The 72,089-nt window shown below is 40.9% G+C and overlaps 1 protein-coding gene across 2 annotated transcripts; it reads left to right on the forward strand.

Moving 5' to 3' along the window:
* The first annotated feature begins 10,975 nt into the window (after nt 1-10,975).
* LOC136876304 (CCAAT/enhancer-binding protein) lies at nt 10,976-57,690 on the forward strand. Of its 2 annotated transcripts, XR_010860563.2 has the most exons (2): nt 10,976-12,651; nt 57,282-57,690. XR_010860563.2 is itself a non-coding variant. In XM_067150138.2 (1 exon), the coding sequence occupies exon 1, from the start codon at nt 11,322-11,324 to the stop codon at nt 12,423-12,425; it is 1,104 nt and encodes a 367-aa protein (XP_067006239.2). In that variant the 5' UTR covers nt 10,976-11,321; the 3' UTR covers nt 12,426-15,005. The 2 variants fall into 2 exon arrangements, 1 of the variants encoding a protein (XP_067006239.2); XM_067150138.2 differs by lacking the exon at nt 57,282-57,690 and having other exon boundaries at nt 10,976-15,005.
* Nucleotides 57,691-72,089: the final 14,399 nt, after the last annotated feature.

Here is a 72,089-nt window from a genome sequence, read left to right on the forward strand (position 1 = left end):
CCACTTTTTGTTTGTGGATTGCGCAATATACTTGCTGTAATATACCCAAACCGTAGACCCGTAACCTATTCGTTTCGTTACCCGATATCAAAAGCTTTCAACTATAATTTTATGTGAATTCGGAAAGTGTTTTGTTGATTTATATTGAAAGCTTGGACCACCATCATCAGTCCTGTCTTCATACCAGTGTAGAAACTGATAGTAAGCTGCTTTGCTGAGGGGCCCGAGAGAAATGTGCCATAGGCCTACACTATCCATAGTTATTATTTTTTTAAGCCTAGGACTGAAATGGAATGAGATACCTTGAAGATACCATATCGACGTTTTCCAAGTGTAAATGAGGAAAGATTAACATGGTAGAGCCACACTCAAAACAGACTCGATACATAGCCGAGCCGGGATTCGAACCTCGTGTCACCAAATGGGGCAGCTTCTCTTAAGGCCATCGCCATTTTATTTCCAGCCCTAGCCCTTCCCTATCCCTGCGTTTCCGAAAGTCTGCATGTGTTAGTGCAATGCTATACTACTAAAAAGAAATAAATTATATGGGAAGACAGTGGAACAGATGAAAAAATGATGACATTTTGTTTTGATCAGTTTTGTAATCCAATGAAGTTTTTGAAAATCGTGAGAGAGAGCATGAAGAATCAGGTAGTGAAGTGTAGTGTAAATATTTTAGAGTCACCAAGTGCTTAATGTTACTGAGAGTTGCGGCGAATTGTTCAATAATTTTCTTCATTCCTAGCCACAATGCAAATGCTGAACGCGTCTTTGATAAATACCGGTACGCAGTAGACTGACGACAGAAGGATTGAAAAGGTGAAATAAAGAGTGTGTGGGGGGTATACTTTCAAACTAAATGGGCTGCATTCAATTTTAGGAGATTTTGTTAGAGAAAAAAGGAAAAATATTTTTTCTGAAAGATATTCGTGGTTCTGTAAGAAGACTAAAATGATAGCGGAGAGAGTGTGTTATACAGGGGAGAGTTATTATGAAGTTGATCTTCAAAACACTGAAACATGATCGTTATCATCAATAAAGCACTGTGTTGAAAGATAAAGCATAATGTTGATGTAGACCGTGATTTTTTGTCATATTTTGGTTAGTAAATATTTTACTTATGTCAATAGAAATTGTCTTCTTTTTTCAAGGATAGTCCAGCGAAGCAGACTTGGTTACGAAAGTATAAGTGTACAGTATGTGTTCCTTCTGCATGTAGAACTCGTACCGCATACAAATGCATTTCTATCGACCCGAAATTTGAATTGTTCTTCCAAGGAGATTTGGAAAGGTGATGGTCTTGTTTCGCCAGCCTCGTATCGATAGATTTATTTAATCTTGCTAGATGTACTGTTTTCACTTTTGTAGAGATCCAGACCGAACAAGACAATAAAAGATCAGTAATCGAAACAAACTTTCATCCGGACCTGAGGGTTGATTCGGGTCCACGTGATTAGCATTGTCGAATTACCTGACGGTGAGATAGCAACCACGGTCTAGAGAACCAAGACTACATTCGGAAACCAAGTCACTGTGTATTAGCTCGTAGAGTGCACAACTTGAACTGTCCTGATCATAATTTTATATACTTCACCATCTGGATTATATTTCCCCTTTGACCGAAAGCGGCGATGTTTGATTTCTTTAAATAAATAAAAAAGCAATAACATCATGAATTGAATGACGAACATCACCACTGTCCGTCTCTTAGGTCTGTTCCCTTCAACTTCCGTCAACTAAATTTTCCTGCTCACCGATTCGTATCACAGGGTCTCATCATCATATGACGATCTATTTAGTTTACTTGTATGCACAGTTTCAGTCAGATCCGTTCAGTCCTAACTTGGCATTCGTTTCTTCATTATCCTAACTTATTTTTAAACTTAGTAGGTTTCTTATATTTTATCAACACTACCTCTCTAGGTGCGTGTAAAAGTAATTATACTGCATTGAGTCTAAGTACAAAATTATGTTCAGTATATACAAGCAAGCAAGGTTTTAGTTTTGTATGACCGTTGATATCGTGATCTCCTATTTCAAGTGGAATTTGGACTACAGAGATGTGACTTTTCACTCGAAAAATCTAACGTGCAGTGGCCGTTATTCGAACGGCGACCACCCTGGTGCAAGATACCAGTGACGATTTCACTTAACTATCACGCCTCAACTGGAATATTTACCTCCGAATATGAAATATGGTACTATTTTAAACTTTTCAGGAGTGATGTGAAAGAGCATGGAGAAAATCCACATTCAGAAGAGCCCCTGTCGAGATACCGTGCTCCGGATCAAGGTGTAGCTTTCCATTTCTTTCTTAGAACAGGACTTACTATGTTCAACCTTTCTATTTAATATTAGGCGCCCGTGAGTACAATTGGATGATCGTCCAAGGCCTCAAGTTTCAACAAAGACATATTAACACTGACACTTGACACAGCAATTTACAATATTAATTCCGCCTAGTTTTCGTATTTATAACAGCTGAACGGCACGAAAGAACCGAAAGAACACTGTGTTACACTGTAGAACAATGGGTAGAATGTCCGACTTACTGCCACTCTACCTTGGGATGATAATAATAATAATAATAATACTCAAAAACGAAGGGTTCGAGCTGTACAGGAATAGATCTCTGCAGATAGTAAGTAAGTAAGTAAGTAAGTAAGTAAGTAATATGTTTTATTTATCCTGGCAAAGGGATGTACTCCCTTTCTTACACTTAACCAGTCTTAACCTAGAACACTTAATAATAACTACTGATGACAAAAATATGATAATATGGACAACAGTAACAGTAATACCATTAACAAAAGTAACCACACTTTAAAAAAAAGATCATATAATCTATATAATATAAATCGTACGTAAAGTGCAGAATATAATTATGAATAATGAGTACTAAGAATATAACTATGAATAATGAGTACTAAGAATATAATTATGAATAATGAGTACTAAGAATATCATTATGAATAATGAGTACTATAACAACTACTTAAGAAAAAGTTTAGAAAATATATACATTTCTACTGTACACCGAAATATCGCCTTCAGTTGAGAGGTGAAGAGAAGGATTAGTAAGAAGTAGAAGAAGAGGAAGAAGAATATCTGTGAAAGGAAGAGGGAAATGATGAAGAGGCGGTAGGAGTAGGTGTTTTCAGTTCATAATTTGATGATTCATGCATGTTTACCTAGTATTTCGACACAGGCACGTTTAGTGAGGATCATAAGATCAAACAGGCCGGATATCGTCCTTATTAACAAACATCTCAGGAAGACTGATCTGCCGTGCGGTTAGGGTCGCGCAACTGTGAGTTTACATTCAGGAGATGGTGGGTTCGAACCCCATCGTCGATAGTCCTTTCCGCGGTTTGTCATTTTCACACCAGGCAAATGCTGGAGCTGTGCCGTAATTAAGGCCATGGCCGCTACCTTCCCAATCCTAGCCCTTTCTCATCCGTGCGTCGCCGAAAACCTTCCTAGTGCGGCGTTAAAAGCCACTAACAAAGAAAGAAAAATAGAAGACTGATCTGCTGGATGCGACGGTTCTTCAGATCAGTATGGCCACCAGGCCTATGTTCAGAAGATTGAACAATACACTAACCTTGAAGTAGAAGTTCGAAAACTTTGGGAAATGGGCCTATAATAGCAATAGTGAGACCTTCAGTCATCACCGCAGGACTTACAATAAGCTACAACACCTTCAGGATCTGGACATTGCCTTACACTTCCACAATAATACAGAAAGCCCGTCATTCACCTGCCGTACGACAAGAACCTTCCTATCACAGCAGTAGAGGTCGGGAAAACTTGACAATAGCCCGTCTCATGATCGGCGACAATCTGTCGTAGCGGGTTTTTACGACCGAATGCCCTTCCTGACGTCAACCTCATTAGAGGAGTTAATGAGTTGAAATGAATGACGTGACATATGATAGTAGAAAGGGGGAGGGTGAAACCCGGTGCCGGCGCATAGCATACTCCTGTCGAATAGCAGCAAGGGGTCTGTTCACGCCTTAACGTCCCCATCCGACAGACGAATCACCATCAACAGCGTCACATGCCCTCACTCCATATGACCACTGCGGAAAGGTTTGGAATTTAATCCAGACTTTTTTTTTCGACCAACGGGACTCGAACCGTTTAGACTTCAACACCTTAACGATCATGGCCACCAGGTGGGCTAACAATAATAATAATAATAATAATAATAATAATAATAATAATAATAATAATAATAATAATAATAATAATAATAATAATAATATCGAGAAGAACGAGCCTTTTAGTCTCGCGGAGAATAATTGTATTGAATATTAAAGGAGAAAGGCCATGCATGAAAGGTGAGAGTATGAAAGACCCCTTAGAATCGGAAACATCGTGGCTGTGGAATAGAATAATTTATTCAGTCATTAAGAAGGCCTATATTACATACAGTAGGCATTGTTGAGAAAAACAAAACCATACCTTTATGTAATTTCAATACATAACAAGTTAATTTCAAGGTGTTTCTGCTGAAAGTAAAAAAGAATGCATGATTAGCGACTTTTTAAGTTTACATTTGAATATATTGAATGGTAGTTCTTTTAGATCTCGTGTGAATGTATTAAGCATATTACCTGAATGATGAAATGGCTTGAAGTCTTTTGTAGCCTATAACGAGGTACATCGACTTGGACTGGTATTATATTTGTAAACGCTTCTGAGTTTTAATTTATCTATTTCTCTACATACCTTTACTATTTATTTTACGTCGCACCTACACAGACATATCTTATGGCGACGATGAGATAGGAAGGACAGGGTCAGACTGGGAAGGAAACGACCGTAGTCTTAAATGAGGCACAGTCCCTGCATTTGTTTGGTGTGAAAATGATAAACGACGGAAAACCATATTCAGGGCTAACGACTGTGGGATTCGAACCCACCATCTTCCAGATGTAAGCTCAACGTTACGTTACCCAAAACACATAGCCAACTCGCTCGGCAAATACACTGTATTTCACAACAGTCACGGAGAACAAAAACAATTAACGATGAGAGGTCGGGCAGAAAAATGGCAATCGTGTCACACTGACAAGTGAGCTGCGGTCCCGTAATCGCCACGCACGTCTCAAATTATTAGCCTTGGGAAAATTCATTACGCAGGTGGAAAGCTATGTGGTTCTTTACGAAACATCGCATTTCCAGTACGTCTTCCCCATAACACATTGCCAAACTAGTGAGATCTCTATCGTTTGTGGAGCCAGTCCTGGACTATGGATCTAACCACCTACATAAAGCATGACAAACTGAGCTATAAGTGGCATTTCTATTGTGACTGGTTTAATATACAGTATGTACCTATTCTATTCGTACGGGATGTTTGCTTTAGTACTTCAACGCACTGCCACAAAATAATAAACTGAAAAGGATTTTATTCACTGAACATATATTCAACAAAGCCTTCCGAAAACATATATCTAATGTATCTGTTTGCAATCATGTTAACCAAACATACAGCTTCTAATAAAGTAAAGCACGCCCATAATCTTGTATCATTCCTATTCGTACAAGCAAACTGAGCACTTGAAATAAACAAAAAATAAAGGGTTCCTGGTACATGTTAGTGTCTAGTGGAGTGTCCCCAAACATTTGTAATTGTCTGACATCGTCACCGCATAGAATACACTAATTTCTTGCACATGTCGGGGTTGATTTTCTGCCATTCCTGAAGAATCACACTTCTAAGTTCCTCCTTCGTACGCACACGTTGCCTGCGGAGATTCCTCTTCAACGTAGCCCAAAGATGTTCGATGGGATTTTAATACGGAGACTGGGGAGGTGTTCTAACCTGCTTAGGAATGTTCCAGATCAACCATGTCTTCTTAATGTCAGCGGTGTGTTTTGGTCACTATTATGCTGGGATATATAAACAGGTGGCATCCCCGTATTTTCGGCACTCTGCTTCACGTTTGCCCACGGGATTGCATTTTAGCCCTCCTTGTTCATTATTCCGTCAATTAAATGTATCTTACCCACACCTCTGGCTGACATACAGCCCCACCACCGTATTTTACGATTGGGAGTGTATTCATCTCATCATTGTCCGTACCAATTTTTCTCCACATTCTGTGGATGCTATCTAACCCAAGAAAGGTTTATTTTTGTCTCATCAGACCAGATAACATCATTCCAGAATTATTTCTCCTTATTTATATGCTCCTTAGCGAATGTCAGTCTAAGCCGTCTGTTTTTATACTTACATACGGCCTTTTCTGGGGATTCTTCCATAGTACCCATGCCGATATAGGATCCGCCGGATGGTGGAGTTGCTGATCTTCTTTCCAGTTCATTCCTCCGTGAGTTGCCTCAATACTGGTGCACTTAATTTGGAATCTGACTTTTTCAACCGAACAACAAACCGTTCTTTCCTTACAGTTAAACGCTTTCTCTTGTGTTTCCTTGGTGTGTTCTTAATAGTGTCTTCGTATTTAAATGTATGAACCACATATTGCACCGTAGGATGTGTTCTATTGACCAGCTGTCCAATCTTTCGTAATGAAAGTCCTTTAAGTGCCTGTTTAAGTATAGTGTTCTTAAGCTCCGTACTTAACTCTGCAATCCTCCCGTTGTCCACCACAGATACACTAGGAAGGAGACTATCGCACTTGACCAGTCGTATGGCTTCACTGAGACTTTTCCGTGCATCGCAACCAAACGGTGGGCATCAACCTGTCCCTGTGTACGAATACAACTGGTACACCCGTTTGTCGATGCCGGCACCTTCATGTCAAATCTTCTTGCCTGTATGTAAATAAGTATGGTTTTCACTAACGAATTATCATTGACAAACCATGTTTTACCTGTAATGTACGTTTTATTTAACTTTGTCAATCGTTAATGTGAATATACGAGACTTGATAAGAAACTGAAGCCTGTACGAATAATAGAGACCAGTAGGTAGATTCCTGTAACTTGCACAAAGCCGTGAAGGTAGAAATTAGACCTGTCAGATGTCCCTTATAGTACGAGGAGGAAAAATTGTATCCCGTGCCGCCGTCGTACGGAACGTCAAAAATCCCATCTTTCATGTTGTGACTAAAGTTTGCATTAAAAAAAAAAAAAAAAAAAACCAAACATAGAATTTCGTATATTCTGAGTTAATAAATAATACCACATATCTGACAATGGACTTCCTATCCTATTATTTTCCTTCAGACTGGTCCTCCCCCCCAACCACATAGGCCTATAGATATGCAGTCCATCAGAACAATAAATTTTCGTTGTGTTAATTTTCTGTAAACTAATAAATTACAAAGTAAATACTCCTTAAATTGAAATAATGTCCACCTCTGTGGTGGTTAGTGTGATTAGCTGCCACCCCCGGAGGCCCGGGTTTGATTCCCGGCTCTGTCATGAAATTTGAAAAGTGGTACGAGGGCTGGAACTCAGCCTAGGAAGGTCAAGTGAGTAGAGGGAAGGGAGGGGGGTCGATTCCCACCTCAGCCATCCTTTAAGTGGTTTTCCGTGGTTTCCCACTTCTCCTCCAGGCAAATGGCGGGATGGTACCTAACTTAAAGCCACGGCCACTTCCTTCCCTCTTCCTTACCTGTCCCTTCCAATCTTCTCATCCCTCCACAAGGCCCCTGTTCAGCCTAGCAGGTGAGGCCGCCTGGTCAAGGTACTGGCCCTCCTTCACAGTTGTATATCCGGAGCCCTTGAGGCGGTAGAGGTGGGATCCCTCGCTGAGTCCGAGGGAAAACAGATTAATGAAATAATAATAATAATGATAATAATAATAATAATAATAATAATAATAATAATAATAATAATAATAATAATAATAATAATAATAATGATAGTAACAATTTCGAAGTTAAAGTCAGAACACGACAAAAGTAGTTGAAGACTTAATTTCCTTTTTGCATCTTCTACACTGGTCTTGGATATTTACTTCGGTTTCTGTTCTTTGTCCATACCATTTAATTGCCCTGTTACTGATCATATCTATAGTCGATATCACCCAAAATTCCACCTTCATGGCTCGATTCAGAACTCTCTCTCTCTCTCTCTCTCTCTCTCTCTCCGTCTCGTGGTTTTATTTACTCGGCACAAATATTTAATTTCCGAAATAATGTTACAGAAATGGGTAGGAATTACTCGAGGCTAGATTTTTTTCACTTTGTTAGTGGTTTAATGTCGCGGTAACTCAGACGGGTTTTCGGCGATGATGGGGGTAGGAAAAGGCTAGGGTTGGGAAGGAATCGGCCGTAGTCTTTGCTTATGTGAAAATGGGAAACCATGTCTGCCGATGGTAGTTTCGAACCCACTATCTCCTGAATGCTTATTGCTACGCGCCGTACCACGCGGTTAACCGTGACGGGTTAACTCGCTTGGTACAAGAAAGGAAAAGAAGTCCGATTTCATGCCATGGTATCTGTAGGAACAATCTAGCATGAGTGCGGTGAAAGAAACCCTTTAACAGATTGTGAGGCAGATCATTCACGTAAGGTAGGAATAACCATTAGTAAATAGGAAAAGTGAAAATTGGAATAAATTATCTGCAACGGCAAGTTTCCAAACAGAATGCACCGGGTTCGAACCCCGACGATTAATGTGAAAATCGATTTGTGTATGTATTTGTTTATTTATTTAATTATTTATTTATTTAGCGTATGCTTTACAGATACAATGCATAATTCCATGCTAACTGATTTATAAAAACAAACTACAGTATATCGTTGTTGCTCACGTACGTAGGTTTAACCTTAAAGTACCCTACACGTGACCCCTGGGTGGTGCTAAGCGAGCATCAGTGAATAGGCGACCAGGCATAGACCTACTGTATATTTCTCCTGGTCAAGATTCAATATTAAATTTTATATTTGCACACACCTAAGGCATACTTAAAAATCAAGTTTTAGTTTGTCCCTGTGTAAATAATAATTGGCAGGACTTTTAATGATGCACCTTTTAAATAAAATAACTAGTGAAATGTTCAATAGGAGAGCACATGGTGACCGAAAGGTCATCAAGCCTTAAAAACATCCGGTCAGTTCTCAAAGTGAGCTCGGATACTCTGCTGGCTCCAAATAAACGTAGAAAGATGATGCTGAACAAATAATTATCTGTAGCAGTCTTGGATACTTTTCAGTGAAGGTACTGAACAGTCATGCAAATTTTGTGTAACTTGAATAATAATGAAAATCCACAGCCTGTTTCCAGTCATTCGACCGGGTCGGGAATGGAATGAATGAAGCCCTATCTAGCGGCGAGGATAGGAATTTTGCCGGCTGCCGAAGCCTGTCGCACTCCTCTGGGGCAATGATTAATGAATGACAGATGAAATGAAATGATATTGGAGAGTGTTGCTGGAATGAAATATGACAGGGAAAACCGGAGTACCCGGAGAAAAACCTGTCCGCCTCCGCTTTGTCCAGCACAAATCTCACATGGAGTAACCGGGATTTGAACCACGAAACGCAGCGGTGAGAGGCCGGCGCGCTCCCGCCTGAGCCATGGAGGCTTCTAACTTGAATAATAATAATAATAATAATAATAATAATAATAATAATAATAATAATCAAGTGATAACGATTTAAGTTATTATTATTATTATTATTTCTACTGTTGTGTATATAACAAATTTCAAATTTCGTCAAAATATACCCGTGGCTATAAAGAATATCGTTAATTTTTCAAGGAGTACCAGTATAAAAGCGCATCAGTTAGTGACTTGGAGACAAATTATAGCAGTTATTGTGATCGTTCGTGTAATAGTTACTGAACTTCATTCTGCCGAGCCGTATTCGAATCATAAGCATAAATTGTTTGTTTGGTTTGTTTTTTTTCCTCACGCCCTGATGGGTCATAGGTGCGAACTGTATCGCATAAGTGGATTTTATTTAACCTGCTTTACAGCAACCCTTTGTGGAGGGATGTATTCACTATTGCCTGTTTCTGTGTGGTAGTTGATAGTGCGATGTGTTGTGAACGCATGAAGTGATGTGTATTGAGGCACCAATCAATCAATCAATCAATCAATCAATCAATCAATCAATCAATCAATCAATACTAATCTGACCCCAAGCCAGGGGAATTAACCAGACGCGATTAAAATCCCCGAACCGGCCGCGAATCAAAGACCATCTGAACCTATGGCCGCAACGCTGACCATTCAGCGTACTTTTCAGGTCTACCACTCGATAGCTGATGTCAGTTTGTTATTATTATCATTATTAAATATTCACCTATTCCTTTTTATTATTGATAAATATAAGTTTCGAATAAATAACGCTACAAGCTAATACCTAGATGGCCGCTGGACGAATGCGCCATCTACTGTACTGTGCAGTATTATCTGTGTTCGCCACCTTATGACTGGAGTATGATCATATGATCACTGTCACACGATTGTACATTGACTGCAAGAAACATTATTAAACTGTACAGGTAGTATGGGAGTGTATATAACAGAGAAGCTGATTGAGAAAAAACATAATACCATCGAGTTTCGTAGAGGCAACCATAGCATGCCAAGTTAGTTGCCTTGACCTATATTTTGAAGTGTTTCTAGTTTTGCTTCATAGATAGCGCGGCCGATCATTTACAACATCCAACTGAGCTGTGGGCTTGGAACAGGAATATTCCAGTATCATGAATCAGTAGATTCGCTGAAACGTCACAGACTGACGTCACGATGACGTTCACACAACGTGACTAGCGGAGGAAAATAGTTCCAGTTATCGCAGCGTATTTGAAAATTTTGTTTCAAAATCGGAAAAATAATACCATATTCCACCAATATTCTTAAATGTTCTTAAGTTGTAATAAATTCCACAGGCCAACATACATATTTAAGAGGAAAATCAATCCGTTTATTTTGATTCGGAGGAGGGTGGGGGACGGGTTGAATGGTAGGGACTTCTACTGCTTTCTCTCTCTGCGCGAGAGCCTCTGCGCACCTACGAGCACGAGTTTTCCTTTGCGTATCTTGCATCAGCTTGTCATTCGGCGTAGAAGTGCTGAGAGGTGCAGTTGTGTTCACTTGCTTGTGCGTGGTGCTGAGTCCTTGAAGACCAAAGTGCGTGTTCGGATTTTAAACAGTGGGCGTAACTTAACAAAAACTAGTTTGATAATTGTTTCGTCGTTTTGCCTGCTGTAGTGACATTTTGTGCTTCTAGTGCTGGTATTGGAACTGCAGAACCGTATCATATTTCACGACGGCTGCTTTACACGATTATATTTGGGAAGAGGACTTGGGTGTTTGTGCTAGTGATTCTGAAAGTGCTAGTTCTCCACATTTGTCTTCTCAAGCATGTTATGTTGGTTACAGTACAATGGATTCACCACAAATGTATGACAATTCGCATCCAGCGATCACATCTTCAGACATCGCAGTTAAGAAATTAGTGAACGTGCCTAATAATAATAATAATAATAACTTGTCCGCTATCAACAACAACAAAGCAGCATTATTGTTGAAGCATCATCAGTATCATCCGCAGGATCATCAGGGCGAACTGGCAGACTTAAATACTCCAGAGATCTCCCTAGATCTTCAAAATCTTATTGAAGACACTCAGTTCAGTGAAGGCCTGTTTACCGATATCCTTAACGGCCATCCTGTTGTGGGGAAGACTAATCCCCATCATCCTTCCCAACTTGGTCATCATCCTTCTGTTCGAACAACCACGGCCTCTCTCCTAGGTGGGTCCTATCCAAGAACAACCCTTGCGTATATGCCCCAGCCCGTCCATTCAGGCGCAACCTACAATAACAACACCAATAATTCCAACAGTAGTGTTTCTGAGAATTCTTCAGCCTCTTCGGGGAGTATTCCTAGCATTAAGGAGGAGCCCATTGACCCATCAGATTTCAGATCTGCTTCGTGTCATCAACAAAACACAACGGCGGGAAACGCAGTAGCAGTTCCAGTGCCTTATTCGTCGTCATATTCTCCGCCTTCGGGGAACAACTTCGCGAGTAATGGCGCTGGTTCAACATTTACTACCCTAACACCATCAACTGTTCCTGGGACAAATATTCATCATCATCCATCGTCTTTACTCGGAGTGCCAGGGATCAACAAAGGTTTAGTTTCTAAAACAAATTCCACGCCTAGCTTACACCATCATCACAGCCGGAAGAGCTCGAAGACTGTAGATAAGGCGAGCGACGAGTACAGACGTCGAAGGGAAAGAAACAATATTGCAGTGCGTAAATCTCGAGAGAAGGCGAAACTTCGTTCGAGAGAAACGGAAGAAAAAGTGAAACTTCTAGTTAAAGAGAACGAACGTCTTCAAAAACGTATAGAGTTATTAAGCGAAGAACTGAACGTTCTGCGAAATCTGTTCGCTAATGTCGGGGTCGTGCCAGAACATCTCCATAGGGAAATCAATAAACATCTGGACATGTTTCAGCAGCAGCATCAGGGATTATGAACGTAACACCCGCATCACATCCCGGGTGTCGAACTCAGGTTTCATGGATCCTAACTTATCCCTTTCCCGACAGGGGTCGTGTGATGTTTTCATCGTGTGGAATTTTTTCTTTTGTGTTCGTCGCTACAAAAAGTGCTGTGAACTGCCTGGCAGGAAAGGAGTCTGCGTTGAAGTTACTTTCTCTAACTACTCGAATCGACGCAACTTGAAGTGTTCATTGGACAAGGTAATTATACTCTTAATATTATGTCTTAGGAGTGATTATAATCAGTTATTGGTAGGTGCGATCGAAACTGATGTTTTTATTCACTTTCCATGCTGTTTGTCGTTATTAAATGACATGTGTACGTTTAACGACAGCATGTGCCTTGATTATACCTCGTGCTCATTCTGTGTAAGCAACAGGTTGCGCAACTTGAACGATGGATCACTCGATGAAGTTATTACATATTTTATTTGTCATTTTAGCGACTTAGGTTTAAGATGGTATACGTCAGCTTTGGCTAAACCTTCCTGACATATGTTTACACCATTTTAGGTGTTAAAATGATGTAATAATTCGAATTTAAATTGGTGCTTTCTCTTGACTCAAGATTAATATCTTTTGGCTCGTTTTCACGTTGTTAGCACGAGTACGAAGTGTAAAATCTGAACAGTAAATTTGGTTTTGATTAAGACTTTCATGGCCTGGAATACTAAGACTGTATGTAGTCTATTCAGTACATGCCTGTGGAATAAATCTGTCTGTATGGTAGGCAAATTGTCTAGATGAAAGCAGCGTTCTCAGTTTTTATTTAAGTTAAATCTTGAAACTCATATTTTCTGTTACAAATACATGTGTCCGCGCTGTGAAGGAAAAAAGTAGAAAAATTAGCCTACAGGTGTTTCGAATTTCTCCGATTTTGTTTAAGCCAATCTTTATTTCATTCTGGAAAAAAAAAAAAACTTCTGAAAATATTTTCTTCTGAACACTTAATGATGTTTTGAGTGATAATTTTTCATACTAACTATTCCGTTCCAAGTGTTGTGATTTTTTTAAAAAAGAATGTATATTTCTAATATATATTTGTAACTATAGAAGAATGTATTATATATATTATATATAAACGTGATGTGAAATTAAAAAACTTTTTGCAATATATTTTTAATAGCCACCATATTTGTTTGCAATTGCATACAAGGAGTTGAGCTAGCTTGTTTGATTGTTGCACTGTTTCAGTTATTCTACAGGTAATTTATTGTGAAGAGATTAGTCTAAAAAGTTAAGAAGTTTGACTTCTATTATGAATCATTTGTTTGATCGTATGAATACTGGTGCAAATTACGTGTGTGACTATTTATTACCAATTCTTCGACTTTTATCAACAAAAGTACGGAATACATTACTTGTGCATCTAGATCTTGACAGGAATCGTATCTCAGATTACTTCTTATAGTTGTTATTGTGTGAAAGATTGTCCATTTAATTTTTACCAAACTTAGTTTATCTTGTTGAGCAAATTTTAGGTTATTTTAAGAAAGTTTTATGCCTATTGGGTGCATATTATTACGTTTTTGTTGTAACATTACATTTATCACATTGAATGTGTTATTTATTTCCTATTTTTATTAAGTACTTGATAATGTACGGTAGCCAAATGGCTTGAATAGCTGTTAGATGAAAGTCATAGTTTTTGAGAATTTAACACTTCTGTGATCTTTAAAATAATTGGCATCTGCAAAATAAATTTCTTACATTAATGTCAATCTTGAAATCTGAAGGCCAGATTATCTGGAAAATATAATTCTACATTTTTCATTCGGTGTACAGCAGTCAGTATTCTTATCTTTATGATGCCTTCGATGTGAATGTTCAACAATACAGTTTTATTGTTTTTATTGGCCAGGTTTCCTTTCTAAACTTTTTATTTTTAATGTTCCATATTTCTCTTGGGACTTTTCAGCCACTTGGGTCATATTGACCAAATTTTGTGCGATTATAAGGAGGAAAATCTGGCATTTAATTTTCTGCAATAAAATTTACTTGTTAAGGTACACTGAATGATCATGTAGTCTGATAATGTATTTACATATGAAAATATATTGGATATTTCTTCCTATAAAGAGAAATGGGGCAGTACTGAGAACTTCAAAGGAATTTTAATCAAAGGTGACTTTGTTCGATTCATACAAATTTAAGCGATTCTAAAGGTTAACTGTGATATTATTCCAGTCTTGCAATGGTTATGATAATACTATCGCCTAAGTGTTTTTCACTGTCATCTAATTTTTGTCATACCTTGTGAATCTATGCTGGTGTATTAGGAAGCCATTAGGCACCCAGTGTTTATAATACGTAAACAGTTGTATGATGTACTTAGATGACAGTGGAAATAATTGAGAGTAATGAATGCTGAGAATATGGATGTTTTTCAGTTAACTATAGCTCACAAACATATCTTATATTTATGACCTAAAATTCAATATTTATTATCTGCCTTCTGTGTGGTGAATTGTTAACCAAGTAATGAATGATGATGAATGGAGTGAGATCAGATGTGCACAAAGTATATTTTGATATAAAAATTATAATGAAAAGAATGATATTGTGTGTTCTTTAACTAATTATAATATAATCCTACCATCTCCTTCATGTTTTGATTTTTGGAAATTTTTCGAGTTTGGAATTGAAACTTTTTATTTTTTATTTGTGGAGTAAGATTAAAATAGCTATATGTTAATACTGCATGTGGTAAGTATTTTCTCTTTTGAAAGATTTGTTCTATACTACTATTTGGTTGATGAAATGTGTGCAGTTTTGGTGTGTACTCTAATGTTCATGTCATTAAATGTTGGCAGTCAGAGTGAAGGAATGTGAAGTGTTCTCTTCCAGGCATTACTGGTAATTGCTGGGAAAATGTTGTTTCTGTAGTGGCACAGATGACTGAAAAGTGGAATGTATAAACTCTGTAGCCACAAAAGGTTTTCTTAAGGGGGTTCTGAAAAGAACTTGACAGACTTGACTGTTTATTATTGACTTCCCGGGCGAGTTGGGCGTGCGACTGTGAACTTGCATCCGGGAGATAGTGGGTTCGAATCCCACAAGATGGTTTTCCGTGGTTTCTCATTTTCACACCAGGCAAATGCTGGGGCTGTACCTTAATTAAGGCCACGGCCGTTTACTTCAACTCCTAGGCCTTTCCTATCCCATCGTCGCCATAAGACCTATCTGTGTCGGTGCGACGTAAAGCCACTAGCAAAAAAAACATTATTATTGACGAAGATTATTATTATTATTACTATTATTATTACTAATTATTATTATTATTATTACTATTATTATTACTAATTATTATTATTATTATTATTATTATTATTATTATTATTATTATTATTATTATTATTATTATTATTATTATTATTATTCATGATGATTTGATACCTATCATAGATTAAATCAGTGCATGAGCAACACACACCTTTCCTGTACCAGTAGGAATGTTAGATATTCCTCGAGGGAATCTCATGTTCTTCATGGCACTGACTTTCAGCGGATCCTGCAGAACTGCCTTGTCAATTCCTCTTGGTAGGTAGGTAGGTAAGTATGTAAGCGACATAGTATTGTAAGTTAACTGAAATCCATTATTCCTTCATTGTGAGGAAGCCAACAATGTTATGTTTAGATGGACTTTTTTACGTATAATCTGAACTACAGTGCTGAGAGTTTTTATTTTTTCATGTGTTCTGCTCTGGGTTCGAAAAGCGGCCGCCTTGGTGAGAATATAATGACGTCGTTCGGCTATCACTCGCGGCCCCTCCTCCTTCCCCTCCCTTGTGTTGCCTTCGCCTGCATATTTTCATTAACGTTCGAGCGCGTTAACATCGCTAGCCAACATGGCAAGTAGTCGTGGACTTGAGCGAGGGTAGGTTCGAATCCTCTGTCGGATATTATCCTGGGTCGGGAGAGTACATATAATAATAATAATAACTTTATTGCAGCCAAATGGCCATATATGAAGTACATAAAGCTTTTATAAGTAAGCGTTATAACATTATAAGTGAGAGTACATTTTTGCTTTACTCCTGCTTGCCTCCCTTCACTTAGCAGCTCGCCTTCACTCCTGCTTGCAGGGGAGGCAGTAATTAATACCTATCGATGCAACTAGCTCGTCCTCTCTTCTTCAAGTCTGACACTACAAACAAGTCCTGTTAGTCCTGCTCGTTACTGCTTGGGGCGAGAAAACAAAACATATTCAATCGGTATTTTATGTGTTGCGAGAGTGTACAGAAGACAGGAGGATTAAGAAAGTAAAGGAAAAATTACCGAGCGAGTAGGCTGTGCTATTAGGGTCGCATAGCTGTGAGCTTGCATTCGGGAAATGGTGGGTTCGAATCCCACCATCGGATGCCATGAAAATGGTTTTCTGTGGTTTCTCATGTTCACACCAGGCAAATGCTGCGGCTTAATTAAGGCCACGGGCGCTATATTTCCTTTCCCATCCATGTGTCGCCGAAACCTTTCGATGTATTAGTGCGACGTTAAACCACCAGCAAATGTATAGTCTATAATAATTATTAAAAATAAATGGGCAGGATGTTTCATGGCACTCCAAAGAAAGGAGCACACTTGCTATATTGATTTAATAACGATAGAGCAAGCGATTGCAATCACACTTGCCTACAGTGCTAAGCGGTCTCATTTCGTCTTGACCAGGACGGGAATTCCCAACCTACCCAGGCATGGAACAACTTTCTTGCTCTAACCAAACGTAGTACACCCACACTTTCTTTGGCCTGTCCTCGGTTCTCATTAAGCTGGGTCCCCACTGATTAACATCTAGCAACATGTTGAAATTGAGATGTATACGAACATTTGGCTCATAGTTCACTTAACATGTTAGCTTGATATGATAGTGATTATTTTGATTTAGGATTCAGTTCGAGATAAGGTGTACGGCCAAGACCTAGAGAGCAGTTACGGTCTCATAGCACTAAAATGTTCTAGAAAAAACATTAAAATCGCTGTCTAGTGTTGAGGGAGGGATACTAAGCCAAAAGACGAATACGGTTCGGATTTATGTGACGTAATAACTGTCGAAGTATGCATGCATCTATGCCCTAAAATACTTGGAAGTATGACAATACAAATTACTGTTCAGAAATTGCTCAGAAAACGTTATTATTCAGACAAACAGACCTGCAGAAAATTGATGACAAACCTGTTACTTTCAAATTTCATTTAACCACAAAATATTTCTAATGCCCTAATTAACCAAATACAAACAAAATCACTCTGCATTTTCGGAACAAAACATGCGAATTATACTTGGAGCAACCATCATAACGAAAATACGGTTTCTCACCATTCTTTCCGACCAAACACGACATGATAAAAGTAATTTGCATTTGTACGACCAATAAAAATCGTGTTTCTGGAAGATAATCTATTTGAAGTTCATAAAGAGAGACCAGCAGCCCCTCCGGGGTTCAGACGGCAGTGCGTCGGCCACTCACCGCTGGGTTTCGTGGTTCAAATCCCGGTCACTCCACGTGAGATTTGTGCTGGACAAAGCGGAGACTAGACAGTTTTTTCTCTGGGTACTCCGGTTTTCCGTGTCATCTTTCATTCCAGCAACACACTCCAGTATCATTTCATTTCATCTGCCAGTCATTAATCATTGCCCCAGAGGAGTGCGACAGGCTTCGGCAGCCGGCACGATTCCTATCCTACCGGGCGAGTTGGCCGTGCGGTTAAAAGGCGAACGGCTGTGAGCTTGCATCCGGGAGATAGTGGGTTTGAACCCCACTGTCGGCAGCCCTGAAGATGGTTTTCCGTGGTTTCCCATTTTCACACCAGGCAAATGCTGAGGCTGTACCTTTATTACGGCCACTGTCGCTTCCTTCCAACTCCTAGGCTTTTCCTATCCTATCGTCGCCATAAGACTTATGTGTCGGTGCGACGTGAAGCCACTAGCACCAAAAATCCTATCACCGCTGGATGGGGGCTTCATTTATTCCATTCCTGACCCCGTCGAATGACTGGAAACAGGCTGTGTGTTTTCATTTTCATTATTGTCTGTACTAGCTGACAGTTCATCGTCTCTTGGTGCCTGGACGTAGTACAAACGAGGATTCGGGAATGAACGGAGAAAGTGTGTATGTAGCATCGTTTCTGAAATTATGAACTATCATTCGAAGAGAAAAAGACATTCGTATGGTACACCACTTATTGGAATCCTAGGTCATCGCGCTTTTGATCAAGATGTCCGAAGCCCTGCAGTATGGAACAAGGACGTTAAATAGCAAAATTACATATTACCTTTAAATGTTCACTAATATACAAGATTATGCACGAAATAATGGTAAAAAAAAAAGATATTCTGATACACAAGAATTAAGCTGAATGGATACTAATTTGTTTCGGCCTTCCCTACCCTATTTTCGATACATTTGAGCCTTAAGCTTTGTCTTCTTCTTCTTAATCTGTTTACACTCCAGGGTTGGTTTTTCCCTCGGACTCAGCGAGGGATCCCACCTCTACCACCTCAAGGGCAGTGCCCTGGAGCATGAAACATTGGGTTAGGGGATACAACGGGGAGGATGACCAGTACCACGCCCTGGCGGCTACATCTGCTATGCTGAACAGGGGCCCTGGTGGGGGGGGGGGGGAAGATTGGAAGGAATAGGCAAGGAAGCGGTCGTGGCCGTAGCCTTAAGTTACGTACCATCACGGCATTTGCCTGGAGGAGAAGTGGGAAACCACGGAAAACCACTTCCAGGATGGCTGAGGTGGGAATCGAACCCACCTCTACTCAGTTGACCTCCCGAGGCTGAGTGGACCCAGTTTCAGCCCTCTTACCACTTTTCAAATTTCGTGTCAGAGCCGGGAATCGAACCCGGGCCTCCGGGGGTGGCAGCTAATCACACTAACCATTACACCACAGAGGCGGACCTTAAGCTTTGTTACGTTCCTAATTCTTCTTCTTGACCTTTTCTCAATTTCCTGGGGTGAGCACTTTGTATGAAATTAGTCCAGTTTTACGGCCGTGCGTCTTACCTGGCACCAACCCTATGTGGAGGGATATATTCACTCTTACGGGTTTCTGTTGTGGTTTGTAAGGGGAATTTGTGTTAAGACGAAGAATTAACCAGGCAACGTTAAAATACCCGACCCGGCCGGGAATCGAACTCGGAGCCCTCTGAACCTAAGGCCACGACGCTGCCCATTCAACCAATGAACCAGATGTACAGTTTCTAATTCCGTTGAAGCCTTAAAGGGTCGTGTAAGTGTAGCGTGTCTGCATCTTACCCAGAGGCCTCGTGTTCTATTCCCGAATAGTGCAGCCTCGTAAGACCAACGTAGCCGACCCAATCTAGAAAGCCAAGTAATACGAATGAGGATGTCGTCACTCCAACCTGCCTGGCTAGGCAGTACAGTAGTAGACTTGGCTGTGTGTATCATGGGATTTTTGTTTGACTTAGGCAAAGGATAAAAAATTGTAAACAGTTTTCATGAAAACACATATAACTACGAAACGACACAAACACCTTAAATTAATATTTTTGTATATAATATTAAATTATCCGACTTACTAGCTCCTTTTTTTTTCTTAGAGGGCCGAGCTGAGTGGCTCAGACGGTTGAGGCGCTGGCCTTCTGCCCCCAATTTGGCAGGCTCAGTCCGGTGGTATTTAAAGGTGCTTAAATACGCCAACTTTGTGGCGGTAAATTTACTGGCACGTTAAAGAACTCATGCGGGACTAAATTCTGGCACCTCCGTCTCCGAAAACCGTAAAAGTAATGTGTGGGTCGTAAAAATTACGTTATTATTTTTTAGAGCAATTTTCACTTATCCTAAGTCAGTCCGGTGGAATTTGAAGGTGTTTAGACACGTCAAACTCGTGTCGGTAGATTTACTGGCACGTAAAAGAACTCCTGTGGGACTAAATTCCGACACCTCGGCGTCTCCGAAAACCGTAAAAGTAGTTAGTGGGACGTAAAGCAAGTAACATTATTTATCCTAAGTATTAGCTCGGCCCTTTTTGTTTTATTATTATATTATCTGTGTATAGTGTGTTTATGTGTGTGTGTGTGTGTGTGTTGAGTGCTCAGCCTGGAGGCTGGTTTGGACCTCAACAGCTCCGCCATCACCCGTCATAGGTGGCCCAGGCGTCGCTGAAGAGGTGTACTAGGGCAATGAGGAGTAATGTAGTTTCTCGTTGTTTTCATCACTGAGCCAGAAGTTGCTATTACATCTCAGTCTGCCAAGTCCACTGAAATGCCCGCACCAACTGACCCTATCAGCGACATTTTCACACCATTCAAAACAGCGATTGGCTGCGTAAGGAATAGCATTACTAACACCACTCATACCTCGGTCACTTTCATGTTGCCAAAGCCAAGGATGAGACTGAGACAGATCAATGAAAGTTACAAATTTGTTCTAGCCCACACCAGAAGACATAGTGCACTGTAAACACTAGATCTCGCCAGCAAAGGCGTAGTGTGTTTATAATCACTACTATTATTACTATTTTATTGTAATAGACATGCCATGGCGGTGTTTATAATGCACAAATATATAAACGAAACATGTAATACATAAAAGCTGATTTTTCACACTCTGAACAATGGTTTATGGTTACCATGACCACGGCACAGTATGCGAGCTGTTGATTACTCTGTCCATGTGTAACTTTCGACTTTACAGTTTAAAAAAAAAAAATTATGAATAGGCCTATGCATTGTATTGAACGGTACAATTTTGTTTTTGTAGCGGTGTGTGTGTGGCAGTGCGGAGTAATACAGTATGTTATCTTTATATCGGGCACCTAACAGACTCCGTAAATTATCACTATCATCACTTGATTATAAAGGACTGTAGTTGCTGGGTTAGATTCCTACTCGTCGCAAGAGTATTTCTCCAACATGATGTATTGGACCATTCGAGTAGTAGTGCTAATTATTGCTTTCAAGGAAAAGACAACTAACTTAACAGCTTTTCTTATAATTTTAAAGAAAGAGTTCCAGTACTTTGAAAGAGATACCAAAGATATTAAATCGCCATGAAAATAAAAATTGAGGAAAGAATTTTTACTACCGGGCGAGTTGGCCGTGCGGTGGTTAGGGGTGCGCAGCTGTGAGCTTGCATCCAGGGAATAGTGAGTTCGTACCCCAATGTCGGCAGCCCTGAAGATGATTTTCCATGGTTTCCCACTTTACACATTTAAGGCCACGACTGCTTCCTTCCCACTCCTAGACTTTTCCTATCCCATCGTCGCCGTAAGAATTGTAAAAAAGGAGGATTTTTACTGGAATCACAATAAAACAAAACAAAAAAGAACGGCCAGTAATCTTCCCCACTAACATTAAACCGGATGACAATAATCTGCAACAGATTCTTTGATTATTCAGTGCTGCGCAATAGATGCCCCTTATTTATAGAGTAAAGAAAATACGCCCTGCTTCCTCGGTGACAAGACGCGTCATAGGGAAGACTGGACACAACTTGCATTTGACAATAACATAAGGCTTTCGAGTTTCTGTGGGTCCAACTTGTGCAACACACAGGTATTATCCAGAATGATTCTGGAATGATGCACACCAATGGGAAATTCCAGTTTCCTTACCATTTCGAATAAAAGTAGGTCGTTAACCTTCCAACAGCATATCTAAATCGGTGTGACATAGACTGCGCATTGGAGTCAAGTATACTTTTTTTTTAAATAATATCATTATTATATTTTAAAATGTGTTAAGACAGCCGGGTTGAGTGGCTCTGACGGCTGAGGCACTGGTCTTCTGACCCCAACTTGGCAGGTTCGATCCTGGCTCAGTCCGGTGGTATTTGAAGGTGCTCATATACGTCCGCCTCTTGTCAGTAGATTTACTGGCTCGTAAAAGAACTCCTGCGGGACAAAATTCCGGCACCTCGCCGTCTGCGAAAACTGTCAAAGTAGTTGTTGGGACGTAAAGCTAACAATATCAATTATTATTGTGTTGGGGTGCCTGCTGTCATTTCTTGATGGATACAGTACTTTTGCATCCATCTCTTGGCACAGGCCAGAGTAAAGTGTAGCTTCCACCGAAGTCCCAGTCATCATCCATGGCTGTGGCAATATGGAAGTTGCTGGGGTATGGGTAGTGCTGAGTAATGACATTCAGAGCATGACTAGTGCATCTGAGTGTTATGAATTGTGCTGCTCATACGGTCGGTCGTGCTGCAATAGTACTTTCTGACCCAGTGAGGAAAGCAGTGGCAAACTGGCAAACTACCCCACTCCTCATCTTGCCTAGTACGCCTCATTTTTGTGCTGCCATTGGTTTTGGGGGTTTCCTTATAACCGCATAACCTTCGGTGGTGCTATTTGAGGATCCAACCAGCCTCTAGGCTGATGACCTAACAGACAGACAGACATTGTGTTGGGACAACAGTTGAGCGATGCTCATTGACCAGAAAGTTGTCCTTTCAGGAGTGCCAACAGACTTGATTAGGCGAGGAGAATATCATTGTGGCCGATGGGCATTACAAATAACTAGTGTGTACCGTGAAGGTTAATATCGAGTTTATTTCACGAGAACTATTGCTGTGAAAATATCGTTGTACTTCATTGAAATAGAAATCGTAGCAACTGCGTCGTTAGGCCAAGTTTACGCTAGACTGACTCCTTGGCTGGATGTTCAGCGTTGCTTGGTTCAGAGAGCGCTGGATTAGATTCTCGGCCATGTAAAGTATTTTAACCGCATCAGGTTATTACTCTGACTAGAGGACTGGGTGTTTATGTTTGTCTCAATATACACAACACACACACCTTTATCAAATTTCACGGAAACACACTATAGGGGCATTCAGCGGTGCCTGTCCTCGATCTTAGGAAAGGCACCCCGCCGTAAAACAGCGCCAAACCCTCATGCTCGAGTCAATTCGCACCTCCACCAGGGTACGGGGAAAGTGGCGGAATAAGAAGAAGATAACAAGTGTGTGCTATATATAAGCCATAATAATACAGTAATAATAATATACGGCTCTCCGTGTCATTACATGTCAGCATATAAAATAAAAATACGTATGGCATATTGCCATTTTGGTCAAACTGTTCTCAGAAATTCTTCCAGTTTGGTATCTCCGTTTCGCTACTGGACAACAGTGAACAGTAGCGGCGATTAGAGGGGTGGGGGGTAGGGTGGGCAATTACCCCCCCCCCAACTTGTTGGAGAGGGCCGATGATCTTAGATGTTAGGCCCCTTTAAACAACAAGCATTATCATCATCATCATCAACGTGTTGGAGAAAATATTACATTTTAATTCCATTTTAGCCGACTGAAACGAAGAATTATAGGAATTATTTAAAAAAGCCATTTGCACAAGCCCTGTTGTCCCATCACATAATTCTTTTCTTTATTTTCTTTAATAATTACCAACATGTCCGCCTCTGTGGTGTAGTGCTTATTGTGATTAGTTGCCACCCCCGGAGGCCCGGCTTCGATAATCATCTGTGTATTCTCTTTCTCCCTTGACCTTTGCTTATTATTCATAGTATCAGTAGTGCACTTGATTAGTGATTGTCCTTCTGATCCCAAGACAGTGGGTTCGATTTCGGATGAGGTCGGTGGCATTTCAGATTATTTAAAATGAAACAGCTCCGTGTCATTGGCACGTTATAGAACTCCCGCAGTGCAAACTTCTGACACCCTGGAGTGTCTTAAAATCTATAGCCTAGCAATTGAATGGACGTCAAACAAATAACATTACAACTCACTGAGTCAACAGAGAGGAGTCAATGACGAGATTATTACTAAAAAACCACAGCTTTCTCTGCTAATTGCTAATTGGAGATTCCAGAATTTCTTCATTGTGGCTTACTCATAAGTGCTATGTTGTAACCAATATTTTAGGCGGTGATGTTATCATCTCATTCAATCTCTGAGGTTATATTTTTACGACAGGACGGTATTCGATTCTCTGACAGGAAATATAAAAAATTAGTCTTCCAATCCTGGGGAAACATGAAACTCGATTCGCTCAGCCTACAGCAACAATTCAAACAAATGCTTTGCGTAGCACCGACACAGATAGGTTTTATGGCGACAATGGGGCAGGAAAGGGCTAGGACTGGGAAGGAAGCGACCATGGACACAATTAAAGTACATCCCCAGCACTTGCCTGGTGTGAAAATGGGAAACCAAGGAAAACCATCTTCAGGGCTGTCGATAGAGGGGTTCGAACCCACTATCTCCCGAATGCAAGCTGATAGCTACGTAACCCAAACCACACAGCCACTTGGTAGGTAAATGGCAATTACAGTGATACTTGGGGTATACAGGCAGCCAGGTAGGAATCTGCTTTGCTCCATTGCCTACTGTGGCGATCTGAATATTGACAGCATATTATTATTATTATTATTATTATTATTATTATTATTATTATTATTATTATTATTATTATTTCCAGCTCTATAGCTACATAATTAGCGTGCTCGCCTTTGATCCAGAGGGTTCCGGGGTCGATTTCCGGCCGGGTTGGGGATTTTAACCTTCATTGGTTAATTCCGATGGCTCGGGGGCTGGGTGTGTGTGTATGTGCCGTTTTTATCACTAGATTTCATTGCACATAGGGCTCCATTCTCATAAACGCGCAAGTCGCCTATAGGGTGTCAACTCAAAAGACCTGCACCAGGCCTCTTCGGAGATCACACGCCGTTGTTGTTGTTGTTGTTGTTCTTCTTCTTCTTCTTATTATTATTATTATTGTGATATCTATCTGGGGATGAGTGGGATCGTGGGTTCAATCCTGGTAGAGGGAATAGGATTTTTCAAGGGTGGAAGAATATCCATTCGGCATTCAATCGCAGGATTTCAGCATCGAATATATCTCTGGAAGCGCTTCGTCTTTATCCGACAATATTAACCACAATATTCAGCCATGGACCGTCCAACAGAGATCCGTTTCTTTGCCATTAGGTAAAGTGGTACGTCGAAATTGACATACAGGCGGTCTAAATAGCGTAAAATCAAAATGTTTGGACACAGTAGCTGATGTCATTTTTTTTTTTTTTTTTTTTTGCTATGGGCTTAACGTCGCACCGACACAGATAGGTCTTATGGCGAGCTGATGTCATATTATTATTATTATTATTATTATTATTATTATTATTATTATTATTATTATTGTGAGTAATGTGAGCAGAGACGAGAATACTGAGGTTTGAAACGTGACATGCAAAGCTGGATCAAGTAAAAATGAGGTAGTGGGAGGAAGTGTCTGAGAAAAGAAAATCAGAGAAGCTGAACTAGAAATGCTGCCAACGGAAAAGAGAAGTAGAGGTCACCTTAGAAGACTATGAATAGGCAGCATTCAAGATAGCATGAACCTCCGCGGAAGGAAATATACACGAGAGACCTTTATGGAAGAAGAAAATTTCTCGTCGAGACCTCACCTAGTGTAATTAATTCTGTTGAAGAAGAAGAAGATACATAAACCGTAATAAATTGTCCTCAGTATTGATAAGCGTGTGCTAATTATATTCAATAATTAGTTCAACCAATGTCAACCGAAGCTTATGGTCACGATTAGAACTGCGTCTCTGCAAATATTCGTTAGAAAGCTTTCTTAATAAAAAATGATGTATATTATTATTATTATTATTATTATTATTATTATTATTATTATTATTATTATTATTATTATTATTATGTCCGACTCGTTGGCTGAACGGTCAGCGTACTGGCCTTCGGTTCAGAGGGTCCCGGGTTCGATTCCCGGCTGGGTCGGGGATTTTAACCTTAATTGGTTAATTCCAATGGCACGGGGGCTGGGTGTATGTGTTGTCTTCATCATCATTTCATCATCATTTCGACGCGCAGGTCGCCTACGGGAGTCAAATAGAAAGACCTGCACCTGGCGAGCCGAACCCGTCCTGGGATATCCCGGCACTAAAAGCCATACGACATTTCATTTTCATTTCATTATGATTATTATTATTATTATTATTATTATTATTATTATTATTATTATCATCGATGTGTTTCTCGGAATATGAAGATAGAAAATATAGGAAAATTAATTACGACACTCTCGCATAAAACTGTCGACACTACCCACTAGCGGCTTGATACTAACGCCAAAATACCTCGAGATATCTGGGAACTCATTGTTCTCCCTTTCTCTGCTAGAGTGATACAACGCCGTAGGGTGTAGGGGAATCCTCCCCACTGCTCACTTCGTCGAACATTCGATAATCTCAAGGGCTTGGAGTAGATAACTGCATTGACCAATACGCCTACTTTGGTTCGAACTGTGAATTTCTAAATCCGACTATAGTCTGCCCCGAGGCCGATCTGTAATGGCATGTGCAAGAATAGTACTCAAATTTATTATTAAATTATATTTAGCTAAACAATGCGAGTAACTTATGATCGAGACTTGCTTGAAAGTTAACTATTAATTATTGTATAAACTTTAGGTTGGAAAAAGAAAGAGATTGTTTCGCAATGCGATGATTATAATAGCCTATGCAGTAAATTAAATCACCCATTTGTGTTTTAATATTGCCGATAAATTGAATATACCTGCCTCAGTGTCTAAGGGTAGCGAACCTGGCTCTTACGTGGAAGCCCCGGGTTCGATTTCCAGCCAGGTCAAGAATTTTTACCTGTATCCGAGGGTTGGTTCGAAATCCACTCTGCCTACGTGAGAAGAGTTGAGAAGCTATCTGACGGTGAGATAGCGGTCCCGCCCCGATCTATAAAGCTAAGAATAGCGACCGAGAGGATACGTCGCACTTCGACTAGGGGTCATCTCATGATCCGCAAGCCTCAAGCTGAGCATCGGTTAATTAGTAGGGCAAGGCCCATCAGGGCTGTAGCACCATGGGGTTTGGTATAGATTGTTCAAATGTATTCATTTTTAGAAAGTACATTTCTTAAATTTACTTACTTTATCTTACAGATAACTAAGCACTTCTCACGTATCTTATCAAGATACGAATTAACGAACACAAACTCTGATAATTAGGGGCGGATGTTGTTGAACTAAAAAGATCAATAAAATGCCCTTAAATATATGAAAAAATGCTATAAAAAGTAAAAAAGACTAAACTGTTTAGCACAGGTGTTACAAGGAATATATTCCTGTTCTATTCAGTACACAGCTCTTGATTTACAGAAAATAATTATCTCGAAATGTACTTGGAAGTGTATATAAATATATACATAATGATTCACTAGATGTAGTACTTTGCCCCCACCCCCCCACCCGAAGAACCTTGAAACACTTGTTCTTCGCACTCTCTAGAGCTTTCAGAACTTTCTTTTTTCGCTTAATGTTCTGTTGTACAACAAACTTCCTTTCGCACTTACTTTAACACTGCAGAATTTACAAATAAAACACGCCCATCTATTGTACACACATCTTTTCCAAATTCATTCACTAGCTGAATTAAAAATGCGCTTTGTGATACCGAGCAAGTGGCTGCCTGGTTTACAATCACGTAACTATGAACTTGCATTCAGGAGATAGTGGGTTTTCCGTATTTTCACACCAGGCAAATGCTTCAGCTGTGTCTTAATTAAGGACACGGTCGCTTCCTTGCCGCTCCTAGCCATTTCTTATCCCATCGCCACCATAATACACTTCGTTATGGTTTCAGTTTCGAAAATGCTATACGTATATTGATCTAAAACCTTCTAGAAAGTTGAAATAATGACTGGTCATTCCAAATCGCCAAAAAACGCAAAATAAGAACGCGTTACTGAGGAACGTCCTAATGCAAATGGAAAAAAAAAGACATTTCAACAACATCCGGCCCCCTACCGATTATAAAATATCGGTGTTACGTCTGCCAAAACCGCTGTGTCGTCCTGTTTTACCACCAGATCCCCTTCCTGATGCCAACCCTACGTGGAAGGATATTATTATTGCCTGTTTCTCTGGTAGTAAGATGCGTTGTCTGAATATGAAGAGGAGAGTGTTGGGACAATCAAAAATACCCAGTCCCCAAGCCAGAAGAATTAATCAAATGCGATTAAACTCCCCGACTCGGCGGGAGTAGACCCCGGGACTCTTTGATCCGAAAGCCTCCACGCTGACCATTCTGCCAAGGAAATTTCTCGCACAATATTGAACCTTAAGTGACGAACGGCCAAAGTTTTAAGCTGAAATATTTCACATATTTTTCGCAGGCTTAACGATGATATAACAAACATAACAAAGGAGTAAGAAGTTATGATGCATATAAAGAACCGCTGGAATGTCTTCGTATGCTCAAAGCCAAGTGGCACGGATGGCGGCCACTTCACATTAACTTCATTTTTAAGAGATGATTTATCCTGCCGTGGAATATACAATTACTTAAGCTCGTGACTCTTGTTTTTTAGAGTTAGGAGATGGTTTAGAAAGGATCGTTGTATTATTGTGTTCTGTGTGCGAGGAATATGACGGAGGTCTTTGAATCTTGTGGAGCGGTAAGGGACACGGAGAGAGACAAGTGAAACAAGATATTCCGTGCGGAAATATCCATTTAGAATACTGCGGAGGAAACTCAGGTCAGCTGCCTTCCCTCTATTCTAGCCTACAGCGGTGACACATTTATCGTCATTAATACCTGCTGCCTCGAATGATTTCTAAACGTCGAGTTTCTGTTCCTTACAATGGCAGCAAAGAAGGATACTGCTCTATCTACCTGATTAATATTAGAGGGGAAGGCCGTTGTCTGAAACGGAGAGCAGTAGTTTAAGATAAATTGAATAATCGTAAGGAAGGAGAGACGAAGAACAGTGGGATAACAGCTTTTTGATTAACGATTGATTAATGACTGATTGATTGATTGATTGATTGATTGATTGATTGATTGATTGATTGATTGATTGATTGATTGATTGATTGATGGATAATGATGTACGTATTTATCCTGGCAAGATCAAGGCCAGGTGTTTTCTTTTACATCTAATCAGATTTGTGTGAAAGGGTAGAGAATGCTTAGCAATTTCATGACTTAGGCTATTAATATATCTATGTATGTGGCTTTTGAATTGGAATTCGGTGTTGAATTCTGTAAGAGTAAAAAGACGAATCTTGTAGTTTTATGTGGCTGTTGATATCGCAATCATATCACGCGTTTGCCTCGGTACGAATCCGGCAACAATGTTCCTTACCTATCACGCTTCCGTAAGAACACACATTAAATCGCTGGAGATACATACACAAATCTTCACTATATATTTTCCGTGTTCAGTCTACAAGCCTCTGTGGTTTAACTAAGCGTCTTCACAATCTTCTATTTGCAACTAGTTCTGTGACCTCGTTTACCGAAAATATTTTAAAACTAATTCTAACCTTTACCACCTTAGTCCCCCTCTACTTCTCTTACCCTTCATACCCGAGTCCATTATTCCCTTGGGTAAACAATCCTCCTCCATTCGCCTGGAACGACACCATCATCGTAGCCATTTCATGCACACAGCTTTATCCATCGAATTAATTCGTAGCTTAATCTAATTATGTCCGCATTGCATGCACCTTCCTGCCATTGCATACTGTATATTCAGACGAAATATCCAATAAATACTTTTATGACGAGCTGAATATCTCAGCCGGTCGATCGCTGGCCTTCTGACCTCAAGTTGGTGAGTTCCCTCTCCGGTCGTATTTCAAGGCGCTCAAATAGAACAGCCTCGTGATGGAAGATTTAGTAGCACGTAAAAGAATAAATCCCTGAATCCGGTCACGTGACCGAATGAACAGCATGACCTTCGGTTCACAGGGACCCAGGTTCGATTTTCGGTTGGGTGGGGAATTTTATCTTCGTATGATTAATTTTTCTATGTCGGGGACTGAATGTTCTTGTGCGTCTTAAAACGCATCTTCTTCAACACACTACACTATCAACAACCACAGAAACTCGCAATACTGAATACATCCGTCCACATAGGGTTGGCCTCGGGAAGGGCATCTGGATGTAAAACCAGGTCAAATCCACAAAATGTGTCGACTCCAAGAAACTGGAAGAAAAGTCAGGAAGAAAAGAATAAATTCATGTGGTTCAAAATTTCGGCATCGAAACCTTAATTGTAGTTAGTGGAACATAAAACCATTAACATTATTATTAAATGTCCTAAAATATTACGGGTGAACAGATCCATTTCATAGCTAATACCTATTGAGGCCATCTAGATGACCCGGATTCAATACCCCTTTGGAAGAATATCATGTGCGACTGGAACGGCATGCACTCAGCCTTGGGAACACAAATAATAATAATAATAATAATAATAATAATAATAATAATAATAATTCGTGTGGCTATTTCAAGCCGAGTGCAGCCCTTGTAAGGCAGACCCTCCGATGAGGGTGGGCGGCATCTGCCATGTGTAGGTAACTGCGTGTTATTGTGGTGGAGGAGAGTGTTATGTGTGGTGTGTGAGTTGCAGGAATGTTGGGGACAGCACAAACACCCAGCCCCCGGGCCATTGAAATTAACCAATTAAGGTTAAAATCCCCGACCCGACCGGGAATCGAACCCGGGACCCTCTGAACCGAAGGCCAGTACGCTGACCATTCAGCCAACGAGTCGGACATAATAATAATAATAATAATAATAATAATAATAATAATAATAATAATAATAATAATAATATATGGCCTCAGCTACCGTGTGGGAGCATTTTAATTTGCCACCATCTGGCTGCCTGTTCGTCAATTTCGACGTTCCGTTTTACTCTAGCTCTGATAAACGGCAGAGTAAACCTAATTTCTCTTGGGCGTCTTTGGCTGAGTTTTAATTTTGTCGGGTGAAAATTAAATGTGTCACCAGAGATCTTTTACAGTACCTGCCGACAGTACATGAAGTATCTAATTGATTTTTCCCCCGCCCTTCAAGGAATCAAGGAATTCTGGAAAGGCTAGAGCAGGGGGTTTACAATTTGTAAGGACTCGAGGGCCACATTCGAAGATCGCGGGTCACACTTCAATAATAGACCAATTGTCGTAAAATTCCATACTTAGAACAGAGGTATGAAATAATATGCATAGTTTAATCGAAATGAAGGTTTAATGTTTTAATCGCTTAAAACATTATTTTCCATTGCATAAAAGAGTGAAATTAAAAATAAACACTATTATACCCAGGACAATTGAATTTTGAAAAGCACCCAACAATGTCAGTTCATTTGAATTAATATTTGACAAATGACAAAAAAAAAAAAAAAATAATAATAATAATAATACCGAAAAACAAACTGTAGTCAGAACAAAACTTAAAGGTCAATTTAGTGGAAGTACTGTGAAGGGAACAATGATATACAGTTGTAAGAGCCTAAAATCCCAGCAATGTACTTCCAGGAGTACTTGCCTGAAAAGTTCTTCAAGTGTGCAGCACTGAGTACCAGCTAGTACTACCAATGAGAGAACGAAGAACTGAAACCGCTTCTTACACCAATGACAATTAAAGTATTTCCCGGTATTCATTGCATGCTACGTTTCATAAGAGCTTAGCATCGAGTTCAAGAATTGGTATGGATCCCATAGCAATTTTTATAATGGTTAAGATCTACTGGCATTTGTGAGGGCTCATTTTCCGCCCAAGCTTGGATTTTAAATTTTACATCAAAAATAATCTATTCAGCCCCAATGAAGGCTTAAACGAAGGAAATAATTTTAAAGAATTAATTCGTTCTGGCTTGGGTCTATAAAGCGTATAAAAATTAATACATTCTTGAACGAGCTATAAAATAGTTTTTGTATTTTCTTCACATTGCTTAAAATAATTTTTTTTTTAATCCCTCGCGGACCGCAAATTATGGCTTCGTGGGCCACATTCGGCCCGCGGATCGCATTTGGAAACCGCTGAGCTAGAGCTTATAAAATGCTGCAACAAGGAATAAAGTTATAATATTCAGGCTGAAAGTGACCCACAGAATGTGCGTCAACTCGGCGTTTCTTTAGACCAATAGTAAAGCTGAGAGGATGTTACAATAATGTCATTGAAATTGAAGAAAACGTAAGGAGTTCACGTTCTCATATATTTTATTTTCCTCCTCCAGAAGTTCTGGACTCGATGCTTTGGAACTCACTTTAAATAAGTGATAGTATTAGGTGGTATATATGGTTTTATTAATTAATTTGTTAATATGGGTTTTTATTAGTGGCGTAATAGACGAATGGTATCCCCACTAACTTCTCTCGTAGGCGGTCGAGGTTTGAATCCCGGCCAATGCAGGTAGGATTTTTGAAATGAAAAGTCACGTCCCTATGTTTCGGTTTCCACGTAAAACTTAAGGTCTCTTAATATTGATATCTACATTCACTAAAAACCCACAAATCTATTTGCAGTAGGCTATTAATGAATTAATTAATGAATTTATTTATTTATTTATTTATTTATTTATCTATTTATTTATTTATTTATTTATTTATTTATTTATCTATTTATTTATTTATTTATTATTAATCTGTTTACCCTCCAGGGTTGGTTTTTACCTCGGACTTAGCGAGTGAACCCACCTCTACCGCCTCAAGGGCAGTGTCCTGGAGCGTAAGACATTGGGTCGGGGGATACAACTGGGGAGAATGACCAGTAACTCGCCCAGGCGACCTCACCTGCTATGCTGAACAGGGGCCTTGCGGGGGGGATGGGAATATTGGAAGGGATAGACGAGGAAGAGGGAAAGAAGCGGCCGTATTCTTAAGTTAGGTACCATCCCGGCATTTGCCTGGAGGAGAAGTGGGAAACCACGGAAAACCACTTCCAGGATGGCTAAGGTGGGAATCGAACCCAGCTCTACTCATTTGACCTCCTGAAGCTGAGTGGACCCCGTTCCAGCCCTCGTACCACTTTTCAAATTTCGTGGCAGAGCCAGGAATCGAACCCGGGCCTCTGGGGTTGGCAGCTAATCACACTAATCATAGTTGTTTACGTCACTGTCAGTGATGCTGAGGTAGAGAAGGCTAGGAATCGGAAGGGACAGGCTGTGGGCTTAATTAAGGTAAACTTTGATATTTGCCAGGTTTTTATTTAATCGTGTCAGAAGTAATATATCATAATATTTAAGAAAACAGAGTAACCGTATATTGAAATTCAATTGGCACTATAGGAACCTCTGACATTTCTATGAACAGAGGTGTCTGTCTGACACATATGCACTTAAACATGCACCCTATATATACATAATACAAAGAATTCAGATACAGTGGTACCAGTATTTTGCCAGCTCGTAGGCTATCAGTCGAACACAGTTTGCAGACGAGGAGATAGTCTATAGTTTGTTCTTCACCACATTCACACAGAGTGGAGTCGAAGGTAAATTCTCACTTCTTTAAGTTAGTCTTTGATCTGATCTGTCAACTCCAGAGCGGAGGTTGTGGAGTGTTTTCCATGTCGATCAACTTTCCATTTGACCTGGAGGGAGGCTTTCAAATGGTTTCATCCATCCTACAAGGTCGTTGGACCTAGAACGATAGGAATTCAGCCTAAATTTAGAAGGTGGTTTAGTCAGTAATTATATTTGGTAAAAGTGATAGCAATAAGAAAATAGACTATAATAATAATAATAATAATAATAATAATAATAATAATAATAATAATAGCGAGCGAGTTGGGCGTGCTGTTGGCGTCGCGCAGCTGTGAGCTTTCATTCGGGAGATAGTGGGTTCGAATTCCACCATCGGCAGCCCAGAAGATGGTTTTCCGTGGTTTCCCATTTTCACACCAAGCAAATGCTGGCTGGGGCTGTATCTCAATTAAGGTCACGGCCACTAATTCCCAATCCTAGCCCTTTCCCATCATTCCGTCACCGAAAATCTTCGATGTGTTAGTGCGACGTTAAACAAGTAGCAAAATAATGATAATAATAACAAATGATGTAGGCCTGATGGTAGATCGCCCGTCTCTAGGATGAAACAGTATAAGAAGTTTTTTTTTTTTCTACGGGGCTTTACGACGCACCAATACAGATAGGTCTTATGGCGACGATGGGATAGGAAAGGCCTAGGAGTTGGAAGGAAGCGACCGTGGCCTTAATTAAGGTACAGCCTCAGCATTTGCCTGGTGTGAAAATGGCAAACCACGGAAAACCATCTTCAGGGCTGCCGAAAGTGGGATTCGAACCCACGATCTCCCGGATGCAAGCTCACAGCCGCGCGCTTCTACGCGCACGGCCAACTCGCCCGGTAGTATCAGAAGTACTGAAGCTGTAGGTCCCCAGATTTCTTTTGAAAACACGTAAGTAATGATCTCTGACCGTCATAATACTACTGCATTTCTTGCTACCAGATATGAAAAAATCAAACGTTGTGTTCATTTTAAGTAAATAGTGAAGAGTTTATTTCCTTTAATTTATCAGAAAAAGAAGCCCTGAAATATCTAAACAAATGGAAGCAGATTTTTACCTCTGCCAACCCACTTATCAGTCCAGATCGATCTCTTGACAGACCAAATACCGCCACTACACCATAGTAGCATGGCTGCCGGAGATTTGCGGTTACTGAGATATACTTGTGCCCACTCACAGAAATTCCCCAGTAGTCACGGGAGATTTTCGGTCACTCCAGCAGGGCTTAAACTCGCGGTGTGCCCACTAACCTGCTTGCTCCTGTTTGTTCGCTTCGAGAACATTCTTCTGTCGCGCGCATTATGTAGAGAAACAATGTCTTAAAATTGAAACACGTTTAAAAACTCGGCACTTTTTGCATTCCACCTGCAATATCAAATATTAAAATATACATTTCAGATTCTAACGTACATGATTTAACGTGAAATGAAATGAGGAAAATGATGGTGATATTGAGTTTTCTGTAAGCTTATTTCATAAACAACCTTCAAACTCAAGTCCATATAATATTTTGGTCGGCTAGAGTGATGACCGCACTTCTCTGAAGGCCAACCTCTCGCACCTCGGCCGACACAACTCGGGCACAAACACATCTCAGTGATCGCAAATATCCGTGATTTTATGGTGACCGCAAATGTCCGGACACGGGTATCATGACCAAAAGCATATTATATGCTTCTTAATGTTTGGCCCTCACGCATCACGGTGAGAGAGAGAGAGAATCCAAATAAAAGAGAGGTAATTCCAAAGAAAGATCCTCGGTCTTTGTCAACATTCTAAGGGCGGATATTGCCTGAGGTCAAACTCTTTCTTGATCTTCTCATGACTTGGAAATGTACAATTCTACGGGCAACTACAGCGTGGGAGGATCGGGCCGGTGTCTCTAAGACAATGGTTCAAGATAAAAGTAGGTTCAGGACCTGGGTACACGAGATAAAGGATTTTCCGGACAAGGTGAGCAAAGTTGTCCGAGGAACGAAGAACGCATTCCCCATCAAGAAGTTTGTCTATTCCTTAGTCCCGTTTCCTGATACGGGGCCGAGGATAAGGTGAGATGATGTTTTATGGCATGTTTTTACGGTCGGATACCTTTCCTTGAGGAGCTAATGATGATGAATTAAATTGGGAAGTAGAAGAAATCGGCTGTGACCTAAGCGTAGGAACTGTCCCGGCATTTGCCTGGAAGTGAAAATGGGAAACCACAGGGTTCGAACCCACTCGCCTACCGCAGAGCTAGGTCCCTTAGCCATAGCTATAGCCATAGCCGTAGGAAGTGAATTGAATTTATTGGTTAGAACTTGACACTGAGACTTTTATTAAATGCTATTTGTGGATCTTTTGCCCCTACTGGCACCATATTGTATGAACCTGCGTGTTCAAGTGTGGAGCGTTGTCTGTAAGGAAAGGAACATTAAGGACGACACAAACACCCAGTCCCCAGGCCAAGGATATCAATCATTGCAATTAAAACCCTCTGACCCGGCCGGGAATCGAACCCGGTCCCGCCGGGTGACAGGCGGACGCGATGCCCCCTTCACCGTGAGGCCGGACTGACACTGAGGCTAATGCGGCCCTTTATGTAGCATCTACATTGACAACAATACACAAGACAATAATTATTATAGAAAAAATAAACTAAAATCTGAAGTTTGAAAAGTGAAGAACGTACACTTTATTATAAACATAAACTGCATAATATGGTTAACCTTAAATACCACAAACAATGATATTGATTAACTTGGTTGCAATAAGGAGCTATGCTGATGATTAGCAATGAGTTAGTGTAATTATCTGAAATGTTACCAGAAGGAAGGAATCAATTTGAAGGGAAATGAAATTACTAAGATTAAAACAAAGTAATAATACAAATGAGAGCCAAGAATAACGGCCGTGAGAATTCGTCGTGCTGACCACACGACACGTCTTAATCTGCAGGCCTTCGGGCTGAGCAGCGGTCGCTTGGTAGGCTAAGGCCCTTCGGGGCTGTTGCACCATGGTTTTTTAATAATAACAATGGCTTATGAAAATTGAGATGATTTAGCGAACCTACTATGCAAATGAAGTCTTCATTAATCAGTGCCTTTTGTTGTATTCATCCAGGAAGCAGGTAGTTAAGAATCTTTTGTGAGACGTAATGTTGGCAGAATTCATAAATCGGTGAAGATTAAAAGTATTCAAAAAGCCATGTTGCTGTGCAGAGGAAAGATGTATTGTATTTTACAGTACGATGTATGGGAATCTGGAGTTTAGATTTTTTGTATCCGTTATTTCTGTCATGGATGTTGTTCGTTAATCGGAATAGGTTATAGAGATAACATTGGATCTTGTGCGTAAGTAGCGCAATGGAGAGCTGCCTACGTTCTCGAAGTTTTAAGTACTGAAGTTGTACGTAACGAGGTATAATATGTTCATCACGCCAGACATCTAGAATGTAACGAACACAAAGACATTCTGAACTCTCTGCTATTTTATATTCAGTGTATCAGATAAATCATTGTACACGGCTGACCCATAGTTGATGATTGGTAATATTGGAGTTTCGATAAGTGACTTACGCATATTGGGAGGAATACAACATGTGACAATAAAGTTCGGTGAATGAAGTCAGAACGGTCTATCCGGCAACACCGGTGACACACAACGCTGCACCTGCGTAGCAGCAGGTTTTGACCACCTGCTCCCAATGTTGTTCAGTTGAGCATCATGTGTGTGTGCCGTGTAAGACCTGTTTGGCACAGTGCGTGTTTAGTGCGTTGGTTCTGAACTGCGAACAGGAACATGAACGACCAAAATATCAATGTACAGTTTTGTTTTAAGCTTGGCAAGACATCGAAAGAAATGCATGCGATGCTGGTACTGTCCTTGAAGTGTGTGTACGAGTGGTTCGCCCGTTTTCGAGGAGGCGGGGAAAGTGTTTCAGACAACCCCCGTAACGGAAGAGCGGCGACCGCCGTCAGTGACGCAAAACATTGAGAAGGTGAGGACATTAATCACGAACGATCGGCGATTAACTGTGCGCATGATAGCGGATGAATTGCAGATTAACCGTGAATCCGTGCGACAAATCGTTACCCAGATGTTAGGGAAGAGGAAAACATGTTCTCATCTTGTGCCACATCACCTGACTGACCCGACTCGTTGGCTGAACGGTCAGCGTACTGGCCTTCGGTTCAGAGGGTCCCGGGTTCGATTCCCGGCCGGATCGGCGATTTTAACCTTAATTGTTTAATTCCAATGGCACGGGGGCTCGAAGTATGTGTTGTCCTCATCATCATTTCATCCTTATCACGACGCGCAGGTCACCTACTAGCGTCAAATCGAAAGACCTGCACCTGGCGAGCCTAACTCGTCCTGGGATATCCCGGCACTAAAAGCCATACGACATTTCATTTTACTTGACTGACGATCAGAAGCAGGCACGTTTAGAGGCTTCACAGGATTTTGTCGAAACGGCAGATGCGACACCAAATTTCTTGAACTGTATTGTCACCGAGGATGAAACCTGGTGTCTCAGGTACGACCCTGAAACGAAACGGCAAAGCATGGAATGGCGTTCTCCGGGATACCCTCGTCGGAAAAAGGTCAGAGCCAAAATGTCACTCATCAAACTCGCTTTGAAAGGACAGAGATTTGACAATATTCCTGACATCAAACGAAACGTGACGAGGCTTTTGACCACCATCCCAAAGGAAGCCTTCTTGCAAAGTTTCCAGGACATGTATCGCCGATCTCAGCAATGCATAGTTAGGGGAGGGGACTATTTCGAAGGAGAGTAAGGTCACTGTCGTGCATTGTTCATCTATGTTGATCGTACAGGACTACTCACCGAAATTTATTGTCACAGGTTGTATATTGAATATGAAGGATTACTGGAAATCCTGAAAGGCTGACAAATGTTAACCATGGTCCTGAGTGGCCAAAACGACAGCTAGGCGTGTGCAGAGATGTAATTTGTCGCCGTCTAGGCTGTCTGCGTGTCAATTTCCACGTTCCGTATTATTTTATCAGATGGCAGAGTAACCCGGAAGTCTCTCGGGCGATCTATGGCTGAGTTTGAATTAATTTTGTCTCGTTAACATAATTTAGGGGTTGTAGTAAGGGTGCAAAGGAGAGGGCATATATGTCTCTGGTAAAACCCCAACTAGCGTATGGTTCCAGGATTACTTGATTCGAGAACTGGAAAAAAAATCCAAAGAAAAACAGCTTGATTTGTCCTGGGCGATTTCCGACAAAAGAGTAGCGTTGCAAAAATGTTGCAGTTTGGGATGAGAAGACTTGGGAGAGTCCGCTTCTGTGGTGTAGTGGTTAGTGTGATTAACTGCCACTCCAGGAGGCGCGGGTTCGATTCCCGGCTCTGCGACGAAATTTGAAAAGTGGTACGAGGGCTGGAACGGCGTCCACTCAGCCTCGGGAGGACAAATGAGTAGAGGTAGGGGTGGGTTCTATTCCCACCTCAGCCATCCTGGAAGTGGTTTCCGGTAGTTCCCACTCCTCCTCCTCCAGGCAAATGCCGGGATAGTACACAACTTAAGGCCACGGCCACTCCCTTCCCTCTTCCTTGTCTATCCCTTCCAATCTTCCCATCCCCCAACAAGGCCCCTGTTCAGCATAACAGGTGAGGCCGCCTGGGCGAGATACTGGTCTTCCTTCTCAGTTGTATCCCTCGACCCAATGCCTCTCGCCCTTGCGGCGGTTGAGGTGGGATCCCTCGCTGAGTCCGAGGGAAAAACTGGAGGGTAAACCGATTAAGAAGAAGAAGACTTGGAAGAAAGGAGGCGAGCTGCTCGATAAGTGGTATGTTCCTTGGAGAGAAGGCGTGGAATTACATTAGTAGACTATTAAGTTTGAGCGGTGGTTTTAAATTTGTTTTGAAGGTTGTCTATTTTAAGGGAATTTGACGGTAAAAAATGGCTCACATGGGCGGACGAGATTAAGAGGAGAAATTTCGGTTTATATGAAAGCTCTTAGAACTTTAGCACTAAGTCAATTTATAATTTTTTGGAATAAAGTATACAAACAAGATATTTGAATTACAGATTAAGACATTTAAATATAATGTTTTTCATTTTTTAGGTGTAAATAAGGATTTAAGGAAAGAAGAAGTTTTCAGAGCAGACAGCCTTTCAAATTTTAGTATATAGTGACTAATCTAACAGGTTTTATTTATTTTGTGATTTTTAAAAGTTTTTACTAAATGACATGGTAAGGATAAGTAAACATTTTAGACAGAAAAGGGATGTTTTAAAGATTTCAAGATTTTATGTATAATTATAATATAATTTATGTATAATTGTGACTGTATTGTACAAATGCATCAAGTCCAAGGATTTTGTTTGATGTTTTGCATCGTTGAAGAATGGAGCAGTTGAGGTCCCGAAATATGTACGAGAGGTAATATAATAAAATGTGAAGTATTGACAAGGCGGAAAAGTGTTTTCATAAATTGAATGTAAGCCAATACGGACACAATTGAACCATCATGGTTAAAATAACCAATTCTCGTGGTTTTAAAAGCAGGAAAAATCACACTTTGAAGATAAATTTGGTATTCAAGAGGAGTAATTGGGGGAAATATTCGTTTATAGGAAGGGGAGTTAGGGATTGGAATAATTTACGAAAGGAAATGTTCAATGAATTTCCAAATTCTTTACAATCGTTTGAGAAAAGGCTAGGAATACAATGGATGGGGAATCTGTCACCTGGACCCTAAATGCAGATTAGCAGTAATAATAATAATTTCGTGTGGCTGTTTCTAGCCGAGTGCAGCCCTTGTAATGCAGACCCTCTGATGAGGGTGGGCGGCATCTGCCATATGTAGGTAACTACGTGTTATTGTGGTGGAGGATAGTGTTATGTGTGGTGTGTGAGTTGCAGGGATGTTGGGGACAGCACAAACACCCAGCCCCCGGGCCATTGGAATTAACCAATGAAGGTTAAAATCCCCGACCAGGCGCGGGAATCGAACCCGGGACCCTCTGAACCGAAGGCCAGTACGCTGACCATTCAGCCAACGAGTCGGACAGATTAGCAGTGATTGATTGAAACGCGTGATGAGAGCTATTTTATATGCCGACATCGTACGACATAGAGTATCGAATTGACTTTTTTCCACCCTACAAAAATCCGACTACCTCTGCCGGGTTTGAATCCACGATCTTGGGATCCGGAGGCTGACACATTACCACCGATCTACAGATGAAGCTTATAGTATTATATTATTTATTTACTGGCACACGATCTAAACCATGTTGTGTACACAGGTAGATAACACATTCCTCCGATCAGGCAATGTTGCGCAATCAACTGGGCGTGACTGGTGATGAAAGGATGATTCTTGTAACGGTACACAACAGGTCGATGTCGTACATTTTCCTCGTGTAATGATCATCGAGGTGGAGGTGGTACAAGTTTCATTAATTAATTTTACCTCTTTTAATTTGAAATAGTTCAGTGATGTTTCACACAGTTCTCTACTGTGCTGTCTACTTTACCCGTTTATGTATGTATGTATGTATGTATGTATGTATGTATGTTTTATTACCGTTTATTCCCAGCATGCCCCATTAAATGACAGTAATACTACATGCTTTGAGTAATCATGTTACAAATGTAATTTTATTTTCTAACTACATGTCGGATACATTCTTAATTCGATGGCTGTTATTATGCACATAGGTAAAACAATAAATAATGTAATCAAAACTACATGTATATCCTTTTTTCACAGTTGTTTAAATACGATTGAGTTCGTGAAACGTAAGAACTGTACTTTTGCTCACTGGCCATGACTCTGTACCTAACATACATTTAATTAAAACGCCTATTTCTCTCCCAAGTAATTCACAATATAATAATACAGTATATGGTCAACAATCTGATCACTGACATTGCATGGATAAATGGGACTATCTAACATTTTAAAACGATGAAAATAAGCTCTTAATTTTCCATGATCCATTACCTTGGCTGTGAAATTTGGCGTTAAATAAACATGTTGGGAAAATCTGCCTATTACACTAGGAAAAATAGATTTGTTAACTGAACCCTTCGTTGTTTGATCCCATTCACTCTGCCCTTTTCTTAAGCTATCATCTCTCAATTCCTTAAACAAAACGCTTTGAGGAATTTTGTTGTAATACTAATTTCATTGTCGTGCGCTCTGTATGTATGTATGTATGTATGTATGTAATGTTGTGTTGCGTATTCAGCTCGAAGTTTGGTTGGATCCCCAACGGTTCTACCATCAGCTGTCATAAACAGCCTAAGTGTCACTGAAGAGGCGAATAAGGGAAATGAGGAATGATGTGGTATCCCGTTGCTTTTGACATCGAGCCAGAAGTTGCTATTATATATCAGTTTGCGAAGTCCACTGAAATGCGAGCATCGAATGACCCTATGAGCGATATTTTCACAGCGTTCTTAACGGAGACTAGTTGTGTAAGGAATGGCATTACTAACATCGCTCATACCTCAGTCGCTTTCATATTATCAAAGGCAAAGGGAAGACTGAGTCAGATAAATGAAAGTAACAGATTTGTTCTAGCCCGTACGAGAAGACATAGTGCACTGTAAACACTACATCCTACCAGCAAATGTACATTCTTCTATGGTATGAATTAACTTAGGTAATGTATTTAGATTTAATATAAAAATACATTGTATGTGTGGGTGTATTCTCCGTTCACCTCGAGTGTTATTATTTATAAAATAAGCATATTAAATAAAATAATATTGTTAGCATAAATATATTGTTATGCTAAGTTGTAAAGAATTTTGCAGTGTGATTCAGAAGTTTTTCTTTTTACAATTGGCTTTACGTCGCACCGACAAAGATTGGTCTTATGGCGACGACGGGATAGGAAAGGTCTAAGAGTGGGAAGGAAGCGGCCTTGGTCTTATTTAAGGTACAATATCAACATTTGCCTGGTGTGAAAATAGGAAACCACAGAAAACCATCTTCAGGGTTGCCGACAGTGGAGTTCGAACCCACAACCTCCGGAATGCAAGCTCTGCGCGCCCTTAACCACACGGCCAACTCGCTCGGTGATTCAGAAGAATTACCACCCCTTCCGGAGAGTTTTTCTGAAGACAGACTTTTAAAATGTGACATATGTAACGGAGTCTTCTTCTCAATAGTTACACTGTTACGTTGATTTGAATGTTGTTAATAAAATACCGCTTTGTTGTGTTTAAAGGGAAAGTTGAGATATGCCGATGACATTGTTATTTTATCTGAGACTGCAGAAGATCTCGAGAAGCTGCTGAATAGTATGGACGAAGTCTTGGGTAAAGAGTACAAGATGAAAATAAATAAGTCCAAAACAAAAGTAATGGAGTGCAGTCGAACGAAGGCAGGCGATGCAGGAAATATTACATTAGGAAATGAAGTCTTAAAGGAAGTAGATGAATATTGTTACTTGGGAAGTAAAATAACTAACGATGGCAGAAGTAAGGAGGACATAAAATGCAGATTAACACAAGCAAGGAAGAGCTTTCTTAAGAAAAGAAATTTGCTCACTTCAAACATTGATATCGTGTGGAGCGTGGCATTGTATGGAAGTGAAACATGGACGATAACGAGCTCAGAAAGAAAGAGAATAGAAGCTTTTGAAATGTGGTGTTACAGAAGAATGCTGAAGGTGAGATGGAGAGATCGAATCACAAATGAAGATGTACTGAATCGAATTGGCGAGAGGAGATCGATTTGGCTAAATTTGACGAGAAGAAGAGATAGAATGATAGGACACATCTTAAGACACCCAGGACTTGTTCGGTTGGTTTTTGAAGGAAGTGTAGGTGGTAAGAACGGTAGGGGTAGACTAGCAGATTAGAGCAGATGTAGGATGCAGTAGTTACGTAGAAATGAAAAGGTTAGCACAGGATAGGGTGGCATGGAGGGCTGCATCAAACCAGTCTATGGACTGATGACTCAAAACAAAAAACCAAAACAAAGGGGAAAACTATATTAGAAATAAATAGGCTAGTAAGCATTCATATAATCATTTATTTCGTAATCGCAAACAGAAGGAAAAGAAATGTAGTCAACCTTAGCGTTAACCTCTCTTGATTTTGAGAATAGAATCCGTATTCGTACGACAATTTTTGGTCAGTATACAGTAATTATCTACAGACATACGCTCCGTAAGTGACGGCAGTTCTTTCTGTATCATCCTGCAGAAAAGAAATTAAGAGTGGAACCTGGAACCCAGAGCCGGATAAGTGCCATTACACTGATATTTGACTATGCCAGTCCACCCTAAACAAGGCTATACGCCAATCCCGTTTCTATAGCAGCAAAAGGCATCATGAGATAGCAGTTCCACTAAGTGCAGTGCTCTGTAATCCAGAATGGGGCTAAGTGCCTTAATTTGTTGTTGTAAATATGGAGGGATGAATGACGAAGTTGCTTCCCGAAATAACGGAAGAAATAGAGAAAGGAGAAGGTTAAAATTCGATGTGGAAAGAAAACATCGTATTAGCTAGGGTAGTTACACGTCTCGGATTTTGCAGGACAGTACCGGATTAGAGTCATCTGTTGCGGTGTTCCGGATTACATCAAAATTGAACGTATGTGCTGGTTCTTGCTTCATGCAACGGGACGTTAACAATAAATTAGCGTACTGTAAAGCACATGCCTGTTATACGAATTAAAATACATCGACATTTCATCAGCTAAGAATGTCCGGCTCCATGGCTAAATGGTTAGCGTGCTGGCCTTTGGTCAAAGGGGTGCCGGGTTCGATTCCCGGTAGGGTCGGGAATTTTAACCATCATTCGTTAATTTCGCTGGCACGGGGGCTGGGTGTATATGTTGTCTTCATCATCACGACGCGCAGGTCGCCGACAAATCGAAAGACCTGCGTCTGGCGAGCCGAACATGTCCTCGGACACTCCCAGCACTAAAAGCCATACGCCATTTCATTTTCAATGATATAATTTGACAGTGGATAAATAAGTACCAATTGTTTGAACATTAGTTGAGTAGATGCATCAGCAATTCTGACTGTAGCTGAATTCATTTTTCGCCTTTCCGGGACTAATACTTCGGCTGAGCATGTGTTCGCTGAATTCACTCTGGAGCTACGAAAATAACACTGATAAGTTACTACTAAAACGAGTTTAACACTTTTAAAAATTCGACCTTATCAGGAATGTTATTTTACCACAGGGACATAAACCAAACTTAAAATCCATAGTTCTTGCAAGTTCGACGTACCTGTTTCCACCCTCTTCCTTCCTACTATAATATAAATCACGCCATTCATATAATCTCATTACATCCTCTGATGAGGTTGACGTCAGGAAGGGCACTCGGTAGTAAATACTCGCTACAAAGATTCATCTCGCTTCATTCCCAATCGTAGGGGAACGGTCAAGGGTTGGAAATAATCATCATCATCATCATCTGTTTACCCTCCAGGTTCGGTTTTTCCCTCGGACTTAGCGAGGAATCCCACCTCTACCGCCTCAAGGGCAGTGTCCTGGAGCTTCAGACTCTTGGTCGGGGGATACAACTGGGGAGTATGACCAGTACCTCGTCCAGGCGGCCTCACCTGCTATGCTGAACAGGGGCCTTGTGGAGGGATGGGAAGATTGGAAGGGATAGGCAAGGAAGAGGGAAGGAAGCGGCCGTGGCCTTAAGTTAGGTACCATCCCGGCATTCACCTGGAGGAGAAGTGGGAAACCCCGGAAAACCACTTCCAGGATGGCTGAGGTGGGAATCGAACCCACCTCTACTCAGTTGACCTCCCGAGGCTGAGTGGACCCCGTTCCAGCCCTCGTACCACTTTTCAAATTTCGTGGCAGAGCCGGGAATCGAACCCGGGCCTCCGGGGGTGGCAGCTAATCACGCTAACCACTACCCCACAGAGGCGGACTGGAAATAATAATAATAATAATAATAATAATAATAATAATAATAATAATAATAATAATAATAATAATAATAATAATAAATCCGCCTCTGTGGCGTAGTGGCTAGTGTGATACCTGCAACTCTGGAGACCCGGGTTCGATTCCCGGCTCTGCCACGAAGTTTGAAAAGTGGTACGAGGGCTGGCACGGGGTCCACTAGGCCTCGGGAATTAAACTGAGTAGAGGGGGTTCGATTCCCACCTCAACCATCCTCGAATGGTTTTCCATGGTTTCTCACTTCTCCTCCAGGAAAATGCCGGGATGGTACCTAATTTAAGGCCACGGCCGCTGCCTTACCTCTTCCTTGTTTTATATTTACCAGTTTTTCCATCCCTCCACAACGTCCCGGTTCAGTATAGCAGGTGAGGTCGCCTGGGCGATGTACTGGTCCTCCTCTCCAGTTGTATCACCCGACTCAAAGTCTCACGCTCCACGACACAGCCCTTTAGGCGGTAGAGGTGGGATCACTCGCTGATTCCGATGGAAAGACTAGCCCTGGAGTTTAAACGGATTAAATTGATGATGATGATGATCGTTGTTTAAAGGAGCCTAACATCTAGGTCATCGGCCCCTAAACGGTTTAATAAATAAATAAATAAATAAATAAATAAATAAATAAATAAATAAATACCATTCGGAAAAGAAGAATTACCGTTTATGGGCATTTGACACGAATGCACCAAAGAAAACTGACCAACAGCATCATGGCCTTCTTTCAGCAGAAGAAAACCAAAGGGGCTTGGTTCATTGAGGTGGACAGAAACCTTGAAGAAGTGGGAATCACACATAATGACATCCAGGAGCGTGTCCCACTTAAGAAGAAACTTCAAGCGTTTCAGGGTTTCCGCGACAAGTCAAAAGTAAAAACAGGAAAAGCGTGAACGCAGGAGAGGAAAGAACGACACTGAGAACTCATGTGGAAGTATCGGGCACACATCAAAGCCAGAAGTAACCAGTTGAAATGACGTGGTCCAAAGTTGGCCGATATGACATGAATAATAATAATAATAATAATAATAATAATAATAATAATAATAATAATAATAATAATAATAATAATAATAATAATAATATAGTGCATATTCCAGGAAATACGATTTGTTGGCTAGTGTGAAGGAGGGCCAGTCTTATCTTCGCCGCTTCGGTTTCTGCAATAGAAGTACATCCTACTTGCAAGACTATGGATATCAAGTCTATTTTTCTTCTTCTTCTTCCCTCTGTCAACTAATCGATCAATCACAACTAATCTACATTTACGGATGTCACCCAGGTGGCAGATTGCCCATGAATTGCTTGCCTAGTCTTTTCTCAAGAAGTTAGAAATTTATCGAACAACTCCCTTGGTAAATAATTCCACTCCTTAATTCCTCTTCCTATTCACGAATATTTGCCCCATTTGTCCTCCTGAGTTCCAACTTTATCTTCATATTATTATTTTACCTACTTTCAAAAACTCCACACACGCTTACTCGTCTTGTCTCCTTACTCCAAAGTCATCGCAGCAAAAAGTTTGGAACATTTTTGTAACACTGCTCTGTGGAGTACCGGCCTCCGGATCTCAGGATCCCGGGTTCAGACCTGGCAGAGGTTGTAGGAATTTTGAAGGGCGTTAACATTTAAAAGATATCTAGTGTCACATGTGGTGCTTCCCCCAGAAACTCGGCCATAGATCACCCAGCGGAGATCCATTTCTCTGCCGTCTGGTAAAGTGGATCATCAAAATTGATACGCAGGCCGTCTAGAAGGCGTCAAATGAAAATTTCCGCACAAGCCATACGATTGTCACATACACGATGATGATAATAATAAAGCTAGGCTATGTAGCTCAGATGGCACAGGATGATCTTGCGTACAGGCTGGTAGGTTTGATCCCAGGTCAGTACAGTGGTACTAGAAGGTGCTCAGGTTTTGTGTCTATAGATTTAGCGGTATGTAAACAAGATTTCTATGGATTATAATTTTCAGCACCTCGGCGTCTCCAAAAAATGTAAAAGTAGTTTTCTGAACGTAAAATCAATAGACTATTATTATTATTATTATTATTATTATTATTATTATTATTATTATTATTATTATTATTATTATTATTATTTCGTATAGGCCGACTAAGGACCGTAATATTCGACTGTGCCTGAGTTGTTCCTTTCTCCCCTTTGTCCAGAGGGTACATGTCTTCCTTCTTGGCGGTTTGTCCTGGCACCGTTTTTGTTTAAGCATCCTCCTGAATGATATCCGGTCTTCTAAGTCTCTTTCTGTTCCTCCCAGTTCCTGCAGATCTTTGTTTACTTCCATCAACCATGGTGACTTGGTCTTCGTCTTTTGCCAGTAAACGAGAAGCTGGTTGGTCAATTTGGCATAATGCATCCTGTAGACGCAGGGTGCGAAATCAGAAAGAAATGGTGGGGGGGAGAAGGAACATAGGGCTTAAATACGGGTGTTTATTTCAGGTAGTATCCGGCGGGGGAGGAGGTATAAAATTCCCCTGTGAATAAAATACCTCCTCCCTCAGAAAAATGTAAATTGTAGATCTTTCTGTTTGAATTTTGTTGTGATAACAGGAATGATATACATTAGAACGTTATTCCAACCAGCTGAGAAGTTTATGATAGACTGTCCCTTTCTCATGAAAGGCCAGACGAGGCGTGATTTGTCCTAACTTATTGCTTTATTAGCGGAACCTTCGTCTACCAGGGCTGAGTGCTGAGGGAACAAATTTGTTGGTTTGTACACACCTTAAGTGAATATTGTCCTATTGGCTACCTATCGGAAACACGCCCTCTCCAAGAAGAACAGGAGTGGTGTAAGCTCGAGCTACTTACAGCAACGACAAGGGAGGATAGCTTCAAGTAATTTAAATTTTTGCCCGCGTTTCAGATGGACTTGCCAGAATGCAACATGAAAAATAGCTTGCAGATGCGGATTGCCACTGTTGCGTTGTTTTCTTGCTCAAGGTCTGGCAGTCATTTGATTTCTTGCTGATGTTTCTGTGAAAAAATGCACAGTAAAAATCATTAATTTCAGTAATAAACTATACGTGTTCTACATTTTCCACATTATATTGAAAGACCTCCCCCCCCCCCCCCGGCAGTTTTAGTGGGGTGAACCTTTGAGATAAAATCGTCGGTGGAGGGGGGGGATTCCTCCCTTCCCCCCCCCCCCGCGGTTTTTCGCACCCTGCGTAGATGTGTCCATAAAATGCTAGGCGTCTCTTCCTGGCTACGTCCGTGATTTGTAAAGCTCTTGATTGTTTCGCCTTTTGTATTCGTTCCCTTCCTTGACTGGTCCTAATATTTTTCTCTCCTGGATTTCGAGCTTGCCCGTGAGTCCCTTCCTGTTGAATATTAGACATTCTGAAGTATATAAGGCTTCAAGGGCAGACAACTGACTGGTAGTGCTTCATTTTAGTGTTTCAGGAGAGACACATTTTATTGTAGGTGTTCTTGGTCAGTTGGTATGCCACTTGTAGCTTATTAACTTGAGTTGACAATGCTACTCCTTCGGAGAGACTGGGTTCTAGCCATTCTGCAAGGTACTTAAACCTGTTGGTTTTCTTGATTGTTCCTTGCTCCAGATGCAGTCACTGATGTTTGTGATGCATTGTGTTTTCTCAAGTGAAATGTGTAGCCCTACCTTTGCTGCTTGTTGTCTGAGAACATATAGTTGTTTCACTGAATTAGATAGAAGTGTCAGGTCGTCGGTGAATGCCAGACAATCAACATTCAGTCATTTGCGCTTGTGTCCCAGAGATATACCACATGGTATCCCCTGTCTACCTTTTCGAGTGCAAAGTCTTCTTCTTCTCCTTCTTCTCGTTGTTATTTTTATTATTTTTATTATTATTAAAAGTTCTTTCAATTTCTATAGATAGATGTTAAGGGACTATAGTCTGTCTTAGTTCTTTAACTTCGCGGAAGTCAGCGACACGAAGTTTCGCATTTAAACAGACTCAAATATCACCGACCTCAGCCAAGATCGAACCCGTTATCTTGGGAGCAGAGGAACAACAACGACTGGCCGATGGCGCCAGCTAGGGTGATTGTTACAACACCTAATCTTCACTCAATACAAGAAGGAACGAGGCTCGCGGGGTCATCATTGACTATTGAACTTGTGTCATTCAACTTCCCGTGGTAACATTTGCCAGTAAACAGAGAGATTTACACTGGTCACACATTTTTCGGTGCAATTATCTGCTTTAGTGCATAAATTTTGCACAGAAATGTAGGCTTGTACTGTATATTTCCTACGACATGATAATGCTGGCTTACAAATATTTCTGTCTTCTTTGAAATGACAGTCTAATCATGTAATCTATCCAGTGTTATGAAATATACGCCACTGAAATAGTTTACATGAATGTACGACTCACTGGCAGAATGGTCAACGTTGAGGTCTTCGTTTCAAAGGGTCCCGGGTTCGATTCTCGGCTGGGTTGGGGATTTTAATCGCTTCTGATTAAATCTTCTGACCCGGGGACTGGGTGTTTGTGTTTATCCCAGCACTTTACTGTCATATTCAGACTACACCACAGAAACACGCAAATAGTGATTACATCCCTTCCTTTAGGGTTCGCGTCAGGAAGGGCATCCAGTCGTAAAGCAGGGCCAGATCCATTTAATTTATTTATTTATTTATTTATTTATTTATTTATTTATTTATTTATTTATTTATTTATTTATTTATTTATTTATGTGTGTGCGAGTGTTCGCACCCGCGACCCCACAGTTGTGGGAAAAGCGGCAGAAGAAGAAGAAGAACTACTTTATATGAATAAATGAATTTTGAACTGAAGGGTAGGCCTCTTACGAACACGTGGACTTCAAGTTTGTCGTAGTTATGATATGTTATGATTGGTCTAATCGTGTAAAGATTGAAATCTTCGTTGCGTCTCGAAATACAGTTTTGTGAGAATGTTAATTATAATAATAATAATAATAATAATAATGTTATTGGCTTTACGTCCCACTAATTACTTTTTCGATTTTCGGAGACGCCAAGGTGCCGGAATTAAGTCCCGCAGGAGTCCTTTTACGTGCCAGTATATCTACCATCACGAGGCTGACGTATTTGAGCACCTTCATATACCAGCGGACTGACCCAGGATCGAACCTGCCAAGTTGGGGTCGGAAGGCCAGCGCCTCAACCGTTTGAGCCACTCAGCCCGGCTGCGAGAATGTCGAGAGGAACGTAACACATGTATCACTCAGAACGAAAATTCATTGAATAGTTCATGCAATACTGAACCTTGGATGACAGAACCTTTCTGGTCGGGGTTCTGAGCTCAAATATGATCACCTAGTGGTTTTTCTAGGTGCAACGACAAAATGCTTCAGAAGTACGAAAATCATTTTGGTAAGCGGTAGTGATCGAGAGATTTTCTGAACGTTTTTGAAATAATTACAATGAAATTTACTCGCTCGATAATACTTCACTTTGGGTTTGCTGGGAAACAGTCTCCTTAAACATTGAGACTGATAGCTCTATATTCATATTTGAAACCCTCCTACTACAACTTCGAGGGAAAGAATCAAATTGCAGGACATTTTTCTTGCTTGACAACTTGATATTTTCCTCTTCAGGTTTCTAGTGGATAATACACGTAATGGATGGCTACCTTTTCTCTCTGACATGACTTCAACTACTTATCTACCTTCAACTACGGATTTATATCTTCTTGTCTACAAGCTGTCGAAATGGCACGACGGGAATATATTATGGAACTGTGTCATTTCAATGGAATTCAGAATTAATCTTAATTTAAATGGACGGTCGAAACAAGAACTTAACAAGTGCAATGTTTTATATATTCGACTAATGTTATCCCATAAAGGAAATGGACACTCAAAGTCAGGTCATTTTGAAGAAGCCTATAATAAAAGGGTTGACTATTGTATTCATTGCTTTCCCGCCTAGGAGTCATCATTAACTCTTGAATAGAAGATAGAATTAATTTCTCTTCTTATTCTCGAGGACGATGTTTTTTTTTGCTATTTATTTAACATCGCAGTATCACATCGGAAGTCTTTTGACCACGGAAGGATGGGAAAGGGCTCGGATTGGGAAGGTAGCGATCTTGGCCTTATTTAAGGTACAATCAAAGCATTTGCCTGGTGTAAAAATGAGAAACCAAGGAAAACCATCTTCAGGGTTGCAGACGGTGGTATTCGAACCCACTATCCCCCGAATGCAAGCTCACAGCTGTGCGACCCACGAGATTGGCCTATTTGAGCACCTTCAAATACCACCGGACTGAGCCAGGATCGAACCTACAAAGCTGGGGTCAGATGGCCAGCGCCTCAACCGTCTGAGCCACTCAACCCGGCAATTGGCCTTTATCTCCTCATTCTGAATACCCTCCTACCTCCCCCTCTGGGTGAGGGCGGTAGAATAACACCCATGGTATCCCTGCCTGTCGTAAAAGGTGACTGAAAGAGGCCTCAGGGGCTCTTAACTTGGGAGCGTGCGTTGGCGACCACAGGGTCCTTAGCTGAGTCCTGGTATTGCTTCCACTTGCTAGTGTCACGCTCCTCACTTTCATCTATCCTGTCCGACCTCCCTTGGTCAACTCTTGCTCTTTTCTGAACCCTAGGGAGTTTTTCATTTTCACGTCTCTCGTAGCCCTTGCCTTTCTTTGGCCGTTAGCTTAATTTTTCGAAGTGTCGGACCCCTTCCATTTTTCTCTCTGGTTAGTGTTATATAGCCTATAGAGGATGGTTGCTTAATTGTACTTCCTCTTAAAACAATAGTCACCACCACTACCACCCTCCTACCATTTTCTCACCTTTTTGTACCAACTATCATGTCTATTACTTCTAACGTATGAATAAGATATCCTGAGTCCACAGACATTACGCTTTCGTACAACAAAACCGGTGTGGAAACAGATGTATGTGAATAATTAGAAATATTTATGCCTTCTGCTCTCTCCGAATCTATTCTTTGAGATACAATTGAGAACATGTAGAAGAGAGTGAATCAAAGTGAACTCCATATAACTTGTAAGTAATCCAATAACTAGGGCCCGGATATTTATTCAATAAAAATGATTTAAATATGAATGCAACTAAAAATATAGAAAATATGCACGAAAAGAAAAAAAGAAATATGCACTTAAAATCACGTACATTTGTTCTAAGTGTTCATTCATCTGTTTCACACCAGGCTAATGCTGGTGTTGTACTTTAATTAAGGCCACGGCTGCTACCTTCCCAATTCTAGCATTTTTCTATCCTTGCGACACCGAAAATCTTGCGCTACGTTAAACCACTATCAAAAAAGATTAATCTGTTATCTTTTTTTTTAAACAATATTTCTCCATAATTAACTGCAGAACTGCATTATTTATATAATTCAATGGAACGTTGATGGATACTAAACGCCTTACAAAGATCGACTGAAAATGTGTTAACAGAGGACTTGAGTTTGACCTGTGTAAGAAGTTGTTGTGTATTGTATTTCCTCTCCTTTTTCGTAATACGTGCAGTCGTTCTTGAATTTTATTCAAGTTGATTGCTTTTTCATATTTAACTTCTTCTGAACACACTTGAAACTACACACGACACCATCTATCCGACAGCCACTAACTTAATAACTTACTGCTCCTGCTGATCTTTCTTTGGTCATTTTCAGTAAATGAACGCTTAAGAATGAGATGAAGACCACTAAACAAGTAACACATTAAATGAAGAGCCTTTTCACAGAACTGACATTCTGATGTGAAAGAAAACAGTCTGTTTGTACTGTAAGTAGTAAAAAGAATAACACACAGTTGAAAAGAACGTGCGTTTCTTGTTGGCAAAAGATGTCAAAAACACAAGCAAAGTCGACTTTTTTTTATTATCCCAACTTCAAACTTATATGCTGAAATATGCTGGTATGTTTAAAATATGCAATAACACCAAAACTCCTCAAAATATGCATCTGCATGTATGCATATACATTTTTCAAAACATTTAGATTCTGCCAACTAGGCCTACGTCAATCGGTAGTATGGTGAGCGAAATATTGATTGGAGGAGTAAATCCATGACTTCACTCACAGAGGAAGTATTTAGTTCAGGGTGCAGATATTGACCTGTCAAGTCGACGAACTGTGTGACCTTAATCTTGACGTGGCTCCTTGTTGCCGCACGCCAGACGCTAGAAACTCGACGACGCTGGTCGGCGGCGCCCCACACAGACCGTAGCGTGGGATTCACCACGTCAAAGCATGGAATGAATTAATAATACTTTGACAAGCCGGTGAAACATACCGACATTTACAAAGAACCTCAATGGAGTCCAACTATCATATCTCCTCCTCCACCCACCTTGTCAGTTCTTCAAATAAGGAAACGTGTATGATCTCTCTGGGCTGGTTTGATGTGCAGTTGATCAGTTCAACGTGAAATGTATTTAACGATGATTCTCAGTGAAATATTTAACGTTAATCCCTTCCATGTAGGCCTACCACTAACAATCAATTTTTCCTACATCTAGGCCTTGCACGGGTATAACATATGTGCTAAAACGAAATATCCATGTTCCTCTTGGTTCATTAAGGGCTAAGATCATCGAGGTCATCTGTCCTCCTATTGTTTTATATTTTGGTAGTGAATAATAATAATAATAATAATAATAATAATAATAATAATAATAAAGTAGAATCTCGTTTATCCAGCTGACACGGGATCGGATCAGATTCGATCCGGATGACCGACAGGACATTGCGCATTTTATTTATTTTCACAACACTATTATCAGTACAAAGCAAAAGACGTACCTACCTAAATTTAATAAGTGCAAATACAGTTCTCCTCTCCGTTGTTCTCAGGATCGTGATCTTACTTGACATTTTTGTTGGGATTCTCCATGCTGTTCTCTCCTGAGCTTTTTCTTGAATTCGGTAACTACTGTAGGACCAACACTATTTTTAATTTTATGAGACCATCGTAGCAGTGCTCTCCTCCCACGCGAACTTCTACCAGGTATCTGGCCGAACACCACCACAACCACCACCTTCTCCAGTGATTCTTCTTTTCTACATGCAATGTGCCCAAATAACTGTAGTGGACAATTTCTACTCAATTTTCAGTTCGTTTAAAATTGAGTCGTTGGGTTTTTGTTCTGTCCAAGAAATACTGAGCATTCTTCTCCAACACCACATCTAAAGAACAACTATTTTCTTCCTATCTGATGCACTAACAGTCCACGTCTTCACACCACAAAGGAAGATAGGGAAGTTGAGTATGCGAACTAGTCGTACCTTCACTGACTTAGAAAGTGAACGGTCTTTACAAATGGGATTAAGTTGTGACATTCCAGACTCAGTTTTTATTTTCATCCTCACTCAGCTCTTCCTCGTCTGCTGTGATGAGGGTTCCATCATTGGCGACTGGAGTTCAGGAAGCATATAACCATGGGGATGTCAATTCCCTGCTTTTCTCAGTCATTTGCCTTATATGGGAATCTGTTCTTTGTCAGTCTTTCCCTTGACAAAACTAGCGTGTTCAGAGGAAATTTGCCTTTATAAAAACGAGTCATTATTTTCTCAAAATATGCAACATAAATGAAATGGCGTACGGCTTTTAGTGCTGGGAGTGTCCAAGGACAAGTTTGGCTTACCAGATGCAGGTCTTTTGATTTGATGCCCGTAGGCGACCCGCGCATCGTGATGAGGATGAAATGATGATGAGGACGAGACAAACACCCACCCCCCGTGCCAGCGAAACTAACCAACTACAATTAAAATTCTTGACCCTGCCGGGAATCGAACCCGGGACCCCGGTGACCAAAGGCCAGCACGTTAAATATAGCCATGAAGCCGGACATATGCAACATAATTTTACTAGCATACGAAAAGAAATCCACTGTGTAGTAGTTGTGAAATCTTGTCGTGTCGCCCTTCTTGTGAATTGGCATAAATGTGGTTTTAACCCAATCTGATGTGGCTATTTTCCACAGATTTCTGTGTTGTACTTGTCTCCTTCATTCCCTTTCTGAATATATATTCACAGCTGGTGCTTTATGCGACCGTAGTGCTTTCACATATCTTTCGACCTCACATGGTATTATGTCCGGCTCCAGCTGGATGCCTTCCCAGGCACAACCAGTGTTGCCAACTCAGCAGATTTCTCGCCAAATTTAGCGAATTTTTAAATGGAACAGCGGATAACCTTTCCATTTAGTGGGCAGCGGATTTTTTGACGGATTTTCCAACTTCTTTTAGCGATTTTCAGCGGTAACAATATCACCTTTCATCACCAGGAGAGGAAAAATGTAGAACTTAATACGGCATAATAGTTTATTTATTCCTGTTGTATTGAACATATGCTGCATACTACCACTCGTTTTGTAGACTAGCTCTGACCCACATCCTCAGTAAGTATTTGTTACAATCGTTACTGTACTCTTGATGAGCCGGGTAGTGTCGTGTTTGATAACGTGGTTCTTTTGGTACGTCCATATGTCGAAAGAAAAGGTTAAAACGTAGTCAGATATTTCGTAAAGAGTGGTTAAATAATTGAACTTTAAGTTGGTTGAGCTTCCCAGTGATTCCAAATACGGATGGTGCGTCTATTGGCAGTGAAATATAAATGCGAAATTGTTTAACATTGTTTCTTTCCGCACTCTTATCAAGAACAATGAAAACAGTAATGAAAGTGAAAATAACTTTCCAAACAGATTTGAAAATGGTCTTTGCTGCTGTGAACTGTCAGCATTTTCTTTGAAAAATAATTGTACCATGTGGCTTCATATGAAACAACAGGGCCTCAACTCAGCACATCTGCTTCAGAGCAAAGGCCTATAGTGCGCGGATTAGAAGATGATGAACTCCTGTTCTGAAACTGGTGAGTGTTGAGTTAATCTCTTTTGTTAAAACAGCTGATATATGCTATTTTGCTTCAGTTCAGAATTTAGCTGATTTTCAATTAAAATTTAGCGGAGAAAAGATTTATAGGTTGGCAACACTGGTCACAACTCATTTCAAGGTCTAAAAAAAAAGTAAACTCATGTCCTCATCTCGAGGTGGTGCAGCTCTTTTCAAGCACACCCCCAATGGAGGTGAGCTACATGTACCATTTCAACCAATTGCCAGCCCTCCTGCCATCCTTAAATTTCTGGCAGTACCGGGAATCGAACCCGGGCCCCCGAGGACGGCAGCTAATGACACTAACCGTTACGCTATGGAGGCGGACATTTCAACGTCTGAATAATACTTAAAGATATTACTACAATACTCTTTCCATCGTTACAGAACTTTCACAAAGTCGTGGATCATCAGTGTCATTTGCTACTGTGCAGGACCTGGGTTTAAATTCCCTTGATAGAAGTTTTACCTTCTCACATCACGGGTTTTATTTTGATAAATTTGGCAGCCAATTTCTTCGATTATTTTAGTTTTATATTGCTGCCTGTCTTGAAGGCAAGATCTCTGAATATTCTTCAATATTTCTCTGCATCTCTCTTCACCTTGAGCTCCCTGATTTTTTAGTTCCTTTCTCTCCTTAATTAGGATCCATGTGTGATCGCTCATCCAAGGTTTGCGATTGTTTTCCTGATGTGGGCTACAGCAGATTCTTGCAGTACTTACAGTTATACATTCATATAGCAGTTAAGGGTTTCATGGCCGGCGTATTGAACTGTGTCTGTGTTTTCCAGGTTTGAGAGCTTCGTAGTCATCGAAGTATTGGGAACCCTTGAAGATGCCGAACGCAGTTTTCTGTGAAACGTCGGGATCGTCATATGCTCCTAGACCACGGCCCACAAGCCCAGAAAAATACAGACGTTGTTCAGAATAAATTCGACATCAACTGGAGTGCACGTACTAGCAGCAGAACATTCGTATGCTAATATTGGGTGATGGCAGATGAGAATGTTCAGACGTAGTGGGAAATTTCAAAATCACCCTACCACGGAGTAATTTGGTGCTGTATGACTGTATGGTGCTGCATTTGTTTGCAGTTCCGATGATGTTACTGTCCTTTGTGTAAATGAATAGTAGGGGAGGCCGTTGTACCTAAGGCCGTATTTTTAAAAATTGTTGTTAAGTTCCTTATCTTTAAATAAAATTAAAATTGTTTTGTGATTCATTCCTTATTCATCTACAATAAAACAAAGAATTTGGTTGACATTAAAAATTTCAGACTAAATCATTGTACTAGACAATACAAAAAAGGGTCAAGTGGCCCAAAGTAACAACATGCCTTTACTCCTTGGGGCATGGAATTCTGTAGGCCTACAGTACCTTGGGCTACCAGATATAAAGTGTAGTTTAGCTTATCATTAATACAGGTGTCCGCCTCTGTGGTGTAGTGGTTAGCGTGATTAGCTGCCACCCCCGGAGGCCACGAAATTTGAAAAGTGGTATGAGGGCTGGAACAGGGTCCACTCAGCCTCGGGAGGTCAACTGAGTAGAGGTGGGTTCGATTCCCACTTCAGCCATCCTGGAAGTGGTTTTCCGTGGTTTCCCACTTCTCCTCCAGGCGAAAGCCGGGATGGTACCTAACATAAGGCCACGGCCGCTTCCTTCCCTCTTCCTTGCCTATCCCTTCCAATCTTCCCATCCCTCCACAAGGCCCCTGTTCAGCATAGCAGGTGAGGCCGCCTGGGCGAGGTTGTATCCCCGACCAAGAGTCTGAAGCTCCAGGACACTGCCCTTGAGGCGGTAGAGGTGGGATCCCTCGCTGTGTCCGAGGGAAAAGCCGACCCTGGAGGGTAAACAGATGATGATGATGATTAATACAGGTAAGCAGAAATATACTTGGTGTTCCCAACATATATATATGTAACAAAACAGCAAAGCATTGCAGTGACATAATATTCGCAATAAAATCGTTAGGGAATTCGAAGATGGTACATTTGAAACATAGTTTCATACTACCAAGTTACCTCACATCCCAATTACCCCACTCTACCCTAATTAAGTCTAATGAGAAAAATATCACCGAGCGAGTTAGCCGTGCGGTTAGGGGCGCGCAGCTGTGAGCTTCCACTCGAGAAATAGTGGGTTCGAACCCCACTGTCGGCAGCAATGAAGATGGTTTTCCATTTTTCACTAGGCAAATGCTATGGCTGTACCATAATTAAGCCCACGGCCGCTTCTTTCCAACTCGTAGCCCTTTCCTATCCCATCGCCGCTATAGACATATCTGTGCCATTGCGACGTAAATCCTCTTACCATACTGTGCGGATCAAATCATATAATGTCCGAATCATTTTTCCGATTTTCGTACGATCCAATTCTGAAACGATGTAATTTGTTGCTATTTGCTTTACGTCGCACCGACACAGATACGTCTTATGGCGACGATAGGATAGGAAAGGCCTAGGAATGGGAAGGAAGCGACCGTGGCCTTAATTAAGATACACCCCAGCATTTGCCTGGTGTGAAAATGGGAAAACACGGAGAACCATCTTCAGGGCTGCCGACAGTGGGGTTCGAACCATGATGTAATTTTCCGTGGTTCTAGGATGAATGCATAACGTACACAACAACCGTTTTACGGATTCATGATAATTTGCCTGATTTGGTTAAAATCAGTTTTGCTCCTCTTGCAAAATTTCGTTCAGTGGTCAAAACTGCAACGGTCTTCTATCTATCTATCTATCTATCTATCTATCTATCTATCTATCTATCTATCTATCTATCTATCTTAATCTGTTTACCCTCCAGGGTTGGCTTTTCCCTCGGACTCAGCGAGGGATCCCACCTCTACCGCCTCAAGGGTAGTGTCGTAGAGCTTCAGACTTTGGGTCAAGGGATACAACTAGGGAGAATGACCAGTACCTCGCCCAGGCGGCCTCACCTGCTATGCTGAACAGGGGCCTTGTGGAGGGATGGGAAGATTGGAAGGGATAGACAAGGAAGAGGGAAGGAAGCGGCCGTGGCCTTAAGTAAGGTACCATCCCGGCATTTGCCTGGAGGAGAAGTGGGAAACCACGGAAAACCACTTCCTCTACTCAATTGACCTCCCGAGGCTGAGTGGACCCCGTTCCAGCCCTCGTGCCACTTTTCAAATTTCGTGGCAGAGGCGGAAATCGAACCCGGACCTCCGGGGGTGGCAGCTAATCACGCTAACCACTACACCACAGAGGCGGACAACTGCAACGGTACTCCTCATTTCAGGTCCAGACAAGAGTGATCTCTCTTCTCATTCCTATCCCGTTTAATTACAAAAACTCGAATTAGTAATCGACACAATTCGGACAGACATGATAATGACGATGATGAATGTTATTTTAAGGGACCAAGCAAGGAGGTCATCGGTCTTAGATAGACATAATCAAGAAGACTGCATAAATCTCGACCATCATTTCTCTAGCTCAGTCTCTCCCAAACTTATCCATTCTGAGGCACTTTTAGCTAAAGACCATATTTTCACGGTACCCTTTTTAGAGTCTGTTATATCAGATTAAAAAATGCATTATAATGAACTGTCGTTGTCAAGTAATTCTATTTCATTTAAGTTAGAACTAAATTATTGCCTCTACAGATTCAGTAGGCAGTTGTGAAGAAAGACAGTATCAGAAATGAGTACCGGTACACCAGGAGGACATAAAATATAAATGAAGAACGTGATTTGGGTAAGCGGGCAGAAGGAACTTGGAGTATGTGAGAGAGCGAGCGGGTTGGATAGGCGTTGTTGGGAAGAGGAGGGAAGACCCAGGATACGCTCCGCTCGGATGGAAAATTCTCCCTATATACAATAAAATTGTCCTGTAATAAAATTGGGGTAATCACATAAATATGATTGTAAATAAAGGGTACAGATCTCTGCACATGGTTATGAGAGTACTCAGGAGTTGTAGTAAGGATGTAAAGGAGAGGGCATATAAGTCTCTAGTAAGACCCCAACTAGAGTATGGTTTCAGTGTATGGGTCCCTCACCAGGACTACTTGATTCAAGAACTGGAAAAAATCCAAAGAAAAGCAGCTCGAATTGTTTTGGGTGATTTCGGACAAAAGAATAGCGTCTCAGAGAAAGGAGATGATCTGCTCGACTAAGTGGTATGTTCCGAGCTGTCAGTGGAGATATGGCCTGGAATGACATCGGTAGACGAATAAGTTCGAGTGGTGTCTTTAAAAGTAGGAAAGATCACAATATGAAGATAAAGTTGGAATTCAAGAGGAAAAATTGGGGCAAATATTCGTTTGTAGGAAAGGGAGTTAGGGGTTGGAAAAACTTACCAAGGGAGATGTTCAATAAATTTCCAATTTCTTTGCAATCATTTAAGAAAAGGCTAGGAGAACAACGGATAGGGAATCTGCCACCTGGGCGACTGCCCTAAATGCAGATCAGTAGTGATTGATTGATTGATTGATTGATTGATTGATTGATTGATTGATTGATTGATTGATTGATTGATTGATTGATTGATTGATTGATTGATTGATTGATTGATTGATTGATTGATTGATTGATTGATTGATTGATTGAAAGCATTTGGGAAATACAGCGAGAAATGAACTGCCATGTGTAGCGAGAACACCGACAATTCATATACTCGTATACTATCTCACTTGTTTTGTGGATAAACACAAATTTCAGAATTTCACCATAGACGCATGGTATCCTGAGTTGAATTCATTCACTTAAAACTGTAATATTGTGCCTTTTTATAGTCGCTGATTTTATCTCATGGTTTAATTATACTTTCACTTTAGCAAACACACGCTGCTAATGCCTTGGAACCGTGCAGCAGATTATTAAGCACTTACCACGTAGTTATTGCTGTCCATAGGTAACAGATTGTCTGCTTAGGTAAGCCGCTGTAGAAAGTTATGAAAGAAAGCACATGATCCCCGACACGATATGCGACAAAGTACAGATAGCACTAGGCTACCATGTATCAACGATAGAAAGAAGTCGATATTCACTGTCTAATATCTCTTAATCAGTAATGGAAATTGAAATGGAACAGTGGTCCGCGTCCAGCCACACATTATATAGACCTCCCCGTTCCCCCTTCAACTCGTCATGACATTCATGACGTACCCCGCTTGGGCTGTGGCTGTCCTGTCAGGAGAGATACACTGAGTGGCCAAATGTCACGGGAAGGGTTGTCCCATTAGAAAATGTGCCGTGTATGACCCCTGAGCGTTGCGGTTAGCTGCGACGTAGCTGAGAAGTTTGTCACAGACACAAGTGTCGTGAAGAAGGCAACACGTCGCGAGTTAACCAACTTGGAACGTGAGAAAATCATCGGCGCACGGCGCATGGGTCATAGCATTGCGGAAATTACACGCGAATTCGGGTTTCCGATGTCAACATTGTCGAGGGTGGATCTTCAGTATTGCAGAGAGAATGTTACCATCCGCGTAAGCCGCTGCAAGGGAAGCCCACAGGTGTTTAACGAACGGACATCACATAGCTTCCGCAGAAACATACTGGGCGCTCGACGGGCTACTGTGAGTCAGGTAACCGCCCAGTTGAATGTTAGGAGTCAGGAACCCAGTTCTACCAGGAGTGTAAGGAGGCAACTGCACCGCATAGGCTTCACCAGCCGACGACCAACTCGTGCTCGTTTGCTGACACCTTGACACAGAGCTCGACGACGTGCATTGGTCCGCGAACATCGGAAATGGACTATGGAACAGGTGGGGCGTGTGGTATGGTCCGATGAATCCCGGTTCTAGTTGTATCGAGCTGATGGGCGCTTGAGAGTGTGGCGTATGCGTCATGAAGCTATGGATCGTTTCTCTACGGTGTCGGATATGAAGTTTTAGGGAAGGTTATTGCACTGAAGCTCAACTTGTAGGATTCCAACAAGATATAGCAGATATCTTGGATTCAGGAGGTCAAATGGATTGTATCGCGATTGGCCTGTCTAAAGCATTTGGTAGAGTATATTGTGGGAGACTACTGGCAAAAATGAGTGCAATTGGACTAGACAAGATAGTGACTGAATGGGTTGCTATATTTCTAGAAAATAGATCTCAGAGAATTAGAGCAGGCGAAGCTTTATCTGACCCCGTAATAATTAAGAGGAGAACTCCTTTAGTCAGTATTATTGGACCTTTATGTTTCCTTATATACAGACATGGACAAAAGTATTCATACCCCAATCCATCCCAAACAAGATGCTTTATTGCTGGACCAATACGGAGTACAGGTCAACATTACAAACCCAAACGCATACCTTATACATCAGTGTACATTAAAAAGCACAAAATAAAGTGGAAGTAAGTAACAGTACATAACAAAGCAACAAATTCGTACTACATGACACTACTTATCTGGACATAAGTATTCATACCGTATTCCAGAAGAGTTCAGAACTCAATGAAGAAACAGGTATTACAAACTCGATCAGTAGCGCGTTTGTTTGCCTTTTCTGTATATTATATATTTTAACCTTCTGGGCATTGAGAACTCTAGTTTCCGTGTTAGTTCAGATGAAATGTTTCGCCATTCTTGTTGTAGTAACTGTTTCAAGTGTATTTTACTTGTTATGTGGTGTTTTCTTAGTCTGGACTCCAATTCACTCCATAGATGTTCGATGGGGTTGGTATTCGACGATTGGGGAGGTGTTTTTAATGTGTGCGGCGTGTTGTCGAGTACCCACAAGCGAACAATTTCCGCCGTATATTTGGTGTTATTGTTGTGTTGGAAGTAAAATTCATTAGCAATCCCAAGCTCTTCGGCGCTTTTGCGAACGTTTTCTTTCAGGATGTTCAAATATTGAAATCTATCCATAAATACCAACTCCCCGACACCTGAATGACCTGAAGCGGCCACTGAGCCCCACACCATAACCCCACCTCCGCCGTGCTTCACAGTGGTAACGAGGTTCTGCTCATCGAGCTCTGTGTTAGGGCGTCTCCACACTAAAATGCGTCCATCACTTCGGAAAATACTAAATTTCCTCTCATCTGTAAACATCACTGTCGACCAAAACGCATTATCTTTCATCACACATTCTTTTGAAAATTGTAGAGTCTTCCGTCGATTCACTTTCGTTATGTGTGGTTTCTTTCTTGGGACCCTAAATCGATACCCAGCACGATGAAGGACCCTCCTTACTATTTTGTTTGACACTGCATGATGGAAATATTCTGCCAGCTGCGATGCTATAGCCGAAGATGTAGTGTGTGGTTGTTTTCTAGTTGTGATTACTATGAACCTTTCTTCTCGTGCGGTCAGTTTCTTCGGACGTCCACTTCTTTCCTTGCTTGTAAGAACATCCTGTCCTTTTAACCTTTGTATTATACTTTGCACAGTTGGTTTACTTCTTCCAATGATGTTTCCGATCTCGAAATACGATTTTCTTTGGTGGTGAAGGCCTAGAATAAGTTGTCTCTCTTCAATAGACGTTTCCTTGGTTTTCCTCGCCATTGGACTAGTACCGTCTATGACCAGCTGATCAGTCCATCTCTGTCTGCATCTTCTACACAACTAATGCCACGGAACAACACACGTTCCTCTTTACTCGTTCAAACGCCATTTTTATACGTAAGGTATGAATACTTATGTTTAGACAAGTAATGTCATGGAGTACGCATTTGTTGCTTTGTTATGTACTGTTATTTACTTCCAGTTTATTTTGTGCTTTGTAATGACCACTGCTGTACAAGGCATACGTTTGGGTTTGTAATTTTGACCTGTACTCCGTATTGGTCCAGCAATAAAGCATTTTGTATTGGATGGCTAGGGGTATGAATATTTTTGTCCATGTCTGTATATAAATGACGGGTAAAGAAGTGGATTTTTTTTTGCTAGGGGCTTTACGTCGCACCGACACAGATAGGTCTTATGGCGACGATGGGATAGGAAAGGCCTAGGAGTTGGAAGGAAGCGGCCGTGGCCTTAATTAAGGTACAGCCCCAGCATTTGCCTGGTGTGAAAATGGGAAACCACGGAAAACCATTTTCAGGGCTGCCGATAGTGGGATTCGAACCTACTATCTCCCGGATGAGAAGTGGAATTAGAGGTAAGGCTTTTTGCGGATGATGTTATTCTGTACAGAGTAATAAATAAGTTACAGGATTGCGAGCAACTGCAACATGACCTCGATAATGTTGTGAGATGGACTGTAGGCAATGATATGATGATAAACGGGGTTAAAAGTCAGGTTGTGAGTTTCACAAATAGGAAAAAACCTCTCAGTTTTAATTATTGCGTCGTGGGGTGTAAGTTCGTTTTGGGGATCATTTTAAGTATCTAGGTGTTAATATAAGGAAAGATCTTCATTGGGGTAATCGCATAAATGGGATTGTAAATAAAGGGTACAGATCTCTGCACATGGTTATGAGGCTGTTTAGGGGTTGTAGTAAGGATGTAAAGGAGAGGGCACCGAGCTCGATAGCTGCAGTCACTTAATTGCGGCCAGTATCCAGTATTCGGGAGATAGTGGGTTCGAACCCCACTGTCGGCAGCCCTGAAGATGGTTTTCCGTGGTTTCCCATTTTCACACCAGGCAAATGATGGGGCCGTACCTAATTAAGGCCACGGCCGCTTCCTTCCCATTCCCAGCCCCTTCCTGTCCCATCGTCGCCATAAGACCTGTCTGTGTTGGTGCGACGTAAAGCAACTTGCAAAAGAAAAAAAGAAAAAAAAGGAGAGGGCATATAAGTCTCTGGTAAGACCTCAACTAGAGTGTGGTTCCAGTGTATGGGACCCTCACCAGGATTACTTGATTCAAGAACTGGAAAAAGTCCAAAGAAAAGCAGCTCGATTTGTTCTGGGTGTCTCTGGGATCACCCAGCCTCATTTTGATTTTGACGGGGATGCCCTTCCTGACGCCACATGATTTTTGAGATGAAAATCTCAACCAAGGATCCACCACAGCCTTCCGGGTGGGAAGCCAGTAGTTAAGCCACTGAGCTTATTTATGAGAATATTTATACTATTACTATTTTATTGCCAACGGCCGTAGCCGTGTTGAAACACCGGATCCCGTGAGATCTCCGAAGTTAAGCAACATTGGGCGTGGTCAGGAGTTGGATGGGTTGCCATGCGCTGTTGGTGGGGGGTAAGGGAATGGAGGAGCGGAAAGGAACTGGCCACCCTACCGCACTTAAACTCCGGCTCAGGAACACCTCTGCGGAGGTTCGGACCTGCCTTCGCGCAGAATAACCCTTACCTGCCTATTTTATTGTAAGTATTTAAATTGCACAAATAGATAAACGAACAAATGTATACGGTACTGTAAATGGGATTATTTTTCACACTGAAGTTATACTTAACCATGGTTTACGACCATGTGGAATAAACGCATGCACTGTACACCTGTTGATAACTCTGTCCGTGTGTTGCGTTTGACCAAACACTGTAGGTCCTTTAAAAAATTCACGTATTCTACGTTAAACATTTAGAATTCAGAAAATCTTAATTTAAATAAAAGTCATTGTATGAATGTTTCTTTTTTTCCACATCGCCTCCTAAACCACAGGATCGATTTCAACAAAACTTGGTACAAATATGACTTACTATCTGGAAAAATTACTGTGGGGTAAAACACCCCTAGCAACCCTAGGGAGAGGCGGACAGCGCAGGAGGTGACAAGTAAAAATAATTGAAAATGACCAATATTGGTGACCAATATTGGTTTCGGGTTCGCTGAGGTGAATTATGGCAGTCTGGATACTGTTCAATTCTAAGTTCATCCTCGATCGGAATAGTGGTTGAGAAGGAGTGAAAAATGTCCAAAATGACTGAGATTGGTGTTGAATCCACAGTTTTCGTGGTCACTAGGCTGACTGGGGACAGTCTTACTGTCAGCTTGAATCATGTACATAGTATCTATAGCGCGACGTGTAAATACATTGCCTACAGTAATCACTTTTTTTAAATTACTTATTTGAAAGGATCAGTCACTTCCCGAACAATGTGGGCTGCCATAAGAACAAAGTTTAACACGAAACCAAATGATTTAAAACTAAAATTTAAAATTAAACATATAACAATAATTATATAAATATAAAGTCCGCCTCTGTGGTGTAATGGTTAGTGTGATTAGCTGCCATCCCCGGAGGTCCGGATTTGATTCCCACCTCAGCCATCTTCGAAATGATTTTCTGTGGTTTCCCACTTCTCCTCCAGGCAAATGCCGGGATGGTACCTAACTTAAGGCCACGGCCGCTTCCTTTCCCGTTCCTTGTCCATCCCTTCCACTCCTCCTATCCCCCACAAGGCCCCTGTTTAGCATAGCGGATGAGGCCGCCTGGTCGAGGTACTGGTCATCCTCCCCAGTTGTATCCCCTGACCCAAAGTCTGAAGCTCCAGGACACTGCCCTTGAGGCGGTAGAGGCGGGATCCCTCCCTGAGTCCGAGGGAAAAATCAAAGGGTAAACAGATTAAGAAGAAGAAGATATAAATATAAATCAACTTCTCAATAAAGAAATCTACAAAAATTCACTTTACTCACAATTAACAGTTAATACAAATCATAAACGTTCTAAAACGTACCTGGGCATTGCCGGGTACTGAGTTTTTGTACGTTTTCTGAAAATATTTGTATCTAAAAAAGCATAATATTTTAAAGTTTTTTTTGTTTGTTTGGCGGAGTTCGCCTGATTTAAATAATTTGAAATGCACTTTTCCTCAACTCATACTTGTTGAGTTGGCCATTTGCATTTGAAACGCCTCATATATCCAAACACAATATTAACGGCCGGGTCCTCGACTTCCCAGACCACCGTCTCTGAAACGTGGAGAACCCCTGGTCTTCGAGGATAGTAATGCCGTTAAGCGATGTTTCTGATAACAGCAGGCAGGCATCCTGTAGCCCAGTAGAGCACACAGCGGAGGGCCTAGCCCAAGTTCCCCCCCGGCACGTGTGAGCCGGCGGCTGCATGAAAGGGAAAGTGGGTCACTCTGAGCCACTTTCCAAGCGACAGAGATGGACTGAACGCCTGGAAATTATGTTAATTTCATTCTATTATTAAGGCTGTCACGTGGTCCATACTGACAGTTCGCAACATTGTACGCATGTCCAATAAACTAGTGCGTTCTTCTACCAAAACATCCTGGATCGAGTATTGGCTGATAAACAATGACAGTATAATACGTAAGCAGCATTGCCAAGTATCCTGATTAAGGCGGAATTCTCCGGATTTTCTTTGGGAAATCCAACTCCCGATGAAAACTGAAGCCGAGTTGGCCATTTCGTTTTACCAACGGCACGAGTGACATCGTTGCTGATTCTGCGTCTGTTGCGGAATTAGGCAAAGAAAGACGTAATCGTGACCATAAGTCCCACAACTTCAACGTTTTGAGGTGATATTTGTTCAGATAATAAGATAACATATTGTATCTATTTTTTTTCCTCTTCATCGTCGGCCAGTGTCGCATCCCAACAGCTCCACCATCAGCTGTCATATATAGCCTAGGCATCGCTGAAGAGACTACCAAGGAAAGGAGGAGTGAGGTAGTTTCCCTGTTCCAGCCAGAATATACTGTTACATATTAGTCCGCCAAATCCACTAAAATGCATAGACCAATCGACTCTATGAGTCGCACTCCCACATCATTCATCGCATAAGTAATCACTCATACCTCAATCTACTGTGGTTACTAATGTTAAAGACAAGTCATATATCATTTCTGAGGTAATTTTACCCGAAATCTGAAAAATAACTGAACTGATTAACTGTGACCCTGTTTTAAGCGTTTTTATGTTGTATATAAATGCATATTTCGGCCATTATTATTGTTTTTCTCATTTTCATTATATAAGGTCACATTTGTTTATATTTTGAGAATTGTTGTTCAAACTGAGGCGTCATTTTAATAAGGTACATATTATCTTTATTATATTATCTTTATTATTATATTCAAATACAGGATTTCAAAATATTGTAGTAGATGTATTTTTCTTTATTTCCCGAAAGAGTTAGGTAGTAGGTTTAGAAGACATGATTCCGAGAAAGAGATGCTGTACGAACGTACGCCGACAGATACCGAAAAGCATGATCATTCTTCATTTTTGGTTATTTTTTAGGAAAACGTAATGAGAACTCCGCCTCAGGGCTACGATATTGAATGAATGTATAAAGTTTTAATTTGCATACTTGGCCGTGCGGTTAGGGGCGCGCAGCTGTGAGCTTGCATCCGAGAGATAGTGGGTTCGAATCCCACTCTCGGCAGCTCTGAAGATTGTTTCTCTTGGTTTCCCATTTTCACACCAAGCAAATGCTGGGGCTGTACCTTAATCAAGGCCACGGCCGCTTCTTTCCCATTCCTAAGCCTTTCCTATCCTATCGTCGCCATAAGACCTATCTGTGTCGGTACGACGTAAAGCAAAAAAAAAAAATGTTGCCTACTGTAGCTCTGTAAGTTTTTATGATTAAATGTGTCTGCTGTATTATCACTTACCACTTTTTGATACGTTGTATGTTAGTAATACTCTAATACTTGCTAACTACAGGATACCTAAAATGCTTAAGCCATGTTTTACCGTTCTTTAGGTCATATTTAGCTAGATTTTAGGGCATATTTTGTACTTCTTTAAGTCATAAACTTCCGAACACTAGTGATTACCATTATTTTTGGGTTACCTAATAAATTAACTTCTCAGTTAAGAAAGCAAGCTTGTAATTTTACGTAACTGTTGATTCTGTCATCACGGCCAGAGAGCCTGTATTTTTTCGCGGAAACAGTTGATGAGAATTCAAGCACAGTGTCACTCAAATATCATCTACTGACTCCTCAGTTAAAAGAACGGCGATACGAAACTGCTGGGCCCAGTATGGAAATTCTTCAAAATCTCTCCTTATGTATATATCCAATAAGACAAAATGATCATTTTATGAGTTTAAAATTTCGCCATTTTTGTACTTTAAACGAAGAAGAAACTGTTGGATAGGAATCAGAAGAACCAACAAGGTCGGAATTATTTATTTCATGTCTGTGTTTTAATCATTTTAGCAATACCTTTTATAAAGGAAGCTTGTAGCTTTAAGTGACTGCTTTATCGTGATCATAGCCACGGGACCTCCATTTTAACGTGGAATCCGAAACACAGGGACGTGACGTTCCCTTTAAAACATCTCACGTGCATTGGCCAAGATTCGAACAGTAGCCGCCTTGGTAGGAAGCCTGTAAGAATGCCACTCGGCTATCATGCCTTTGACACTTAAGGGTGACTACGACAAGTGCGTGTCGTTGGCATCCAGCAGTTTAAAAGCACTCCTGTGAAGAACCGTCAACTTGACCTCTCTTAAAGTCTACAGCAATGCGTCACGATTTATATTATTATTATTATTATTATTATTATTATTATTATTATTATTACTTAATAATTCTTCACACGAGCACTTCCGTTCATTCTTTTATAAGGTGACTGAATGTCATAAAATGATAATAGTGGGAGGTGATGACATCTTTAGGTAAAATTTATCATTATGAAATTCTGATTTTCGTTAGAAATTATACCAATTTTCTTCAGGAAAATATTTTGCAAACTTTTTTGTTGGCAGATTTACTTTTTAATCAAATTACACCCGTAAGAATAGATGTTTGATGCTGTAATCAAGCCATCACCATCACTCCTCAGTGTTATCCCACAGCTACAGATTCCGCTCGTTGGATCTTCCATTGGCATTATTCTCTTTGTTCTAGGCGTCTGTCAGTTGTATGCCGCAGATTTTTAGATAAAGTCCTCCCATGCCTATTTAGGTCTGCCACATGGGTGATCTTAAGTTGGTAGAATATGTTCGCGACCGTTACAGGTGCTGCTATCAAGACATTTTCGAACCATCGTAATCAAATGGCTATGATAATAGACAGAAATCCCATAAATGTTGAGTCTCTGGCTGGAAGGCTGCTTGGATCTCCAACAGTATCACCATCAGCTGTGATAGGTATCTTAGCTGTCACTGAAGAGACATACGCGGGAAATTAGAAAAGAACTGGTTTCCTACTGTTGTGTGTGATACCTTCACACCATTCATCACTGGGAATTCATAAGGAAAGGTATTTCTAGCGTCGCGGGGTTGAGTAGGTCAGACGGTACAACGCTGGTCTTCTGAGCTCAAGTTGGCAGATTCGATCCCGGTTCTGTCCGGTGGTACTGGAAGGTGCTCAAATACGTCAAGCTCGGGCCGGTATATTTACTGACACGCAAATTAACTCTTGTAGGACAAAATTCTGGCACTTCGTCATCTCTGAAAACTGTGTAAGTAGTTAGTGGGACGTTATTCTTATTCTTGTTATTTCCTGGCTTTTTTCCCAATCATCTGGGGTTGGCACTTATTTGGATTGAGGCCATTGTTATGACCAGATGTCCTTCCTGACGCCAACCCTATGTGGAGAATGCATTCACTGTTACGTGTTTCTGTGGTGGTTGGTAGTGTGACGTGTTGCATTGAGGCGAGAACAAACACCCAGTCCTCGAGCCAGAGAAATTAAGTACACGAAGTTAAATCCCTCGAATCGGCCGGAAATAGAACCCGAGGAACTCTGAACCAAAAGCCAAAAGCCAAAGAGCCGCGCTATTAAACGCGTATCGTTATGAATATTACACTCAATAGTTTTATAGTGTTCAAAATTAAACACAAAATTTGATCGACAAAAGAGATTACGGTCACTCTTATAGCCTAGCACAAATACAACATGTGTTTCATGATATACGAAGGTACATTCTTGTCAGCGACAAATTTGGGAATGCATGAATCTCATTTTGATTTGACTACAATGAAAAGGCCAGCCGTCATTGGTGATTGCCTTTTGTGTCCAAACTTACTTAAACTGGATGATTTTGTAAAAACCTGACAAGGGGTACAAGTTAACAGAGTAAGTATCATATTTGGATACTAGACTGAATCTAAATCAGTCGTGTGTACCTAATTTTTCACTTTATAGTCCATGGTTCGTACATCCCTTAAGGCCAGGGAGACGAATGCTGCCCTGTCAAATGGTCAGTAGATATTGGAGTAACTCATGGATTGGTCCGTGAGACGAATCACGAAGCTGAATTGTTTGCCATTTACAACCGGATTCGCTGCATTTCGTAACACTTAATTGTATTCAAGAGAGTTGTGATCGTGTCGTGGGTCTGAGATAAATTGTATCTGCATACAACTTCACTCTCATTGAATAATGCGTAAGGTGTATAATATGAATTCCTGCAATGGCTGCGTTGATGTAGTGCATATGGTTGTTCAGGATCTCTTCATTCATGATTCGATCTATCCACCTCGCCTTCAGCATTCATCTGCAAAACACATTTCAAAAGCTTCTATTCTCTTTCTTTCTGAGCTAGTTATCGTCCATATTCCACTTCCATACAATGCCACGCTCTAGACGAAAGTCTTCAAAAACATATTTTTAATTCTCATATCAATGTTCGAAGTGAGCAAATTTCTTCTCTTAAGAAAGGCCTTTTTTGCTTGTGCTAGTCTGCATTTTATGTCCACTTTACTTCTGCCATCGTTAGTTATTTTTACTATCCAAGTAACAATATTCATCTACACCTTTTGTTTTGGACTTATTTATTTATTTATTTATTTAACCTAGAAACAGCTGT

The sequence above is a fragment of the Anabrus simplex genome, chromosome 6 (assembly GCF_040414725.1).
Source record: "Anabrus simplex isolate iqAnaSimp1 chromosome 6, ASM4041472v1, whole genome shotgun sequence".
In the NCBI taxonomy this organism is placed as follows: domain Eukaryota; kingdom Metazoa; phylum Arthropoda; class Insecta; order Orthoptera; family Tettigoniidae; genus Anabrus; species Anabrus simplex.

Bases quoted from the DNA above. Each gene is read 5' to 3' on its own strand.
- LOC136876304 (XM_067150138.2), top strand. From the start codon at position 11,322: ATGGATTCACCACAAATGTATGACAATTCGCATCCAGCGATCACATCT.